Source organism: Argopecten irradians, chromosome 4 (assembly GCF_041381155.1).
Source record: "Argopecten irradians isolate NY chromosome 4, Ai_NY, whole genome shotgun sequence".
NCBI classification, from domain to species: Eukaryota; Metazoa; Mollusca; class Bivalvia; order Pectinida; family Pectinidae; genus Argopecten; species Argopecten irradians.
The window spans coordinates 26,665,378-26,737,466 of record NC_091137.1 but is presented as its reverse complement, the minus strand read 5'-3'; the positions used below and the strand labels follow the sequence as shown (position 1 = coordinate 26,737,466).

At 35.0% G+C, this 72,089-nt stretch overlaps 3 protein-coding genes across 3 annotated transcripts; 1 reads left to right on the top strand and 2 right to left on the bottom strand.

The window, feature by feature from the left end:
* Positions 1–36,027: 36,027 nt before the first annotated feature.
* Positions 36,028–47,467, bottom strand: LOC138321123 (parafibromin-like). The gene is made up of 14 exons (XM_069264567.1): positions 47,310–47,467; positions 45,940–46,045; positions 45,495–45,627; positions 45,253–45,308; positions 44,892–44,974; positions 44,370–44,592; positions 43,980–44,075; positions 43,764–43,833; positions 43,240–43,467; positions 42,310–42,397; positions 40,399–40,536; positions 38,273–38,364; positions 37,804–37,945; positions 36,028–37,430 (listed from the first exon to the last, which is right to left on the bottom strand). The coding sequence occupies exons 1-14, from the start codon at positions 47,438–47,440 to the stop codon at positions 37,394–37,396; spliced, it is 1,623 nt and encodes a 540-aa protein (XP_069120668.1). The 5' UTR covers positions 47,441–47,467; the 3' UTR covers positions 36,028–37,393.
* A 160-nt stretch (positions 47,468–47,627) lies between these two features.
* Positions 47,628–53,366, top strand: LOC138321125 (6-phosphogluconolactonase-like). Its single transcript, XM_069264569.1, has 5 exons — positions 47,628–47,784; positions 49,572–49,772; positions 50,176–50,318; positions 51,072–51,212; positions 51,746–53,366. The coding sequence occupies exons 1-5, from the start codon at positions 47,658–47,660 to the stop codon at positions 51,860–51,862; spliced, it is 729 nt and encodes a 242-aa protein (XP_069120670.1). The 5' UTR covers positions 47,628–47,657; the 3' UTR covers positions 51,863–53,366.
* A 788-nt stretch (positions 53,367–54,154) lies between these two features.
* Positions 54,155–67,961, bottom strand: LOC138321124 (delta-aminolevulinic acid dehydratase-like). Its single transcript, XM_069264568.1, has 8 exons — positions 67,804–67,961; positions 63,281–63,428; positions 62,866–63,001; positions 62,330–62,413; positions 61,647–61,791; positions 60,912–60,999; positions 60,343–60,429; positions 54,155–57,057 (listed from the first exon to the last, which is right to left on the bottom strand). The coding sequence occupies exons 1-8, from the start codon at positions 67,914–67,916 to the stop codon at positions 56,869–56,871; spliced, it is 990 nt and encodes a 329-aa protein (XP_069120669.1). The 5' UTR covers positions 67,917–67,961; the 3' UTR covers positions 54,155–56,868.
* Positions 67,962–72,089: the final 4,128 nt, after the last annotated feature.

Below are 72,089 nucleotides of genomic sequence, written 5' to 3'. Positions count from 1 at the left end.
CTGAAATGCTCTTTAACTTCCATGACTCTGGAAGTGGAAAGTTGATTGGCCAATTCGAAAAGGTCACCAGAACGGAATGTTTTCAGATCGTTGTAACTATGTAACTTTCGACAAGATTGTCTTTTGTTTGTTTGATTAATCAACGTCCTATTAAGGTGGTTCGATACAGGTAGGCCTAAAAATTTCCGCTCGTTTAATTTTCTTTAAAATTTGCTCACTGAAAGATTGGTTGATAAACTGTTTATTAAGGCTTTTATTTGAAATTTGACCGTGCGGTTTTGGAAATATTGTACTCTCAATAACCCTACTTTACCGTCTGTTTTTCTCAAAATACAATTTTACACACATATATTCAAAGCTTGATAATTGACTGAAATTTTACAAACAACAACATTTTTGATCTTTTATATGTAAGTTTATATGGCTATCAATGACCTCAATGTCGTTTCCACTCTTAAAAATATAATAAGTGTGAATTTTTCACGCGAATGCGTGTAAATTAGGCCAAAAAAGGGCCAATTTTTGCATTTGAATTTCAACTTTAATACCTAATTTCAAAAAATTGTGTCGTTTAATTTTCTTTAGTTTTTGTCCACATAATAAAACAGTTGTTTGGGTTATGATGAAAGAATATTAAAAAAAATTGACCGCAGAATTTTTGAGTAATTAGCCTTTCTATACCCCTACCCCCTAAAAAATGACTTTTTTCACAATTATATTATTAGACCGAAATCGAGCGGTAATATTTTTATAAAGAACATCTTATATATTGAATATCATAAAGTGTAATAGTCTGATAATATAAATTGTTATACCTGTTAATTTTATGTCACGATGTCACCGATTTGATGCTATACAAAGCTAAGAAATGGCACAAATAAGCCATTATTTTGCCTGGATATAATATCTGAAAAATGAATATGGAAAATTCCGTGCAAAGATTCTACTTCAATTACCCTTTAGACAATCCATGATTTTATATTGTTTAAGCTGAAAAATATTTTATCAAAATCTATCTTTCCATCGTCAAGATATCTTAGCTTCAATAGTCGTTTGAGGCACATATTCAAGCATAAATTTGAATTTGGCGCCAAAATTGTAACGATGAAAAGCGTGACAACGATCGAAGTTGATAACTTCAACTTAATCACAACAATGTCGATAAAATCGAAGTCATCATACACAACTGTATATCTTTGTATGTTTTTTGAGGAAATATCTGCATATCTAATACATGTATATATATATTTATTATCCGAAGTAAACTAAAACAGATTTTTGGATCCTCAATATAACCTATACGGCAAGTATACGCCTTAGAAAAAAATCTCTTATTCTGAATCCTCGATCTACGTTCAGCTCATTACTGTAGACAGGAAAATAATTAGTCTATGCCTACATGTACATGTTTAGTTTCTACATCACAGATATAATACTGATGTTGACACTAGCCTTCATGTGCTTTTTCGTAAGATATTATTTGATCAACTGAATGAGAGTACTACCATGCATTTTCTCAAAACGGGAAATACAGGCATCATCTAATTACAGTAGTTAGGCCTATGTCTTATCGTACATGTATACAGTAAATAAAATCTTGTTTTCCCGAACGTGTTAGTGCTTATTGAGGATCATATTAGCTAAACATGATACATGTAGACATCTGCATACGCAATATTCATGAAATATACTAGCTTGTACATGTACAAATTGAACGAAAAGTAGGGGTGGGGCGATGGAGAGATGAAAATATTTCTGTATCTGTAGTTTTATACTAGAGTATTCGGCAAAATTGGAATATCTTGATTTAATTATTGATTTAAGTGTCAAATATTCACAGTTTAACGGAGTTGAACTGAAAATATTTTTATCACTTGATTGTTATAAAATCTCATTTTATTCAGTACAAGATCAAGACCGTATCGGCATATATCAGTCCGTTTGTATGAGTTATGTAATTTGCATCTCAAAAGATACATGTAGCTTTATGTTATATTAGCCTTGCCAAATTAAAATATATGACAATATTATTTTTTCTAGTAGGCCTATGTCGAAACCAGGTCCTACACCTACCGTACAAACTTTGATTTTCACCCGGTATCAAGCTTTCGGCAAACCGAACTAAGTACAATATCGACAAATACTTCGTTCATCGACTATACTATCCTGATTTTAACGTTAAAAGGTAAGATATCGTTAGACGGATAATATATAGATTGCTATTCTTCATATTCTTAGTCACAAAAGAGTTTTCATGTGCAGTTCCGAATGCACGCATTGCCCTGAGGAGGTCCGAACGAATGGCGCATTCGATCACTGTTCAGAACGTCCTCAATAGACATTTCTAACGTCCATCAGACACGGACTCCGAGACCAACTTCGACTATTTTCAGTGATCATCTCAAAATGTTTAATCTAAAATGTTTGCTCGGACGTCGCCGAGGACATCCCAGCTCCGTAGAATTTGTTCTCGTTAGAACTAATTAAATGTTTATTGGGCAAACGGATACTGCATAAGGCAAAACATGTAATGGTCTTGGGTTCGATCCTCACTAATGCTATATTGTCTTTACTTTTCTTTCTTATTTTTATTTTTATTTCTTTTTATAATACGCATCAGCCACAGTCACCATACTGCTTTTATGGCAAATAAAATATGCATGGGGTGTATGAAGTGCGTGTTATGGGAGACTTGGGTATATTCGTTTTGAGTTTTCTTGTATAGTGGAACTCTTGCCCTTTTTATAGTGTAAAAATTCATAGTATATCATCGAAGCATGCTGCCAAAGACATTATACTGACAACGGGCGAACCAGTCGTCCCATTTCCGGTGAGCGCAAAGCAGGAGCAGAAACTACCACTTTTATAGACTATGGTGTGTTACGGCCAGAGGACAGAACCCAGAGCCTTTCTCACAGGGGCGAGCGCTCAATAAAGGCAAAAAGTGATGTGGTGTCAAGGAGACGTTAGGAAGTAAAAGGAAATGTAAGAAGAACAGATAAGATCCTAAATTTAGCCGCCTTTCACGATGCAATAGAGGTAGCAGGTACACATCTAATGCCTGTTGATTTCCTCTTGGGTCTCTTGTCACTATAGGTCTCCTTGTTGCTGCAATCCCTTACCTGCCTTATACGTTCTGCCTTACTATCGTATATTGCAACACCTTATCGGGTCGGGTGTGTTGCTTGTTGTCTTCGACGGCGCATGCTTCGGTGATATAGCACTTTAAAAAGGAAAACGGTTCCACTTCACAAGAAGACACAACACTAACATACCGGAGTCTTCCAAAACACGCACCTCGCACTTCACACACGCTACACAATGCATACATGGGAGGCCGTCCTTATATGACCCTGTCTATTAATAGGACGTTAAAATAATCAATCAAACAAACCTTATATTATATTTTGAACGATATTGAGTCTTACAAAATACATTACTGATAAGTGTAAACACAGTTCATACGATATTAATTTGACGGCCTCTTGCCATGCTCTGAATACAATGTAACAATGTTTATCTTGTCTGTAATTTGCTTATGTGTGATATGTTATGAATAAAGCATTGTTCTGAAGAGTTTCAACCGTACGTAAAATCAGGGGTTTAGTTACGTGAGGCGTGATACCTTTCGGAGGTAATCCCGTACATTGCGATGCATTTATTAAATCCATGAAAGTTTACGGTGCTAATTTCGTTCATGTTCCAGAGACACCAGCTATCACAGGATTCAAATTAAGCATTAAAGTGCCAGGTTGCTTTGTACCCTTGGTAATTGATTCAGTGGAAATGAAAAACGATCACGTTCATATAAGAATATAATTCCCTTTCTTTATTTTACGGCACCTTCGGGAAATTACCGTCCGGAATCCTGGACAAACGCATCCATGACCAGGACAATACCATCCGCCGATTCATCCGACCACTTAATTGGTGTCAATACTATCAAATGCATTCGCAGTCGCGTTACTTCTGGATATATAATGAAGGTCCCTCTGGGGTCTCTTCACACAACATTGCAGTATCGCTTGGTAAAGAGTCCTTGTCAGTATGTATTCCACAGAAAGAATCTATATCAAATAGATCATCATGCTTACTATAGATCATCTATTTTAAAGACAACAAGTAACATATCCCGCAGGCGGAAGTTATACACATATTGAACGGCAAAACAAAACCTCGTCGTAAAATTTCGTGCTAATTGCCGTAGTTTTGTTTATCTGTATACGGATCAGTATAGTGTATTAAATAGAGTAGAATTGTTTTTTTTTATCATGAGCTAGGATCATTCAAGGACGGCCTCTAAAGTAAAAATGTTTTTAATATTCTACACAGAATATTAAAGTATAGTTACCAGAAATTAAGTCTACAAATGTCTAAATGATTCTTGAACATCTCAAATTGACGATTAAATGAAACAAATATACAGACATGTTTTTTTTCAAATTAAAAGAAATTCTTAGTAAAGTAAAAACGAAGACTTTGTTAAAAAAGAAATAAGGATTTTTTGTTTATGATATAAGTACTTATATTGATAAAAATACAATACAAACATCAAAACAGAGCTGTATATTTTGCGTATTTTTAGTTTTTTATTTATAAATAGAACCTTAATAGTTTTCTTTGGGCAAATAGCGCCCGATGTTGTTTGTTATTAAAGACACTGAAACGTTCTGAACATCCGTCAATCTGGTGCTTCCCTTACGTTTGATGTTAAATTGATAAATGATATGTGCGTGAGGTATTTGCCTAAAGAAATCTAGGCATGTTATTGAAACAGAAATGTTATTGAGGTAGAGCATTCTTCAAAGAAAATGGTTAATATATATATATGTGTGTGTAATTTCTTTTACAAGCTAGAATGGATTGTACTGGATTGTTCAAATGGCAATCCCTAGGCCAAACTATATGTATACACATTTCTAAATTCCACCCAACGGCCATAAATCACCCGGCAGTTTAGTAGTTTCCTGGTTATTTTTATCTATTTTTACTGTTACGACGCACTTTTTGAATCTGATGAACTGAACATTAACTTTGTCTTTGGTTTATAAGATAAATTTCCTATTAAAAGCCAGGTTCACTTAAGGACGGCCTCCCATGTATGCGATGTGTTGTTTGACCATGGCTGCAATATGTTGCGGTGTGTGGATGTCTGCATATTTTGGGAGGCTGCAATGTCTTCGAAACACAAACATCGACAGTTTCTATCATGGAATTGTGTTTACATTAAGAAGATGGGTATCAACAACTGGCTAGCTACTTGATGAAACTTAAACAATTTGATTTTACTTTATAAACTGCATATACAGTTTCAACAACTGGCCAAGTCATATTCTGTGAAGTCTTGTCGTCAAGGTTTTTGCTCCTTTATAGAGAGCAACCAACTAAATAATTTTACATAGACCACAGTGTTAAACTTTGTTAAAGTTTTGTACTGTATTATTAAAACAAAGAAATATTAGTTAGGTATTGTGTTCTATAATTAAAGTCTAGGTTCTCATATAACACTAGATAGAAAAAAAAAGTTTGGGTCCTTCTGCTCAAACTCCAACCAGGGTAGCTTTATTGAAATCAGGCGCATTTTGCACTAAAAAATCCTGAAATTCTAATGTTTTTACCTATTCATTATCAAAAGTGATATTTTGAACCTAAATCTCAATATGAATTTCCAAATTGATATCATGGTTATCTAGGAATAATTACCTGTCAGAAAACATTTTTACTTTTGAAATTCATAATTAGCCAGCCAATCAGCGGCCGGGTTAAAATTCTATCCTGGGCTCAATCTTGTATACACAGGGGCCATTTCGAAGGTCTTTTTTATTTAGTTGGTTGATCCCTTATACATTCATTGCAGCGAGTACCTACGTTGGCAGTGGCGTAGAAGATGAAACGAACCGGGGGAGGGGGGCTAAGGTCCTCAATATTTTTGTAGAGATTTTGTTGTTTGGGGGTCCGCGGGTCGCTTCCGGGGAAAATATTACGATTTAGAATGGATGAGATGAGTTTAACAATGTATTTTGATGATTTTAAAGCGTTCTGAACACGGAAGTTTTAGATTTACGGTAGTTTTTCGATTTATTGCCTTACAGGTAGGGCGTTAGAATTGTACCTGCTGCCTCTATTGCATGATCGTAAAAGGCGACTAAATTTAGGATATTATCTTTTCTTTCCTTGACTTCACCTCACTTTTGGCCTTTGGTTGGGCGTTCGCCCCTGTGAGGAAAGCTCTGGGTTCTGTCCCCTGGCCGAGACACACCAAAGTCTTTAAAAGTGGTAGTTTTTGCTCCTGCTTAGCGCTTAGCATAACGGGAGTGGGACGACTAGTTCGCCCGTTGTCAGTATAATGTGACCGGGTGGGGTGTGATACTTGGTGTCTTCGGCGGCATGCTTCAGTGTTATAGCACTATAAAAAGGACAACAGTTCCACTATACAAGAGGACACAACATAAATATACCGCAGTCTCCCAAAACACGCACCTCCCACAACATACACGCTACACATCGCATACATGGGAGGCCGTCCTTACATGACCATAGCTGTTAATAGGACGTTAATAAATCAAACAAACAAACAAAATTTTCGATTGAAAGTTACCTGCATTTAGCAATGATTATTGTGAATGTCGTCATACCATTATGCGACCCTGTTTTATCTGAACATACCGGATTCACACCATCGGCACATTGTTATGTAACTCACAATAATAATGAACGTATTGTCTTGCTAAGACATATAAACAAATTAATCTTTCAAGAGACATTTTTGAAAGAGTCTAGGTCGTGAATTAAATTTTCATTATCAAAGAGAAAATTTTCTAAAATGAAGTACGAAAATGTGCAGGAGGACCATTTTTTTCTTTCAAATGTGCATTTTTAGAACATTTCACTCGGCGAAAAATGGGGAGGGGGGCAAAAAGACATGTTTGCCACACACACACACCCCTTTCTACGCCCCTGGTTGTTTGGGAGATTGGTAAGAATTATAACTGCCAATATTACATAACTAGTAATAGACATCTATACATGTATTTGGTGTGTTGTTTTTCCTCTTTGGTGTCTTACGTTTCTAACGTCTACAATGACCTCGCCTCCCTTTTGACTTTGCGTTGTTTATTGGCGTTCGTCCCTGTGAATATGGATCTGGGTTTTATTACCTAGCCACACAATATAAATCTTCTGCTTAACGTTCAGTATACAGGGAGCAAGACAGGTTGTACGTGGTTAGTTGGTTTGTTGATTAGGCTTAACAAACAGCTAGGGTCATATCATTATTTATGCATCCTCCATCTTGTCACATAAACAACAAAAAACAAGTTTTGTGTGAAATGGCCACCGGATGGTGACATTTTATATCACACAAAATATAGACAAACAAATAAAAAGTCATACTGACGAAGGCATAGCATTACACATATCAAACAAAGGAGACACTTTGTAAAATAAAGAAAAGCATGAGTGGGGTTTACCAAAACTCTGCCACAAAACCAAGATGTTGAAAACATCTAGGTTTCCCCACAAAGGTCATATCATTATATACTCTCAGCGCTAGGATTATATAATTTACACTCAGCGCTAGGGTAATATCATTTGTATAACCGGTACACCTTTGGTTACACGTGTTGTGTAAATGGTCTCTATATTTTGGGTTTCTATTTTTAGCTCACCTGGTCCGAAGGACCGAGGTGAGCTTATGGGATACCGCAGCGTCTGTCGTCCGGCGTCCGTCCGTATTTGACTGGTAGCATCCTTATGGGCTACTAACTGAAAATTGTACAAATGATGGGGCTGACCCCAAGGGGCCTGAGGGGCGGGGCCAATTTGGCTATTTCCATATAAACGACTTCTGTGAAACCAAGCATGGGATAACACCCATAATGCAATGGTAGCATCCTTATAGGGTGGAATTCAAAATTCTACAAATGATAGGGCTGCCCCCCTCCGGTCGGCCTGAAGGATGGGGTCAATTTGGCTATTTCCATATAAATGATTTCTTCTCTGCAACTAAGCATGGGTTAGCACCCATAATGTAATTGTAGCATCCTTATAGGGTGGGGATTCAAAATTGTACAAATGATGGGGCTGACCCCCCGGGGGCCTGAATGGTGGGGTCAAAAGGGGTCAATTTGGATATTTCCATATAAATGACTTCTTCTCTGCAACTAAGCATGGGATAGCACCCATAATGCAATGGTAGCATTCTTATAGGTTTAGGATTCCAAACTGTGCATATGATAGGGCTGACCCCCGGGGGCCTTAGGGGCGTGGTCAAAAGTGGTCAATTTCCATATAAATGACTTCTCTGCAACTTAACATGGGATTACGCTCATAATGCAATAGTTACATCCTTATAGGGTTTGGATTCAAAATTTTGTAAATGATGGTGCTGACCCCCCAGGAGCCTGAAGGGTGGGGTCAACAGGGGTCAATTAAGCTTTTTCCATACAAACGACTTCTTCTATGCAACCAAACATGGAAGAGCACTCATAATGCAATGGTAGCATCCTTATAGGGTCGGGATTTGAAATTGTACAAATGATAGAGCTGACCCCCGGGGCCTTAGACGACAATAGATGCGGGGTCAAAAAGGTCAATTAGGCTAGTATTTTCATATAAATAACTTTGTCTCTGAACCTATGTATTGGATAGCATATTTGTATGGTATCAATAGCATCATTGTATGGTTGTGATTCAAATTAAACCTTTTTTTTTTTTGCTAATTACTAATTTTTCTAATTGTCAGAGTCTTTGTGATAATTACTAAAAAAACAGGTGAGCGATACAGACCCTCTGGGCCTCTTGTTTACTAATTGACTTTCTTCTTAGTTAAGTAATATAATCTCACTTGACAAATCTCCTTTTGACCTCGTGTCAGCACCTTCGGTCTCGGGTAATATCATTTCCTCGAGTTGGTAAATCACCATAACCACCTGAAAATAGGTCGATATTTTTTATAATAGACAGAATAGACAGGTATAGTGAAATAGTAATATAACAGACTAGTATTACTGACATTTTTTAGGTACATAATCCGGTGATTCTGCTTGTGTCTCGGACTACAAAATAAAAAGCCAATTACTGGCAATAGCGTACCTAATAGACATTTCAAGTAGTAAGCGTGAACGTACTACGCGCGCGGACTCGGACGCGTACTAGGCGATTTCTGGGGGTCGTCTCAAAAGAAAATTTCCATTCAATCTGTATTTGCAATAAACGTAATTTTAAACAGGGCTCTGTATCCATTAATTATAATAGAATACATTTTCTGTCATTACGTTGTATTTTGTCAGTATAAAATTGAGACCGACTTACAATACATGAAATTCGTTATGCTTCATATACGATTGCAGATTACATACATCACAGTTATCACATGACAGGTAAAATATCGTATTTTCTCTAGGGCGCATGTTACCATGGTGACCGCCCATCTTTCACACGAGGTCATCCCCCCCCTTTCCGATTGTACAAAGATGGACGAAGCGTAAAACGTTAAAATATCATGTACACCGTAACTTTTGTCAGTACAGTTATGCCTACGTATACGTATACTTTACATACATGTATATACGATGTTTGTCTCCACTTCTAAATATTTATCATCGTACATGTATATATGTACAACAATTATATATGTATTAACAAGAATTAATAACCGGCAAGTTACTGGATTCTCTATTTACGTTAACTAAGACATTCCGCCAGCTAATTTCGACATCTTCTGTCTTAAAATGAAGCCAAAATTGTATTTGTTACATTTTGCCTACAAATTTGTGCTGTGGCTGGGAAATACGAAAGCCTTGGGCTTATTTTCGCTTAATTACGCGAAACTTTCGCGAAATTACATTATTTGAGCCCTCGGAGGCCACATTTTATAAGGACTTTGTCATCTATACACATGACGTTGTCCGGAATGGTAAGTTCACTCAAAAATATGTTGAAACACCTTCTAAATCTGAAAACTGTTTCCATCTTGTTAATTCCAATTGATTTAGATACCGCTTTACAGCTGATTTGCTTTTAATAACTTTGGGGTGTTAAGCTACAATATACTCACGTTTTAGAATAGGTTCTGATTATCATTTACACACAATTTATAAAAAGCAAATTTTCTCTTTGCTTGTATATATATATACTGTTGCTAAAATAACTCTCATGAGTACATGTATCTATACTTCCTAACAAATCCATTGATGTACAATGAATTTATCTAAACGTTCGCGTTACTGCTTATGACATTTTATTGGAAATCCAAATGTATATGAAAATAAAATCCACTAATCCCATGGTCACGCGTAGGTCGATGTATAGCATATGGACTCGGATCGTTTTGTGACGTCATAGTCGCATCGATATTTGACTTTAAAATTCCAGTGGACCACTATCCAAAACATTGAGTTCATCAGGGTAGTGTCTTATGACCATCCTTTTTCTTTCTACAAGCACCTCAAATAATCATATTCACTTTTTTTACAGTGAAAATTCTTATCTAATACAAATTAGAGGCCTTTGATTCGCTAAATGTGCATATAGATGTTATACTGCCCCGGAAAAAATGAAATAAAGACTTCCGATTATGTAAATTAGGGTGGTATAACATCTTATAACAAAATATTAATTGTTTAAAAGTTTCGCGTAATAACACCAAATATTTCGCGTAACAACGCCAAAAGTTTCGCGTAACGCGTAATAACGTAAAGTAAGTGATTTGCTTTCGTAGGGTAGGGAAAGGACACGAAAAATTAATGAAATATTGTTTTTTAGGATCAAGAAGGGAACTCAGTCATACACCTCTACTGGGCAACTTTAATTTGACAATAGCACAGACCCCGGGGACCTTTTGATTGTTTTAAAAACATTTCAAGGGTTTGCATCTGTGTTGCTACATATAACATTTAGTTTTAATAAAATTGGTTTGTATATAATGGACAGGAACTCAATATACATTTTCCTAATGTACATTTTTTTTACAGTTTTAATTTTGAGACGACCCCTCAGAAATCACCTAGTACGCGCCGAGTCCGCGCGCGTAGTACGTTCACGCTTACTATTGGAAATGTCTAATATCTTGAGAAGTGATTATTGATTAATTAGATCATGGTCATGATTTAATTTATAAGATACATATATCAATAGGATAAGCGTAGATAGTCTCGTGGAGCGTTGACGAGCCGTCAGAGCCGGGGAAACAGGTCCTCACGGTCCAACGATACCAAAACTACTCACTCCGCCGGCAGTCCCGTCGCACTAGGTAGTGAAGGAGCCGGTTTCGGTAAGCCGGATCCGGAATCCACAACACCACCACTAACAACATTCGCTATATAGCCAGGAAGTTTGTAAACGACAAAAAGAATATTAGGATATTTGGAAGACCCAAACAATATCAAAACACAGTGTACATGGGTGTACAAACACCTACACACATACACACACATGCATATATAAATATATTAGATAAATCGTTTGGTACTTATCACAATATTTTGAAACACATTTGAAAATATTTGCATTAATTCCTTCTGGGCAATGTATACAACCATTAAGTGCTATTGTGAGTAAATTGTGTAGGTGGTTATTTTCATATAGTTTCAAGATATCGGTTAATGTTTATCTTTCATTAATAAAACATGAACATTCGAATAAGTAATGGAAAACGGTTTCTTGTGAGCATCATTTTTCCCCGAAGAAAGATTTAATAGATTACATTTCTAACATTATCTTGTTGAAATATATCTTTCTTATAAAAAGAAAAATCGTGCTTTAGTGTAATGCGTTTTGGTAAATTCACCACGTATTCGTCATAATTTATACCAAATAATTGTGACATCATGACGACTGAAAATGATTGATGAACAGGAATTCAAATTTGCGATGTTCTCTTCCACGAAGGTTTCGCTGATTAAATCAAGGATTCGTCGGATAGTTGTAATTGACAGATCAGTAGATTTAGTTATTTTTTCTTTTGTTTTGGTAATGGTTATATTTACTTGTGCTGTATTTTTTGAAAATAGATTATGATGCTTACATATGAGATGATTGTATGTGTTAGGGATAAGTTCACGATCTACATAGATATGTTGTGTTTTTGTTTTAGTATTACAACATTGTTCGATACTTTATGGGAATTTTATACTTAAAACAATAAATAGTACACAATCGTTATATGGAATGTAGTATCTATATAGATTCCGTTAGTAATTCAAGAATTTGTTTTATTATATTTATTTACTTATTTTGTATCTGTATAATATGTTTAGGACGGGTATAGTTGACAATGTCAGATGTCAGACAAATATTTAAAGTTACCATAAGAAAGCATTAAGGAAGTCCAGGATTATTTCTCTATGTTTTCCCTTAATTGTAATGTACGGTACATATCCTCTTGTTATGCACATATATATTGTGATATCAATATTATAACAATCGAACATTTAACAACCGTAATTCAATTGTTTATAGTGCACAATGTTGTTATTATCAATTGTTAATTTTCCTCTAGATTGTATAAGACAACTTGTTCATCATGTTGGTGGTGGTGATGGTATACGATTTGACGGAGAGATCATCTCGCACATTCCAAAGACAATAAAAAAGACAACATTGCGACGTGAAGTGGATACATAAAAGCAGTAGTGTGTTGGTATTGTGACTGTTATGGGTATACTGAAATGAGCTAAAGTTACATTTAGGTCATGAAAACATCGTTCTTACCTAAATGTGGCAACTTAAGTGTCGTGATATACTGTCATTTTACTTATGTTTTATTTCACAGAGCATTGAGTGACATCTCTCTGGGCACATGTCACCGACATCAAATTACGACATTCATGTTTCCATTGAACACTGTGTTCAAAAGTTTAGAGTCAAATAGGCACCATCATGTAGATTTCATAGGTTTTATGTCAAGGCTTTCGAACCTTCTCTACGATAAAAGATAAAAATGGACATTTTAAGACCAAAGGTAAAGCGCATAAATTTCAGAAAGTATTCCCGACTATTGGTTATTGATACAGCACACCACATTGACCTGGTATTGTAGAATTTCTTTTGGATATCCGCGAAACATAGAGATTCTGTAGAGATAAATTCACTTTGTTTTTTAATTAATTAGTTTTCATGCTATTTCTTAAAATATCTGTCGTTTGACTTTAAGTATGTGTGGTACGACAAAGAAAATGGATTCAGTAATAGGGTCGAAACACAAAAGAGAATGATAAGTATGGTTGTTAGTAGTCCTGTTGGGTTCAAAGTACTATAGATAAGAACCATTGCTGATTGCTTTGACAACGAATCCCATGATTACTTATTACAGCAACGATTTGTAGGAAAATTATTTTTAGAAATATTAATATCCTGGCTACAATATTTCCTTTCGGCAAACACTGTGAGCCTAACAGTATAGTAGGTCTGGTACGTACAGTATAATCGTAATGTTATTCATCATACTAGTAACATGAAATATTCGTGGATATTGGTACCTATTTTCGATATCTTGAGTTTTGTATTCCATGTATGGGTATATAAGAAAGAAAGTTTTGCAAGTTTGAGGGGAAATTATAATAACTATATATGGAAAGGAGTATGAGAGTCTTCCTGTGATGGGAAAATGGATTGTTTATTACATGAAATATTGAAAAAAATGTTGTTGGTTTTTTTGGGTGTTTTATTTTAACCACCAGTATTTCATATTACATGTATACAGTATTGCGTAACATTTTTTGGCTATTTATAAAGATGTGAATATCAACAAAATAATGTATTGGAGATTCTAGTAATGTTACACGAAGATGTGGATCGAATACAGCCGCACCAATGATACCCTACAGGCAAATAAACTAATACTAATTAACTATATGGAACTGAGTGGTAGTAGGATTTTTGTCATCGGCGATATTGCTGGAATAGTAGTGAATCTGGACATATCCGTCGGTGGTCAAACACTTGTTGGTGAGACCTAATATAGGGAAAACACCTTACTTGTCTGTCTGAGTGTATTATACAAACCTCGCGAGTATCCAAACACATAGACAACATATGTGAAAGGATGCTGAATTTTACGATAGGGACCCGTAATGTTTTGTTGATTCCCATACTTTCCGTAAGCGCTCCCTTGCCAAATTTAGATAATATCACGTATACCCATTTATGTACACCTTACGTCCGTAAGTACCAATTTGTGGTGGCTGGACGGCATTCAGCACTCTTAGGATTACTGTATGGAAGCGAGGTGTGTCCGTCTAACCACAGTGATGTCACTTCATATGAATTACAATGGAAGACATGCGATGTATGTTGTGGAGTTTATATGAAATAAAACTATCATTTATTATCTACATTACATGTCTAAAGGGAATCATAAAGTCACGAAGAAAACGTAATAAGGTTTCATATATTCCCATTCCAAAATGCTTTTTTTTAAAGATTTTGATACAAATCTTAGGTCCATACGCATTTTCAGTAAAGATATTCAAGAAGAACCAAAAACTTCTATTCAATTAATCATAAACAATAAAGCTCAAAAAATGGAGACCAACCGAGTGCTAAGATAATAGAGATCGCTACAACACTTTCTCCTATCCATCCTTCGAACAATGGTATTTTTATTGGTCTGGTGGCGTAGTTTTAAATCACTTGTCTTTAGCTAAGATTCCCTATCCGATTGTAAATAGATATGGGGGCACCTGCTCGACCTGTATGGGTCTTTTACAAAATCAGCTAGACTGGTTTACGCCCCAGTTACCTCCCTTGTTGTAGCTACACAGTGAGAGGAGCGCACTCTGGAATAGGAAACTAAGGAGAGGGAACCAGTCTTCAAAGGCAGATGGAGATACACCGACCAATACAACTCGATATGGGGTCAACTGTCCGGCTACTGTGTTTTTCTGGAGTGCTCTGGATTCTCATCACATTAAGAACCCTTCAATGACACTATCCGGATAAACAATTATGATTTTATATAACATGTTTTGATATTGTGTGGGTTTTTTTTATTAAAATTTATATACTGCTACCACGTGGAAAAATTTTAAATAAAAAGTTTTTTGACAATCAAATTCTGGAAGAAAAAAACATGCCTCACGTTTTCGAAAATATGAACTTTTCGTCGACACAACGATAAAATACAAGATAATACCACTGCATTTTAATGTCTAGTTGCTGTCGTGTGGACGTATTATTTCCCGTTTTCTGATTTAAGTTGTAGACAATCGTGACACAGCTGGCCACTGTCAAAACGTAATGTGTCAAAACACGTATTGCTTTAGCAATAAAACGTTTACAACATCATATGTATGTGACCACTATGTCCATGTTTGGTAAGGTTGATACTGAATTGTGTTGTGCGAGAGGAAGCATATGTTGTTCAAAGAAATGGCATTTAATTATGAGTGATAATTTCCCGAGTTTGATTCATTTTCGTTCGTCACAGACAAAGGTCATATATTCAATAGGTGTAACTATTGTGAGGGCCTTTTGATATGATTCATCTGTGACAAAGAAAATAATGTCAGAATACCATTAGAAACACCACACTGTCTACCCAGTGACGTCAGAATATAGATGAAATTATTTTATTTCTCGGGAACAATCTGATAATACAGCGATGCATTTAGCTGGAAGCTGAAAATTATAATAAGATCAAAAAACTGCAAGCTTTGTTTTAGAACATTACCATCAATATCTTTAATTGTTTTAACACAAAAGGGTTAATCTCTTGAAAAGGTCTTCGTTATGATAAGTAAACGCCAATAACAGAAACAATGTATATGCCTGTCTCTTAATAAATATCGCATGACGTCTTTGATTTTTTTTCTTTATATCTATATCAGTTTTTTCTATATATGGCTGTCAAAGACGTTTTGGTTGTGATTACTATAAATTCTGGCATTTTACCCTAAATAATCTATTATTTACCGCATTAAAACGTATATCATTTTCTTTGGATCATATATTACAACCTATATACTTTAAAACAATAGAAAATTCCCGGAAAGAGCACAATATATTTTTAATGGTCTTTCATCAGCAAAAAGACGATAATGGAAAGAAATAAAACGTTCAGCGGGAGACCTATATATGTCTGTCGCTAAGTTTATGGTCTCGTGTCCAGTATAATTCACGTTGGTGTTTTACTGACAATTTTGCTTCGGTGACTCCCTTAAGGATATATTGGATGCCGATGATTTCTTGTAATGTGGAGGACAAATTTACTGATTGTATGAATAATGAGTATGCTATTGTGGCAAATAGTGCAGTGAGCTGCATTTATATAGGATCTCACATGAGTGATCATTTTATATGAGATTTTTTGAAACGAGTCCAAGAAGGTTTTTATTTTTCGAGCCTTGGCGAGCAAACATTAAAACTTCGAGACGAGTTTCATAAAATCTCCTATAAAATGAACACGAATTTAAGATACTTTTTATCACATAACTACAAATACAATGTACCTACAAAACAAATAGTTTACGTCAAAATGTAATCCGAAAATCCAGCAGAGGCCGCCTTTTTGTCCCGTCGTCCTCGTTATCTTGACGTAATGCCATTTTTCCTGACGTCATTTTATTGTTTCAATCTGACGTCAAAAAGAATTTCCAACCAATGAAAATCGCTCCATGTCATATTACACTAATGACATATTCAAATATATTATACGGACGAAATCACTGGATATCAGGCGGATTATGTGATAAACTCTTATACAAAATATTATAAACAGCACTTTACCGAGGTTACTGTTAGGTTTATATATTCTGATCACTGATAAAGTACTTAAGGTAAAAGTCGATGTCAGAACTACTTAACATTAATTTTCAGGTAATCGTAATTTTTAATATTATTTACTTGTCCTCGTAGATTAGTCTAATCCAATGTTGTTGACTTCAGGTTTATATAAATAAGTGTTCTGTTAAGATAGAGGCGTCCTCGGTTTAATACAGTCAGGAGTGTTGTCAATTTCAGAGTCGTATATAACCTCTGTCCTGAGAGTAGTTAAGCTGACAAGAGCAATGTAAACGCTAGACTAGTGTACATTCGGGATGGATTGTTCAGATGTATTAATGCAATGCTAGGGAATCGCAAATATTAAAGGGGGTCTAAGCAGAAAATAATCCATGTTGATCTACACAGTCTTTGAAGTGTAAAGTATTTCTTAATAATTTGTTAATTGAGATTTTATAGACACAAAAAAAAACATCCTCTATATAGCTTGTGTTGGATCTTTAATGGCGATTTTTGTTCCAATCACGCCATATATTTAAACATAAATGCTAAACGAAATGACTCAATAACGTCATTCAGTGGGTTACGTGAATTCTTCGGTAAATGCCATATCTATCTTGATACCAAAACAAAAGGAAACTAGAGAATTAGGTTCGTCAAATATCGAAAAAAATATTAATTGTTTTATCTAACCTACATGTTTACGTCGAAAGGTTGTAGGACGCTCGGCCAACAATTGTTATTATTATCAATTCCTTTAACACTTCCGTCATGGTATAACGTGACAGTTTCTTTTGTTAGTTTGATTATTTTAACGTTCTTTAACAGCCAGGGTCATGTAAGGACGGCCTCCCGTGTATGCAGTGTGTAGCGTGGATGAAGTACGAGGTGCGTGTTTGGGAGACTGCTGTATGTTAGTTTTGTGTCTTCTTGTATAGTGGAACTGGAGTAATCGCATGCATGTCCTTCAAATGTTTACCTTTTTGGACTTCTGCTTTATCAATACAAAACGATAACATACCTTTTCATGAATGGGGATAATATGAATTTAATTTCATAAAAAGGGTTTTGTCATCCATTCAAATTTATTGACTCGTACAGGGGATTATTATCCGAAGTATAATTGAATGCCATTCCTCTTTCAGTTCCCGTTGTTTGCTAATTTAACCATGAGGAAATCCCAAAATATTGTGTAAACACACGCTTGTGTATTTTATCTTTTCTGTTTCATATGTATGTAGCCAAATGTTACTTCTTGTTTTCGTAACATTAATTGCATTGATTGTCGTGAACATTGGGCTAGGACTTGAAATTAATATGATTCACATTGTGAAGAAAGAATACAGGATATTCGATTTGTTTATGTCTTGTTCACATTTTCATTTATTTACTCCTTTATTGAAGTAAACTATTCTTAAATACACACAATCTAGCAGGTCACATTATCCTAACGAGTGGCCAATCAGTCGTCTCACTCCCTGTTTGCCTTGTACCAAGCCAGAACAAAAGTTACCAATTTCATAGACTATGGTGTGTATCGGCCAGGGGACAAATCCCAGAGATTTCCTCATAGACTTTGGTGTGTATCGGCCAGGGGACAAATCCCAGAGATTTCCTCATAGACTTTGGTGTGTGTATCGGCCAGGGGACAAATCCCAGATTTCCTCATAGACTGTGGTGCGTATCGGCCAGGGGACAAATCCCATTGATTTCCTCATTGACTGTGGTGAGTCGGCCAGGGGACAAATCCCAGAGATATCCTCATAGACTATGGTGCGTAACGGCCAGGAGACAAATCCCAGAGATTTCCTCATAGACTTTGGTGTGTATCGGCCAGGGGACAAATCCCAGAGATTTCCTCATAGACTATGGTGCGTATCGGCCAGGGGACAAATCTCATTAATTTCCTCATAGACTGTGGTGAGTCGGCCAGGGGACAAATCCCAGAGATATCCTCATAGACTATGGTGCGTAACGGCCAGGAGACAAATCCCATTGATTTCCTCATAGACTTTGGTGAGTCGGCCAGGGGACAAATCCCAGAGATGTCCTCATAGACTATGGTGCGTAACGGCCAGGAGACAAATCCCATTGATTTCCTCATAGAGAAGAGCGCTTAACTTAATGTCTCAAGTTTAGTTGTGTTCTACAATCATAGAATGACAAGCTACCTGTAGAGCATTCTCGATCTGGGGAAAGATCAGAGCAAAAAGGGATATGGTGTTAAGGGTATTATCAGGAAAAAGAAAGTAATTTACAAATGATATTATTTCAAATTAAGCCATCTTTCTACATGTGAATTTTACATAAAAATCGCCTCGGTTAACACTTTGAATCATTTAAAAATATCAAGGTTTAAACGTGACAGAGTTGGAGGATTAAGCTTTACTCAAGGACAACATCTCTCTTATAAAACAATCGATAGAACGGAATCCCAGGTGAACCCTTTGGGTTCATTGACACTTGAATATCTTAATCTAGTAATCACACCTTGTTAGAACTAGCAGCCTGGCCTAGTTTTCTCCTGCTTGATAAGATTTTGTCGTTAACGATATTAACATAACTACAAGTCGAATGTGACCTAGAAACAATCCACTGTCTTCAGTTCTGAGGCCACTTCTTTATCTCTGTATCAAGATAAAGGCATAACATTTCATTAGTGTTGTTTTCCCTATGGTATTATAACGTATTTCATGTACGAATTCAAATGTATTGGATACTCAAATGAAAAAACCAACATAAGTGTATGAATGTAAATATTTTATTAAGTGGAAAGCATTTAACAAATTAGTACTATTAACATTCTTCAATGTGTATGAAAATTACTTTAGGCACAACAAGTTTGAGATAAAATAAGCCATATATATCGTTATATATACTTGCAGGGACATAACATGATGCTTTATGTTTTCTTTGTATTGTTTATACACTTTTCTACTCATTAACTTTTCTGCTGAGTAACTGACCATGCAACAGGGAATCGTATCTGCTGCCCATATGGCATGACAGGAAAAGGCGACTAAATGTATTTCTTTGATCTTTTCTCATCATTCTAACTTGTTTTAGCGCTCGGCAAAATTAGAATGAGACAACTGTTTAGTATATCGTGACTGTGTGTGAGATGTGTTGCTTGGTGTCTGTCTTCGGCGGCATGCATCAGTGAGAAAGCACTATCAAAAGGCAAAGATCGAGTTCTACTACTACGACAATTTGTTTGCTTGATTATATCAACGTTTATTATTATCAGCCAGAGTCATACGAGCCATCACCCCTTTCCATGTATGCGGTGTGAAGTGTGTGTGAATGCGAGGTTCTTGTTTTGGGATTTGTTTGATTGATTATCTTCCTATTAACAACTAGGGTCATGTGAGAATGGCCTCCCGTGTATGCGGTGCGCAGCGTGTATGTAGTAGGTGGTGTGTGTTATGGGAGACTTCGGTTTATTCGTGTTGTGTCTTCTCATAGTGTTTGATCACTGAAGTATGCCGTCGAAGACCCCAAACAGTCATATTATACTGACAACGGGCGATCCAGCTACCCTACTCCCTGCGTGCTGAGCGCTAAACAGGAGCAGAAACTACATTTTTCATTACTTTTATAGACTTTTGTATGTCTCGGCCAGGGTACAGAACTTAGAACCTACCTCACAGAGGCGAGCGCTTAACAGAAGGCCAAAATTGAGGCGGTGTCAAGGGAGACGTTAGGAAGAACAAAGTTAGTTAGGAAGAAGAGAAAAGATAAGATCCTACATTTAGTCACCTTTTATGATCATGCAATAGGGATAGCAGATACCATTCTAACGCCCTACCTGCTAACCGTGTTGTGTCTACTTGAATGGTGGAACTCTTTTTATAGTGCTTTATCACCGAGGCATGCTCCCGAAGACACCAAGCAACATACCCCACCCGGTCACATTAAGCTACCAGCGGGCGAACCATTTGTCCTACTCCATGTATGCTGAGCGCTAAAGGTGATGTGGTGTCAATGGAGATGTTAGGAAGAAGAAAATAAGTTAGAAAGACAGAAAAGATCATACCCTAGATTTAGTCGCCTTTTACGACCATGCAATAGGGGCAGCAGATACATTTCAAACACCTTACCTACAATAAGACACAAAACGAATATACCGTAGCCTCCAAAGATTACCACACACATTACCATGTTGCACACTAGGAAGGTCGTCTGTAAACTGTCCTGACTGTTAATAGAACATTATTCCTTCATACCTACGGGTGTAATACTGGCTGGTCTAGCGCAATACACTCATGTCGCCTGAGGCTGTATTGCATGGCTACTTATGCAATAAAGCCTCGTGACGTCACGGCGTCAACAAAAGTTCTATTTCCTCGGTAAGATTTTAACATTTTTTCACAAACTGGACTGGTTTTACCATAAGTGATGCAAGCAACGGAATTTTGGTTGAAAATATTACGTAATTTTTCATGTGTGGAAAATTGACTTTCAGTCGTGTATTTCTTCGAATTTATTTCAAATGGCGTGATATTATAGTTGTAAAATTGCAATAAAAGTTCTAGGTATGAAGAAAAATACTCTTTCATAAATGGATATAAAGGATAGGGATATTCTACCCTCGAGATCACAAAATGTTGCAAAACCCTCGGCAAGCCTCGGGTTTTACTTTATTTTGTGACCATCGGGTAGAATATCCCTATCCTTCATATCCACATATGAAAGAGTCTTATAATCTTAACGCCAAATTAAACTAAAAGTTTAAATTCTGCAAAAGTATGGAGATCCATGTGTTGATAACGGAACAGTCATATGTACACACAATTTAGATTCATTATGTAAACGCCAAAAGAGTATTCGCGAATAAACGGATGACATCGACCATAATCCTTTTGCATTATCTTCATTAAAATATATCTTATGCTGTAACTTGATGACTTATTCTGCACATTTTGCAATTATTTGTATAACGAAAACCCTGTTATTTAATCAAAAGCCTGATATCGTAATCATGGTACAGTATACATCAATTTTTTTATTTTGTCGACACTTGCTCCATTAGGACTATACGAATACGTAATGCAATTTGTTCAGACTGCGGATTCTATTTTAAATAAGGTTTAGTCAAGAGAATAGTGATTGATGAATTGAAAAGTACATTTTATGAATGTGTCGAAAAAGTTTAAACCGATATGAAACCCAATATGCATTGTAATGTACTTAAAGCCGTTAAGCGTCAATTTGCTCTTGAGATGCAATTATAACTTTCCTTCCTAATGACCATCACGAGAAGTGTAGTATTTCTTGTTTGATCGAACATGTGTCATTCTTTAAGGACAACACTCAGCAAACATTGATATCGTACAGTTAACTAGGTGACATTTAAGAACGATCAACGGTTATCAGAGCATTAGTATTTTGAATGTCGTGTTTGTTAAATAGGACAAAACTTTTGGAGGCAAAAATTGGTGTGCCACACCCCCTGGTTCTCCACAGGAAAATAACACCCAAGGGGCAAAAGTTGATATCGCAATGTCGTACTTTTTTGTTTAAAGAACTCGGTGCCCAACCATTTATATCATCTAATCATCGTCTTAAAGTACAACAATTGCTAGCCAAATGTTGCTTATATTGTATATGAATAAGTGTGTCAAAATAATCACAATCTGAAGGCACCGCAACCTTCCAAAAAACACAAGCGCACCTCAAACACACAACACGCCGTCCTTAAATCATCTTAAATGTTAATAGGACGTTGATGTAATCATCCAACTTGAAGGCAAGCAGCGATATCGTAAACGACGCTATGAAAAAACATTGATGTTTCATTGATTTCAGGGACACATTGCGAAAGATAAATGCTGGTAATACCACAACTTACGAATATCTTAATGATCAAAGTCAATGTTGATGAATATCATTTTAACGCAGAAAGTAATGAAATTACAATGCTTGTGCCTGTTTACAATATCAGTGTTTCATTTCGACAGGGAATTCTATGATTAAATATCTAATTAATAGATATTAAGCCTATAGATACAATACACAGTATTACGACACCAATCCTTGTCCGATGTGTAAAACAACAGATGACGTGGGAGGCCGTCCTTACATGACCATAGCTGTTAATAGGACGTTAATTAATCAAACAAACAAACAGATGACGAACACAACGCCTATTTAATAGATCTGGCGGATTGACAGATAATCAAATGATTTTCCTAAAATATCTGATATAATAACTTCCTGTAAATTTTCATTACTATATCATGTCTTTATTCTTTCTAACTCTATAACAATACGTCAAGGTTACACCGACAGTACGCCTCTCTCGAGAAAGCAATTTAAATCACCTATCCAGATTAAATACGTATAGATCTGTCTTGTTACTTCTGATATACGAAAGTGAAATGACTGTCTGATACACAAACAATACGCGTTCAAGTTTCACAGGAACATATTTTACGCAATACTATATTGCAAAACTGAAAAAAGATATGTGTAGCTGTTGTGTACATTTATTTTCAAAGTAAAACTGTTCAAAATCATCACCGTTTGTCCTTGGAAGTTTCACATTGCATTTAAAAGATATGTCAGCTTGTATATTAGCGTAAGTATAAATATATGCCGGGTTAAACTTAACGCGACAGACAAGTTGTGGAGGAGACACAAAAACTGCACATATACAAAAAAAAGTTATATGCACGTTCATTTATCATTAAAACTATGACATGTTTGTTTCTGACAACCCATATAGATATCTCAAGGCCGACATCCCATGATGGTTTTTAATCATTATTACTATAAAATTGACAAATGCATGGCAGTCGGGTTAACTGTAATGAAAATGATGTTTTGTCTGTTTGAGACATAAAACATAAAGTATTGTGTTAGAAGTCGTAAAATGCGTATTAATACGTTGAGATTGCACATCTGTCTTTAAGCGAGCAACATCAGCGAGAATTTAACTTTTATAATGAACAACATAGTAAGTGAGAATTGAACCCTATCTTGTACGAACATCAGCGAAATTAAAAACAAACCTATGAGAACAGCTTCAGCGAGGATTCATTACTTTCAGTATCAAGAAGAATTGGATTTTATAAATGGCATAAGCAAGAATTAAATTCTGAGAACAATACCAGGGAGAAATGAAACATACGAACAATATCAGATAAGATTGAATACTTTTAGGAACAATCTAAAAAAAATTAACCAAAATCATTGACATTTTTATACTCGCGTCAGTCTCACCAAACAGAACACTTAAGTTGGCTTTCATTGTTCCGTACTAACTGGAATAGCTTAAATGCAAACTATGGAATAAAACTAGCATTATATTTCGGCTTAAGCTCTTACAAAAATCTAGGAATATGGGTTTCTAATTAAGGCGTTGTGCAATACTGTTAGAGACGAGCATTTTATCAACATACAATTCCAATTTCCTTCTTTTCTTTGGCCACTAGATTTGTTGTTTTCATTTCATAGTTTTTTTATAATTTCAACAATATTTGTTCATGTATGTTTAAACTGACACATGCTATATGGTGTGCATGACAGGAGAAGGTTATCGTCACAATGGTTGACCGGTAATCGTAGAAGTCTTGACAGTAGGTTCAGCTTTGATTGATATTGAAGGGATAACGTGACAAACAATTGGATTAAGACCACCATTGTTTTCTGTAAACTGACATATTTGGAATTAAAGTTGACATAACAATTTCCAACCTCCGTACCAACAGCTTCATTCACTCTCTCACTCCCATTCAATTCTTCAGTCACGTTCGCTCCCTCAATGGCCCTGCAGGTTGGGCGTTAGAATTGTATCTGCTGCCCATATTGCATGATCGTAAAAGGCGACTGAATTTAGGATCTTATCTTTTCTCTTCTTCCTAACTGACTTTATGTTTCCTAATGTCTCCCTTGGCACCGCCTCAATTTTAGCCTTGAGTTGAGCGTTCGCTCCTGTGAGGAAGGCTCTGGGCTCTGTTCCCTGGCCGAGACACACCAAAGTCTATAAAAGTGATAGTTTCTGCTCCTGCTTAGCGCCCAGCAAACAGGGAGTGGGACGACTGCTTCGCCCATTGCCATTATAATGTGACCGGGTGGGGTGGGTTGATTGGTGTCTTCGGTGGTATGCTTCAGTGATATAGCACTATAAATAGGGCTACAGTTCCTCTATACAAGAAGACACAACACGAACATACCGCAGTCTCCCAAAACACGCACCTCGTACTTCACACACGCTTCACACTGCATACATGGGAAGCCGTCCTTACAAGACCCTGGCTGTTAATAGGACGTTAAAATTATCAAATTATCAAAAAAAAAATCACTCCCTCAGTATTCTCAATATTCAAAATATTCAATATTATAATTCAATATAACTAGCCTCAACTGCACTCCAGTTAGGTAAGGGTAACTTGACGGGCCATCGTAAATTCGTACTGGATCATCTTTACATAGCACGTGTTCAGATTGTCCATTTTAAAATACATTTCATAAGTTCGTAGTGATTTGTTTTGTTTAATATCAAATCGATATACTCAGTCCTATGATAACGGAGTACTGTGGATTACAGTACTCATTAACAAATTGGAGACCTATCACTCTTTTAAACGTAGTCTATAAAATAGCTTCAGAATGTATTGCAAATAGAATCAAAATCGTGTTAGATAAGTTAATTTGTGAGGATCAAACAGGATTTCTTTCGGGTCGTTACATCGGTGTAAATACAAAATTAGTGTATGATATAATGCAGTTTGCTGTGGAAAAATATATTCCAGGTATGTTACTTATGTTAGATTTTGAAAAAGCTTTTGATTTTGTGTCTTGGAAATTTATAGATGAAGTCCTTAGATATTTCAATTTTGGTCCGGATATTCAAAAGTGGGTTAAGTTGTTTAATACTAACATTACGGCAACTGTAACTCAGGGATAACCTGTCACTTTTTCTTCAAATGAAAAGGGGCTGCCGTCAAGGGGACCCAATCGCCCCATACATTTTCATCTGATGTGTTGAAGTACTAGGTATCAGATTAAGAAACAATAAGAATATTAAAGGAATTGAAGTAGGTAATTTGCCTATCCTAATTTCTCAGTATGCTGATATGATGTCACTACTCTTATACTAAATAGTTCAGAATTATCGCTTCAAGAATATATTAATGAATTAAAAACTTTTGCAAGAATCTCTGGTTTAAAGCTAAAATAAAGAGGGGTATCGTAACACAAGATTATAGCAAAGGCGGATTGAAAATGATGAATATAAAATTGTTGATTGTTTGGATAAGCCGCTTACTGAAAAAAACATGCAAGTGGCAAATTATTTTTAACTCGCACACAGATTTTAAAATGCTGTCAACATGTGGTAATGTTTATATTGAGAAATGTCAAAAGAAATGTAATAATAAATTCTGGAAAGATGTTTTCAAAGCATGGGGAAATTTTAATGATATAAATGGAAAATCATGTAGAATTTTATCCAATTATTGCTAATAACTTACTGTGTTTTATAAATAGCCTAAAAGGGACAACATATTTCTATAAGATTATGGCTATGAATGGTGATTTTATTTCACCTGGTAGAAGAAAATGGGAGTATCTATTTGATGAAATTGAATTAATCGTGGCAAAATATATAACAATCCTTCCAAGGTTACTAACGACACAAAGCTACAATGGTTTTAATACAGGGTAGTTCAAAATATTTTAACAACAAACTCATTTATATATAAAATAGGATTAGTTAATAATCCAATATGCAATCTCTGTAATCTTGAAAGTGAGAATATTGTTCATATTTAATGGGAATGCAGGGAGACTCAGAGATTTTTACAAACTATAGAGACACTTTTAGATGCTTTGTATATCCCATTTCAATATAATAAGCGAAGTTTTCCTTTTGGTATGTGTCTGAATGATAGACTTTCTCCAACAAATAGACTAGACAATGAAATTTTAATCATAATAAAAATTTACAAATATAAATCAAGATTTCTACATAAAGCTTTAAATCGACATGCACTTATTAATTGGATCTATGAGCATTATACTTCTCAAATGCATATTGCTTGCAGCAATGGTAAAACTGCACATCAGAAATGTAAAATTGAATGGAGGAAATGGGAAAAACTCATGAAATTATAAGCACATTAATTTCCTGTATATATTTTTTGTATGAATATATACTTATACCGGTACATATTATTGCATTATTGTAATATATAAGGACAGGCATATTCAGAAGCTTGATTATTATTGATCTTTTTATTCTATTTTATCTAAGTATTCTTAAAATTCTAACACATACATCTTATCAATTCCAAGCATAAATCATGTTCACCGAGCATTAAATGCCACATTAATGGAAAGAGTACCAAAGGTGTTATTTTCTATTTTATTTAATTTATTGTTGTTGTTTTCTTTTGTCTCTAGCCTAGTCTCCTTCTCTTTTATCTCTGTTCTCTTCCTTTCTTTCTCAATCTATTGTTTACTGCTTTATTTCTCTTTTCCTTTTCTTGTTTCTTCTAATGTGTATGTATGTGTGTAAAGATGAGTATGTAAGTGAGGACTTCTGACTATTCCTGCTTGTGAGAATACCAGAATACATGTATGTGAGTACATGAATGTGCGAGTAGGTGCGTGTATGTGGTGTAAGTGGTATGAATGCTGTGTGATACCTTTATTCATACCAACAGCTCAATTATGTTTAGTTAATTAATTATGATCATTAATATTAAGGAATATTTGAAAGTACCTATGATAATGATGAGTGATTATGAAAATGAGGATGAGTTATATATGATAATGGTGAATAATGATGATGATGATATTGATGATGAGATGATGAATGATAATGATGATGATATGATAATAAAGATGATGATGATGATGATGATGATGAACGATTACAGCATTGATAATGGGTGGTCATGATGATGAGGATGAGTGATGTAAATGATGAATTACGGTAAAAGATTTTAGTAAATGTAAATGATGAAAGGATTTGATTGGTGACAGTGAGGATGAATGGCTGACTCATGAGAATGATAATTTTGAGTGTGTTGATGAGGATCAATTATGACTGATGAGGATGAACTTTTAAATGTGAATGAAAATCTGGTGAGAATGATAATGATGATAAGAAATAATGTGCATGATTAGAAGGAATATGATCAGCTATGTAATTTGAAAATAATTAATTTAACTGTTTTTGTCTTTATACATTACTGCTGGAAAAATAAAACAATTACAAAAAAAAAAGAAAAAAACAGTACACATCAAGATAATTATGCTATCAGATAAAACATATTATACATTTGCGTCATAGTAATATCTAAATTTAGTGTTCAACGACCAGTCAAGAGGTTTGGCGAGTATAAAGGTCATCCATTGACCTCAAAACTAGACCCATAGGTACATGGTTGAGTTTTGGTTATATTGACCGCCACGCATCATTAGCCTCTTCCATCAACGACATACAATCCGAAGACTGATAAAGGATAAATTAGGTAAATATTATGTATACAAATAAATATAAGTACCCGGAAACAAGACTCTATGTTCATAATTGCTTTCTAATGAAGTAATTTAGTAAATTGCCAATATAATTACGTGTACCTAAAATTAAAAAAAAGTAAGTTCAACTAGGTCAAGTAACACGTTTCAGCTAATCTCTACATTTATCAATGAAAGTCTATCAATCTTCTTTTGGACGTAGAGTAGAATTGGTGTGAAACCTTCTCCCCACCAATTACGGACTGTGGCAGGTCAACGAGCGTCAGGTGTGGGCGAGGCATTTTATTTATAAGCTGCAGATGAGTCGCTTCAAATAAAACTGTTATTATAAGACCAATGTTGCAAAAACGTGTGTATTTGTTGAAGTGGTAAATTAAGAAGATACTGTTAAACAATATGTCCCCGTATTGTCAAATTGCGAAATTAAGATTCGCGAAAATTAAATTTTTTATCCGCCATATATAAAAATCGCATTTCCACGCAAAAAATAGTCAGATCTGCGATGTTTTCTAGAATGGGTTTCTTTTTGAACAGACTATCATGGACAGTTTTTGAAAAACAACAACAAAAGGTATCAAACTTCAAATATGACATTGAAATACAGAAACAACTCACGTTGATGATTTCCACCACAAACTGAGAAATGAGCATTGCACAGAAATTCTCAAGCACGTTTTTGTTACAAGGAGATTTACAGGGGAAGCCTAACAGACTTCTTTATTAGCAATGAGGTAAAAGGACAAGTTGATGAAGATTCTAGCTTCTACTATGCCCCATGGTTGTACATTTCACTGTATTTAAATATTTATAGACCGATACCGCCAACGGAGACCTTGTGAGTTGTAACAATTCTAATTACAGATAACGTCTCCCATTTGTTATCGGGGTTAACTGGGATGGTAAGCTGTTGAGAACAAGCCTTTTAGTACTGGAATGGAACTAATCAAGGTGTTGGAAATCGTATCTGATCCATCACCACTGTTTCTCGAATATCAGTTAACATACATGGTTATTTTCTCAAACGCGTGCTGTTTATTGTCTTTGACAGCATGCTTCAGTGAGATAGCCATGACTGTAAAAAGAAGTCCCACTTTAACAAGGCTACACAACAAAAATATACCGCAGTCTCCCAAACGCAGCTCATTGCACATAATGAAGACCGATCTAAAACTATCTTAATTTAACGTTAGACCCAACACACCAAACCAAATCTCTAAATGAAAGGTGACGTTTCCATGAATATATTTGTTTTAAAGAACTCAAGAAAATCATTTTGTCTGATATTTTATCAATCTAGTCTGTTTCCGCAGGCTTCCATGATTATACTCAAGACTACCATACTAAACACTCACGGAACTTTTCTTTGTTACATACCGGTACCGTATCCAATTTATATTGCATATAAAAAGGACGGTCTTTTAAATGGATTTGCGTTTTGGAAGACTGTGGTATATTTCAGTTAGGTTGGTGTTAGTACCACAATGTTGTCCATCGTCTGAAACCCACGAGTCTCCGCTCTGCCGTTTGTGACGCGAAAGAGCTGTGAATCCGGTGATCATTGAGCACTGTCCATTGCTGAAGCATTGCACCAAAATTGTATGTTCTGATATATATATATATATAACACATGTTTTTTATTAAAGAAAAAATTAAAACGTTATTTACTCCAATTTAATGTCATAAATTACTGTGGTTACATACAATTACAGCAACATTTAATGAAAATCGTATTGCAAATTAATGATCATCGTATTCAATAATCAGTGGTTGTCACTCAGAAGTGAGCATGACGTCACATATATCTTCCCCGTCGTGAGGGTCGCGAACCAACAAAGGTAGGGGCGGTGCCAGTTGTACAGTCTTACAGGTAGAGCGGCAACACATTATGTGTTGTTTGATATAGCTGTTTCGGGATACTAGAGAACCAATGAGGAACAGTGACTAACGTTATAACGCTTGATCTAACATAAGTGTGACCACGCTATCATGTATATCCTTACAGTAAATATATTCCTTTACCAAAAACGTACTTTTGAAGTAAAGGTGCCATGTACGAATTAACAAACCAGTCGATCGTCACGGGAGGTCGCGGAACTGAGCCAACTAGCAATAACGGACAAATGGTTAAATTGATGTATACAGCCAGACATGGCGATGAAGAGACCGTTATGGACCAGAACAATAAAATATAGATGTCTCATAGGCCACAAACGACTGCAATAATGTAGTACATTATAAATATTCAATGATTTATGAAATAGAAAGTATCGATTTCACAGCGTCCTGTCTGTATTACCTTCAATGGCATTAGTACGTGTTTCATTGCACTTTATGAACCTCTGTGACACTTTGTCGTACCGTCGGCTATATACCAATCTATATAATTCATACACTATACCCATATGGGTCGACGATCTGGAGTCACTGTGAAGCAAATAATTTGTTTAACTTCTACAAATAACATCAAACATGCATTCTGTTGACTCCAAAAGACACATTTAAATAAAATGAGAGAGACGATTTCCTGGAAATATCAAGGACTCCCAAGAGAACTGTCATCAATTCAGTTGTCTCCTATTAAAATCTCCTCCTTTTTCTCTATAATACGCTGTTGGTACGAAATCGATATAGAATTTAAACCGACGAATTTCGTCAAGTGGTACTTGTTTTTGCATTCAAGAAGTCATTTGCTTCCGTATCCGTAACATTAAAGTTGCAAATATTTCCAAAGATTTATAAACACGTCGTACATTATTGAATATTGAAAACTGTGGTTACAATCATTGTTTATAGAACGTTAAAGTTGCTCCACCGCCGACATAGCATAAACGATACTCATCATTTGAGTAACAACTGATTTTTAATCGTGTATAGGCCTATATGTCTAATTAACACAAAGTACATATAAGATAATTTGTTTTGCTCTTGGGGCATGCGCAATCAGTACGTCATTTCATAAAATACATGGTGCTATGGATATTTTTCGGGACGCAATTAATTATTTTTAACATTTTTATCTTAAAAGCAAAATAAGAAGCTCAAACTTTTCAATAGTGGTAATGTTGTAAAACAAGCAATTTATGTACTGATTCGTCTGCTTCTGTTATTGATCGCGAAAAGATACCATTCGTCAGCGATGGAGCATCTTTAATTAATTACTGGAGTAATCTAGCAAAAAAAAAGAAATTTGAAGAAGTTGGGCTTAAAGTTAACTTTGATTTAAGTACATGTACTAGCAATACATATCTAAGAGAATTAAGCCGGAATAGAGAACTGTGCGTGAAATAGGTGTGAGTGTTGGAGGCCGCTTCATATTGGTATTGTTCTTCGTGACTGCATTGGAACAGTCGCTCTCACCTGTCACAAGAAATCGAAACACGAACATCCCACAGTCTTCCAAACTCAACACGATCTTCGAACACACATCTGTCACACAAAATGGAGAACTGTCAATTAAAACTTCTCTTTGCTGCCGTGTAAGCAGAAATAGGACCTAACTTTGATGTAATTCTGTGATATGTCTCGACCAGGTGATATGAGTAAGTCTTTCCCTCCAATGAGCAGACGTTGAACAAATTAAATGGTCTAGCGAAAGAGTTTGGAGATATCAAAAAGGCATAGGGTATGACCATGATATGGGCAATGACCAATATCTTCATCTCACTGGGAGAGGGGGTATGCGCAACAGGTCAGAATACAACAGGAAGGCGCAAAATGTGGGTGGTATAAATAGACATTTGGAACCGCTATTAAAATAATGGTACGTGTTAGTTAGGGAGGGGCATTTCAAGTATTTATCTTTAAGATTTAAGATTGAGATAACAAAACATAAATAGAAAATCCGTCAAAACTATATGCTAGTGTTACAATTTGTATCAGACATTTTCGCAGCGTTCAATTTTTAATGTATTATAAAGTACGGAATTTAAATCGTTCAGCATTAAAGTGGAATCAGTGATGCAGCCATGAACATGCAACGTATGTCCATGGTCGGTAAGACAGGCTCAGAGTGGAACAAGTATGAATAGAACAAAAGCATATCAGAAGCAACCTGGATTACTAGCTGAAAGTGCTGGCTCTCTTAAGCGAATACGGTGTAAATCTAATAATTTTAGTTTAATTTATATAGGCGAGTAGATCAAGCAATGGATTTGGCAAGAAATTCTAGAAATCCTGTTTGATTTGATATAAGGTTATGTTGCTTACCGAACTATAAATAGCTAAGTATATAAGGGATAACAATGGACTCAATGTCACGTTTGAAGAAGTCATTCCTTTGACCTTTCGGAAATTGCAACATACCATGTATACAGAAGACACCATTATCTGAACGAAGTTTGGTACAAAATATGAAAGTCCGTAGGTGCGAGGTCGGTTAAACAAAGAGGCAGCTCAATCTATTACAAGAGATCCCAGAGCACCAAAGAATGATCTATATCTGACAAAGGAAAGATGGATCTTTTCTCTACTTTTTAAATTTTTTCAAACATACTACATATAAAATTTGAGACAGATCGCTTCAGTACCTTTTGAGAAATAGCGGTAACAAACTTCAACTATCAAAATCCAAGATGACTCCTTGGCGGCCATCTTGTTGATCAATCGGACCCAAATCACAATATGCACAACTAGGGCCCTAGGGGAACCTACATGTGAAATTTGAGAAAGATTCATCCAATACTTTCTGAGAAATAGCGATAACAAACTTTGAATATCAAAATCCAAGATGGCTGCCTGGCAGCAATCTTGTTGACCGATCGGTCACAAATCACAATATGCACAACTAGGGCTCTAGGGGAACCTACATATGAATTTTGAGACTGATCCCTTCAGCATTTTCTGAGAAATAGCGATAACAAACTTTAACTATAAAATCCAAGATGGCGGCCATCTTGTTCACCGATTGGTCCAAAAATGCAATATGCACAACTAGGGCGCTAGGGGAACCTACATATTAAATTTAGAGAAAGATCCCTTCAGCACTTTTTGAGAAATAGGGATAACAAACCTTAACTATCAAAATTCTGTTTTTTTTTTCTTGTTTTTCCTATCAGCCTCAAAATCTGTATCGCACATCTAGGGACCAAGGGTAACATCCATGTGAAGTTTGAACAAAATCCCTTCAGTAGTTCTCAAGAAATAATGATAACAAACTTCATCTGCCAAAATCAAAGATGGCTGTCTGGCGGCCATCTTGTTTTTCCGATCAGCCTCAAAATCTGTATGGCACAACTAGGGACCAAGGGTAACCTCCATGTGAAGTTTGAACAAAATCCCTTCAGTAGTTATCAAGAAATATCGATAACAAACTTCAACTGCCAAAATCAAAGATGGCTGCCTGGCGGCCATCTTGTTTTTCCGATTAGCCACAAAATCTGTATGGCACAAATATGGACCAAGGGGTCGACCCTTCATGTGAAAATTGAACAAAATTCCTGCAGTACTTTTTAAAAAATAGTGATAACAAGCATTGTTTACGGACGAACGACAGACCACGGACGCAGGGCGATTTGAATAGCCCACCATCTGATGATGGTGGGCTATTCAAATCGCCCTACAATCTGTTCGTCCGTAAACAATTAGCTTGTCAGAGACCAATGAACAGGGCACTTCCCTGGTAAACTTTCACACTTTCACACACTTACCCGCGAAACCCGAGTTCAATATCTCTCTTTATTGTAGAAAACATTATCCATAACATGTTCATATGTTAATTGTCGGTCATCTACCACCAAACCACCATTAGATCGTCTTAACAAGGTCAATAACCTCGTCATTCTATGAAACATTATTTGCCTGCTGTGGCTGCCTAAACAGGATCATGACGTCCATTATTTAGACTGTCGTTTGGCCATTTGAGTGGATTGATGGATTGGCCCTGCAGGTAGGGCGTAAGAATTGTACCTGCTGCCCCTATTGAATGATCGTAAAAGGCGACTAAATTTAGGATCTTATATTTTCTCTTCTTCCTAACTAACTTTATCCTTCCTAATGCCTCCCTTGGCACTGCCTCACTTTTGGCCTTGAATTGAGCGTTTGCCCCTGTGAGGAAGGCTCTGGGTTCTGTCCCCTGGCCGAGACACACCAAAGTCTATAAAATTGGTAGTTTCTTCTCCTGCTTAGCGCTCAGCATACAGGGAGTGGGACGACTGGTTCGCCCGTTGTCAGTATAATGTGACCGGGTGGGGTGTGTTGCTTGGTGTCTTCGGCGGCATGCTTCAGTGATATAGCACTATAAAAAGGGCACCAGTTCCACTATACAAGAAGACACAACATGAATATACCGCAGTCTCCCAAGGCACGCACCTCGCACAACATACACGCAGCACACCGCATGCATGGGAGGCCGTCCTTACATGACCATGGCTGTTAATGGGATGTTAATTAATCAAAATAGACTGTCGTTTGGCCATTTGAGTGGATTGATGGAAACAACCATGAGCAGGAGACAAAGTCTGTACTTCTGGTTGAGTGTACATGTTAAAGTATGCAAGTATTGGTAAATCAAGGAAACATTCATCCTCGATACTCCAGGGGTTACTATCACTGACGTTGTATCTACCCCACCCCTTGTAACAGGGGTGGATTATAACGAAAAAGATAGTAACCCCTGGAGTATCGAGGATGGGAAAGGTTGAGAGTTGGTAGATCATTCAATGGTCTTCCCTAAGAATGGGATAAACCCTTCAATATGGTATCCTAAACGGTACTCGTTTTATATTTCTATCAGCTCGAATAGTACCATGAAATTTATGAAAAATTTCTGGGATTCAATCAGCAACAGAGCTTAGAGGAGGGTCGTCATTACCAAGGTTCTGTTAGTAACACTTTAAATCCACTACCCTCTTTTCCAATGATGTACAAGATTGGCATCCATCAGTATGTTGCTACTTCACTATGTCAGTGTAAATATCCAAGAAATACTATGAATGTATTTTTAATTATTAGTATAATTGAATCATTTAAGATTACCAAGAACCAATGTGAGCTTGTGCCATATACAGTGGGGTTCGTCTGTCAAAAATTTTCAAAACTGATTTCTTCTTCACAACAGCCGGTTCAAATTTAATCATTTGACTGGAAGATTCAAAATTGTACAAACAGTTGGTCTGACCCCTTAGGGGCCCGAAGTGGTTAGTTTGGCTATATAGGAATATACAATTTTTCTCTGAATGATCGATAGTATTCATGTGGGAATAGGATGCAAATTCAAGATAATAACCATATAACAGGTGAGTGATAAGGCCTTATGGACCTCTTGTAGTTTCTGGTCTAGAAGAAGCATGCCTGGCAATATATTTGAACACTACCTCTTTGGAGCAATTTCATACCTTTAAATAAGTAGGATGAAGGGCTATAAAAGAATACCCGATTTCACTTCAATAATTAGAAACCCAACTTATCAATCCCCCTCCCAAACACTTATAAAAATATGACTTGAAACCATATTTTTATTATAGAAATTAATTGTTTCAGTCTTGTCAGGGAGACGTATTAGCACAAGTTTATATGTCATGACATTCTTGTGTTACAGTAGAAACCGTCTTCTTTTAATCTTTGATCAGTTTGATAAATGTCACAGGTGGAAATCAAATCAATCAGGTGAACCTCGTTAACTTATAAAGGTCAATGACCCTGTTTAAATAGAAGCAATTTGCTGATACCAACCAAACGTTTTAGTTTAAATTTAAGATCACTAATTCTTTAAATACTTACTGAATTTAAGCTGAATGTGTATACACCCACCATCTTATAAGTTAATGCGACTCTGAGATTGTATTGTATAAATGATTTCCAATGGAGAAAACAACTAAAATATTGTCAAAAAAGCACATTTTATTCTTTAAAACAGCTGTATATGTACAAGTAGATACACAACTGATAACCTTTTGACCTTTCTCACTTCATTATCACTCATTAGTAATTACACTCAAACGAACAGATCATACATTCCAGTGTATTCCAGCATTCACACACTCATATCACAAGTATAGCACATTCTACATATACATATCATGGTGTTCTGGACGAACACATATCATGACATTCGGTACAACAATACATTGTATTATGTACATTTGTACAAAAATCATATTAAACATTCCAAATGTTTCAAATATTATTTTGAAATCCTAATGCACCATTAACTCTTCAGGTGAATTATTCAATAAGTTTCAATTTGCATACATTTAGCCATTTATACCCAAATCAACAGTAAACTGTAGGACTTAGCACATTTAAAATTTGACTGAGGTTACAATACAAAAGGAGAAAATAGGTATCAAAAAGTTGTAAACAGTTAAAATCCATTAGTTTATCATTTAATAATTCCATTTCCCAAAGCAAAATGTGTGTCATAAAAAGGTTTAAGCACTTGTGTCTACTCTTTAGTCTTATTTTTTTTGAGTAAGAGTTTTTTTTCAATTTTTTCACGTGGCGAACTAAAACAGAGTGTGGTTATAAGAGGTCCAAGGGAAATAACTCTTACAACTTGTTAACCAAACATCAATTCCATTAAAGAATATCTCTCGTCTAGTCTATTAATATGATTAAAATGGCATCATGCTTTCGTAACAAGAACTTCCATGTACACCCTCTGTAAACGACCGAGCATACTCTCTGTAAACGACAGAGCTTGAAGTTTTGAAATTCGTATGGAATCCATATACCAGTACAATTTTCCCAAGCAAACTGTAACTGGTTTACATTGTTGGAACTAATTAGTAACCCCGTTAGGTATTATCGCTTCAAACCTGAGAAGTTGTCACTGGTACAGTATTGGTGGAGCCAACAAGAACTGTCAGATCATAGTTTGATAGATTACAACTGGCCTAGGGGTTGTTGACAAGGATGAACCCCAAAAATATTGATATCTACAAATCACCAAAATATTTCTTTGGGAAATTAGAGATTTTGAAGAAAGTATCAAATTACATTTAACTGTATGCCTCACTACAAGAACACTCGGTATTCAGTCTCTGAGGTACAACCAGTGTAAATATTTATGAAGCATCATTACACTTATCTTTGCACAATGATCGAGGTTCCCACATAACTATTAACTAGTAGGCTGGAAACACTGACCTAATGATAGCAGAACTTGACACCATGCTGCCACACAAAATCTATAATAGAAGTCCCAGAGTTGATCATCCTTTTGTATCTCCATGGCGACGCTGTTCTCTCAGTGTCTCAGGTGAGGTTTGTTCTTGGCCATGTACCTGAAGTAAAGCACATATTCATAGGTTTATATGGTGATACTAAAATAAAATACTTGGATGAAGCTTAATTTCCCAATGAAGTTCATTCACCTAGCATATGTTTATATATATATCATGTACATAGCTTAGGTTATTCATAGATTTATAAATGTAACATCTAATAAAATGTTTGGATGAAGCTTTTCAAAGCATATTCAGCTTGTATATAATTTATGTTAAGGTTTATGCTTGTGCGTTTGCTTTTAAGATAAATCATTGCTGAATAATACTGTTAAAAACATCTTTTGAAATACCAGTGACATTCAATATAGGCAGACCTATGATGATTGTCGAGGCATGTTATATTACAGGAGGTAACCATGAGAAAACCTACTTGTCAAGGATCTCCCAGACTTGCTGCAGATTGGCACGGTCAAGATGGCGTTTGTTTCTATCCAGAGAGACAACATACACATCCCACTTTTTTACATTGTTGTCAATTGGAAGTTCTGCCCACTTCAGATGGAAGGCTTTGACTGAAGAGCAACATTTGAAGTCTTACATTCAGGCAACACAACAAACATTTATCTTCAGAAAAAGATTCAGGAACATAATAAACCTATAATACTGAAGTTTATAGGATGAATATCTTAAACTTATATCAGTATTTTCAAGAGAAATGAAGCACAGTCTGTATGTCTATTAATGAAGACTAGCAGGATTGGAAGCAGATACTAAACTATGAACATGTAGTTAATTGTTTCAAGTTCGGGAGCCAGGTAATTTAAATTAGTAGAACCTCTGTCTAGAGTTCTGAGGGTCCTGGGTTCAAAACTTGTCTGTGAATAATGATTGATACTTACTCCTGGAGAAGATTTCTGTAGGAACGCCGTCCCATGGCCAGCCCTTAAACTGCCATGCTGGTCCTTGAACAAACACTGCTACCACTCTGTCCCTAGAGGTAACAAAATTAACAAATGTTGAATTAAGTGTCATGTCATTAAATCAGAAGTACCACATGATCTAAATATTAGTGTCTATAAGGTTTGGAGGTTGAATACTAGTTTGTGGTTATCCCATGCAACTGGCCCTGCAGGTAGGGCGTTAGAATTGTACCTGCTGCCCCTATTGCATGATCGTAAAAGGCGACTAAATTTAGGATCTTATCTTTTCTCTTCTTCCTAACGGACTTTATCTTTCCAAATGCCTCCCTTGGCACCGCCTCACTTTTGGCCTTGAGTTGAGCGTTCGCCCCTGTGAGGAAGGCACTGGGTTCTGTCCCCTGGCCGAGACACACCAAAGTCTATAAAAGTGGTAGTTTCTGCTCCTGCTTAGTGTTCAGCATACAGGGAGTGGGACGACTGGTTCGCCCGTTGTCAGTATAATGTGACCGGGTGGGGTGTGTTGCTTGGTGTCTTCGGCGGCATGCTTCAGTGATATAGCACTATAAAAAAGGGCAACAGTTCCACTATACAGGAAGACACAACACGAACATACCGCAGTCTCCCAGTACACTCATCTCGCACAACATACACGCAACACACCCGCATACATGGGAGGCCGTCCTTACATGACCTTAGCTGTTAATAGGACATTAATAAATCAAACTAAACAAACAAACCATGCAATTTCTTATTTCAATTAGAGTATTCCACAGTCTTTGTAGGAATTACATTTAATTGATACTTATAATTCAGAAAACCCAGGAAATCAACAAATCAAAGGTTAATGATACACATTCTCAACAGACAGGCAAACAGCAGCAACATTTAACAGTTAGATAGCTATATTCATAAATGAAACAAGCTGAATTTCAGGTATTTTATAAGGGCTGTTCCAGGAAAACATATATGGCACCCAGGGAAGGCACTTTAAAAAATAGTATGTGCCATGGTGGGTTCAAAATAAAATCACTTCTGTGCCAGAGTGGCGTTTCAATAAAATCCCTTCTGTGGGTGGGTCTATCTGAAGCATTTGTAACCTTTTGAAATAAAATGCAAATTTTATGTTTTATAATGCTGCTCAGTCATCCTGACTACAAAAATACAAAAATAAATATTGTAAAAAATGTTAATTTCTGACAATATTTAATTCATCTTCAATAAAAAACAATTATTTTATTTTCTGAGTGTTTTGATATAATAATGATAGTCTATTTATCTAAAACATATTATATTCATTCAAACTTGACAATGGTACAAAGAAACAATAGATTAGTTTTGGCAAAATAACAGATCTTTATTTAAATTCACTGGTATTAAGTTGAGGAAAAAGTTGCAGTTCACAAGCTTAAGTGTGAATGTTCAGATGTCTACTTTTGCATTATGCTTGTGAAACACTTCAATATGTTTAGTAGATTTTACCCTGGTTCTACGAGGATTGTACCCTTATACAACTTAGTAATAGATGCAGCATATCAAACAAAAGTTCACTGACACCATTTACAGTGCAATTTTGTCCTAGGACTCTTTGGTGATGCTAGAAATCAAAATGAGTAAATCCAAAAACAAATCGGAGTGAAATAAAAAATTAAATTGCTTCTATGCCATGGTCTCGTTTACAAAAAAATAGATATGTGTGTGGGTCAACAAAATTGAAAATCACTTCTATCGGTGGGTCTCCCAATTTCAAAGTGCCTTCCCCCCCTACCATATATGTTTTACTGGAACAGCCCTAACGTACAGTAACAATAGCTACATTTGTTTAGATTCACTCATACAACATCAATATGGGGATTTCGAGATCCTAAAATGATGTGGACAAAGTAAAATTTTCCATCAATTAGTCCCAAGTTCCGGTGATTGTGACCTCATCTTTTGACATGAATTTTGTAACATCATAATCACTGTATGGTGGGACAAACGACCGAAGTTTGTACTCTAGTCACATTCTTTTTGGATCTTGAAATACTCTATTAAAACTTAAAACTACATTAATATGATTTTGCAATCAATATGTTATAAGTAAATCAATATAAAGTGAGCCATACCAGTCATCAGGTGAGAGTTTGAGGGGGTTGTCTATGATTCTGTATGGCACTGTCAGGTTACCCGCCTTACGACGTTGAATCAGCACTTCATTGTCACGTTTTGTGCCTTGTGCTTTTTTTTCATCTGTGCTGACAAATCTGTTATGATGGATAGAACAACATTAATCTAATACATGAACTGAATACATAGGTGTATTATTTTTCTTATTTATCACATTTGAGATATTTTCAAGAATTACCTTATTCTAAATAAGTTGCTGTAACAATATACATTTACAGAAAATCCATTTAGCTAATTCACTTCTGACAATTCCTGTGAATTGTGTCGACCTTTTAATAAGAAAAATAGTTCAAATATGTCTATGGGTTAATGAGTCAAGATAATCACATTTCAGCACCAATAGAGAGGTGTAAGTGTGTTGAAATAAGATTAAGGTACTCGACCCAATAAGCGCCCCCATCCCTATAAATACCCCTCTCCATTTTTAGGCTTCCATTTCACTTACTTTGAAATAAATGAAGACTGAAAATATGAAAACTTTAGTCGGTTTTCTTACCGATTTATTTTGGAAATTGATTTATGGCTTACTTTGTAGAGTATTTTTATGATAGGCAAGTCCAAATTCATTTCTATTAAGCGCACCTGAGTTGCTTAATTTTTTTAGCACCCTGCGCACTTTTTGGTTGAATACGGTAATTTGTCAATAATATGTTGTGTTGAGAGTAGGCTATAACGCTTCTATCGTACTAGTTACTCTTAGTTGACATGCACATACTATTTCTATTATCATTATATTCTTCAATCAGATTTTACTCATTACAGTCAAACCTGTGTAATGAGACACCCCAAGGGACAGACAAAAAATGTGTCTTATTAGACAGGTGTCTTAATATACAGGTTACCGAAGGATTGCGACACCATATTATGTATAACATATACCATGAAATATTGGAAAAAATACTGCATTAATTAGGGCTTAATTAAATTAGTTTTTAATGTTTCACAATTATGAATGTACTTAATTTTCATCACAACAGAAACACTTACTAATTACTAAAATATTTTTGATCTGTTACAGTAGTAGTCAAAATGTATTTAAGAGAGAGCGAAAATAAAAGTAAATTTCTTTGAAATTTGATTTATTTAAATTTTGAATTAATTATAAATTACTGTAAAAAATATTAAAATTCAATTATTTATAACTAGTATTTTTTATTTAGATTTTTCAATTTACACCAAAATTTTGGAAAATTAATTCCCTTTCATTATTTCTAACATGATTATTAATGAGATCCGGAAATTCTAAACCATTCCGGATCAAGTATTACAATTACCCAAAATGGCAGTCATTACGATTGCAAAGCTTGTGACTTACACCTGAGTGTTAGGCCTATTAAACATTAAAAACGTGAGTAAATCATTTACAGTTAAAAGCAGAATTTGTCTTTGATGTAATGCTCACTAGCTGTTATCACAAAATTTATTAAAAGGTCAGAATATTGTTTCCTAATCGGCCATAATACACATAGGCCTACACACGTGAAATTGACACTGCCAAGTCAAATTAGAAAATAAAGTCCCGGGCTGCTAATTAATTAGGATCAGTAGGCAGACTAGAATCGGCCTTTATAATTAATGCAGTACGCCAGGTATGTAGGCAGGTCTTGTACGCGTTCGAATATGGGTGCAAAAAATGGGTGACGCAGATGCGTTAGACAGGTTGACGCATTAAAAAGGTGAAATATATAGGAAACCTCGGGGGAGGACTTTTGATGTGACGCATTAGACAGGGTGACTTAATATACAGGGTGACGTATAGGCAGGTTTGACTGTAATTTTCTTTATTTTGTAATACTTGTAGCCCATTCCTTCTTTATTAGACTATAATTGTTATCTCTTTAGGACTGTACCTGTGATCCTGGAGAATGTCTTTGGCGTTGAACATGGTGATGATAGATGTGGTGGCAGCAGGTATAATTATGATGGGTGTCCGAGATCCTACAAAGTACACATACAATCATACTACAAAACTTTAATCACATACTATCAATTAGACAAAGTACATAAAATGGCAGATAACCTATATATTTCAATATTTAGTTGATTCCCTCAAAATCTTAAAAAGATATATGATAATTAATGGCATATAAAGATGTCAAGTCAGTAATATGTTCAATAAATGATTGGACAACATCCCATTAGGGGTCACGGTCTAGTGACCTTTCAAATTTCAGGGGATGAAATAGTTTGAAAGAGCTGTGAAAACCTATTTCGGATACAAAGTTTTTGTCAAGTCATAAAATAAATAAAAATGAAATTCCTTGAAAGTAGACTTTCAGAAAGAAAATATACAGAAGACCAAGGTCATGAGTAGCAGAAAATTACACCATACAATGAAGCATCCATTTTTCAAATGCAAACCTACTGTTAGCCATTTAACTGTCTATAGTGACTACCTCTGTTAACTGTGTAAGTTAACTGTGTAACTGTATATAGTGATTGGCCCTAAATGACCTTAGTTGTCGATGGGCCTTAAAACTCAAAAAAAAAAAAGTATATAGTGACTAACTTTGTTCACTTAATAAATGTCTATAGTGACTACCTCTGTTAACTGTATTACTGTCTATAGTGACTACCTCTGTTAAATGTATAACTGTCTATAGTGATTACCTCTGTTAAAGTTATAACTGTCTATAGTGACTTGATCTGTTAACTGTATAACTGTCTATAGTGACTTGATATGTTAACTGTATAACAGTCTAAAGTGACTACCTCTGTTAACTGTATTACTGTCTATAGTGACTTCCTCTGTTAACTGTATTACTGTCTATAGTGACTACCTTTTTTCTGGTTTGGTGGAGGTCTGGCCTGGGATATTGGACGAGATCCTGGTGTGACGGGTGTGGAGGGTGGATGATGTGAGACATGGTTCTGTTGAGGAGGTGCGTGTCGGCGTGGCTCTCGCTCTTCCACTGGCTTCTTCTGAGTGGCTCCACCTCCTTCTGTTACAAACTTGAGTGTTTTTCCGTGGTAGGTTCCCATAGTATCAATCTTGAATCCCTCCGTTTCTGTTAAAAAATATATGGATATTCTAGATTTTTTGTTCTCTTTAGATTTTTTATTCTGTTTCTGTAAAGAAATATATGGGTATCAAAATTATTGAGGCATGGATACTTAAACTATTCATTTTCCATATTTGCATAAGAGTTTTACCACTATATACTCCAGTCTGTTGACACATATAATATGTAATGCATACATGACTAATGCTGAAGCATCCCAATGAGATTCCGGTTATCCTACCAGTATCTAGTTTCCAAGGAAGCTTGTGATTTACATGTATCCCTTATCAAATTACAAATACCTTCTTTTCCCTTAAACCTTTCCTGGTCGTATCTGCTGTAGGCTGCTACAGGTGGGACACGCTGTTGTGGCTACAAAAGAACAAAGACATATAGGTAGGCTCAATCCACTACTAATAGCACAGCACATAGGCTCAAAGCTGTGTACTGTTCAATGATAGTTATATCAATAAACCATAAGTCATTAAAGAAAATGTCTGATATCAGATGTAGCATACCACGGAGGGAGTGTGAGGTTCTGTGTGATGTTTCTCCTTCCCTTCCTCACGAGCCTTGATAGACTGTAGAATACCAAACACATTGGCTGCAAACGTCTGAAAAACACCAAGAAGAAATTTACAGTAAACGCAATTCATATTATAGCAATTTCTTTCTCAGTAATTATGTTTAGGTTATTTCAGCAAATTAATACTCTTTGCTTTTCAAAAATGTTCCATAATACAATATTAATACAAAACCAATATGCATAGGAGTGTGATTCCCAGCCAAACACCATCTACGAAAGTACCATTATTTAGTGTAAACTTCTCTCTCATATTATGAATGCATGCATCAACAGCAAGATTTTTTAAAGTTAGTCATCACTCCATCAATTTTAACATTTTTACCTTTCCATTACTTTGCAGGATACTGGTTCTGGTTCGCCAGAGCCGTTCTCTGCTGACAATGTCACGTGTCACGTCTACCTCAGCCTCTACAAAACTTCTCTGTTCCAGTGCACCTGGTGCCACCTCATCATCCACCTTGATCATAGTTCTCTTCTTAGCCAGACGCTTAGCTTTAATGGCTGCAATCTTCTCAAGGGGCATAGCCTCGGGTAGTGAGGAACGTCTGGGTAACAGATTCCATTATCTATATAGTTAAACTATTTACTGTATTTTTTTATTCTTTCAAACTGTTTGTTTCCCTAGACATATCCATTAAGTTGCATATCACTCCAGTAAAAAGTCTTCATTTTCCCTTGGATTCAGCAGGGGAAATCAGAGATTAAATGAATCTAAACATGTACGAATACTGCGAAAATGTTAAACATATTATGTAATTTTAAATTTATTGAATAAAATTGTGTTATATTTAAACTTATTGGTTGTGTCACATTTTATACATTATATTTGTAACATCTAACTTACGAGATTTGTTGTAAAACTGAAGTTTCCCTGGTTGCATCGATCTTGTGTATCCAGTTCAACTTGGCCTGTTGAACTACCTCTTCCTAAAATACAATTTGTTTATTTTGACATTTCAAAGAGTCCTTCAAAAGAAAACTTTAAAGCAAACAAAAATCATTCAAGGGTTTACAAAACTAAAACTGATTTCATAATTTTAAAAAATTTTCACAAAAACTTTTAAATATCCATATTCTCTCCAAGCCTTGAGAATCCATTTGAATTTTAAGAACAAAACATCAACCATGATCATAATTAATAATGATCATAGATTGATAATAAAGAATATATCATATACAGAAGAAATCTTTCAGAATTTACAAACCTCAAGACGGGGCTTTTTCTTGTCTGCTTCTCTGCTGTCTTCTGCTCCTCTCTTCACTGCAAAATTTTGATTCATTCAATTTAAAAGATTAGAAATCAGATATCAGTACAACTACAAGATTTTCTACTCTTTATGGAAGAATATTAAGTCACAAAATCTGGACTTTTGTCCATAGTTGATTGACAAATATAGGTGTTGAAAGGTTTTTTTTCAATTCTTTATATATTCTAATATGGACCTACCCTGTGGGGGCCTCTGGAGAGGAATTTCCAGAGGAGCACTTTTGTCAATGCTGGCAGAGGTTGAAGTTTCACCATTAAGGTAACTGAGCAAATCCTTTCTGTCAGGTCGGCGTACCACAGGCACCTCTGCAGCCTAAAATGAATTATCAAACCACCTTGAGATAATCAGTTGATAGACACAAATATAACCTATCTATCTTTTAAATTTAGTAAACTCCCTTGTATTCATACCATTAGCCATCAATTTTTGCAACAGTAAGTTCATTTCATGAAGTAGAAATAAAATCTTTACATGCAAGTTGCTTCTAAAATATCTTATTTTAACAGTTGACTGGTAACACCTCTTTTGTGCATGATGTTAAGTATTCCTACATTTAGTCTTACCTGGTAAATTAATATTTATCAGACAAGGACTTAAAGTAAAATAAAATATTAGAAAACTTACAGCAGCCTCTCTGACATACTGTGGATGCTGTAGGTGGACATTTCTCAATAGGAAAAGTATGCAGTGTAGTGTGTAGTATTCTTTGACGATTCCATCTTTGCCAGTACTAAATAAAATTAATAAATAGTTATCACTAGCATTTGCCACACAGCACTTTTTTAAAACAAAATATTGTTTATCCATATTGCATAGATCTACTCTTATTACACCAGATTCAAATGGAAAATTTGACAACTTAAACCACAATTGTTAGAAAATGTCAGCTTTCTTCCTTCAGAACAAGCTGCCATCTTTGATGATATAAAATGATATATAGTTGAGAACGACCCTTTTAATACAGTAAGCTCTTCTTCGTGACTGTGAATTAAAAATTACACGTGATGCTACTCCAACAAAGTAAGACAGACATCGTGAAAGTCGAAAAAAATGGCCGGACATTCAGACCGACAAGGACTGCGACTAAGCCGGACCGAACAAGATTTTGCCGCACCAAACATTAATGTGAATTTTTGAAGTAAACATAACTTCCTGCTATTAATGTGAATTTTTGAAGTAAACATAACTTCCTGCTATTAGTATCCAGGTATGCGCAGCTGTTTTCATGGTTATCTCATGCAATTGACGTTTTTGCTAGGCCCAGTACTTCATAGACGCCATTTTTACAAACTTTCTGTACTCAATAATTGCCGGACTGTCGGTCCGGACCAGATTTTAAAATAAGCAGTCCGAGTCAAAGTCATGTCTGTCGGACCAGCAAATTTCGCAATGTCTGGTAAGAGGTATAGCACATAGAGATACTTTTGGAACATTACGCCGCATCGACAGTCAGCAAAATAACGTCCGATAAAAAAGGGCTGACCGGTCCACTCTCATGTTATAGGAGTAATGTGATGCATAATGTACTATGAATATTATTAGCTAACATAACGTTTCAAGATGGCAATTCTCTATCATTCACTGTTAACTATATACCATATGCATTGTTTATAGCTATCCGATATGGTCTTTGTCCCCCACCCCCACCCCTACATTTCCATTGATTAGCAAACGCGTTAAAAGTATGCATAACTAGCAGTTGCTGCAGTGTTAGTTTTGTATCGTGAAAATCGCTTAGGCCTTTGCCGTTTTCGATTATGCGGTTTGACTGGTTAGACCTAGTTGTTCGTTTATTATAAGACGGACCTGGTGATTTTATATTGTTTTAGACGAGCCTTGGCAAAGCCATCACAGGCCTGTATAAAAAAACCGTAAGTCCGTCAAGATTTATACTTAAAATAATGACTTTAACCATCGAAAACGGACCTGCTAACCAGTGCATTACGGCGCATTTACAGATGGATCAATCGAGTCAGAAATATACATATACTCACCCCCACACTACATAGTTAGTCTTAACGTTACTTGGCCATGCTAGTTCACCAAATATAACTTGATCGTCCTTCTCTATGATCTCCTTCTTGTTGGTATTGTATTGCCGAACTAAGCTCAGCACATCCGCCATGGTGGACTAAGCGGAAATGGCGTGCAAGCCTGTAAACAGAAGTAAAAGAAAACATCAAAAATATTCACTGTTTCTCGTTACTGAGTATCATTTTATTGATTTGATCACCAAAAATGATTATAATTAAACGTGATTCAGGAAATAGCATAAATATCGATAATTATCAATTAAAAAATTCAAAGTGTTTTTTCCTATACAGTAGCTTTACAAAGTCAAAATGGCTGCGCCCATGACGGTAGTGGAAGCGTCAGACACGGAAGTTGCAGCAAAACTGTGCGAGTTTGTTGTACAAACAGCTAACAAAGCAATCGAGGAACGTGGACAATTTACTGTAGGATTTTCTGGTACGTTAAATTTAACAGGGCGATAAAGGAATTTATCTCTGGTCCAAATACAGTGAAATGTTTTCTAAGAATAGAAGAGTTACTTCCCTTCGCGTATCTAAAGAAGGAGTTATTTCCCTTGTACTACAAAAATTAGAATTTATATATTTCCCGATTAGATGATTTTTTTAAGTTGTAATATTTCAATGCATTAGTTGCCTGACATGATATATAGTACTTAAATGATTTGATTTCCTTTGTATATGTGACATAAAATCATCAGTAAACTGCATGCTCTTAATTTTGCATGTACAATGTATAAAACATTAAGGTAAAGTCTACCACCAAAAATGTAAATAAAAAAATAAATGTTATAGACAAAAGATAATGTTTATTAAACCAATCAAGGTTCCGCACGGGGCATTTGCATACAAGACATTTATGATTACATAAAGTAGACATCATACAGGACAACTTTTAAAGTGAAAACGCACTTATGATATTTAAGGTATAAATATTTGCCTAAGGGTACCCTCAGAACAAACAGGCAATCAAAACAAACTTCATCATGCTATTTTGAAAGTTAGTTGTTTTTTTAAAATTCATTAGAAAACTGAAATTTGAAAAAAAATCTGTAGAAAATAGTAGGATTTCTGAAATATCTATGCAAGTAAATAATTGTAGTTGTTACCTGACTCTATGTAAATAAAGTAATTTTGACTATTTTCATGTCAAATTGCCTGAAAACCATTGTAAACATACAAATCCAAAGAAATAGTTCGACTGTTTAAACTTTTGTGGGCGCTTAATTGTTGACGTCATAATTAATTGTTGATGGCATAATATAAAGACAGATGCGTCTGACCCAAATATCCTTTTGACAAAGGTCTTCTCACTAGAAACTTTAATTTTAAGTTTAAGAATGCGTTTCAGGTATCAAAACTGTTGTTTCATGCCTTTAAGTTATCAGTCATTAGTCAAAACTCTTTTCCCGAGGTGTTGGGACCAACCAGATGATCTGTTTCCTCAGGCCATTAGCAAACAGTTTTGTGCAATAAACAACCATTTTGTCTAATACAAATGGCCATTTCAAAACAAAAAAGGGGGATAACTCAAAAATATTGTAATAGGGCAAGATTAGTATGCCCCCAGCCGGATTTGAACCAGTGACCCCGGACTTACTGACCTGCCTCTCTACTGACTTAGCTAGAGGGAAATTCCTCTAGCACCAAGCTATTTCTATCACTATTTACATTATTTACAATTAAAACTTGATACATTATAAATTGATTTCAAGTGAGGTCACTCAAAACATTAAAAGTAACCATGAAATTGAAACTCTGTTGGCCTGAAGTGTAACTGCATAACTAGGGCATAAAAGTACTGGTATTGTAATATTTTAATTAATTCTTAACATGGTAATTGGTAACTTTTGGTGTTAAATAACATAATTAAGCTCTAATATGTCATTTTTGAGGAACAATACCATTTGTGCATGGCTTTTTTGTTACTCAGTAATGACATATATATTGAACAGCAGTATATAAATGGAACCAACTTAATTTGAAATTGGTTATATTGAACTATTGGTTGATTGGAAATTTATTATTATTCCTGTTCACACATATCAATTGTTTTTCTTCTTGGTTATATGTTGTAATCTGGATAATTTTCCATTCCCTGAGGACTTCAATGTACCTGAGTTCCACTGTATTTCTGCATTGTAATAGATCAAAATATCCTATTAATGTAAAGGATCAAAGACGTTTACTGTTGAAATGAATAAATTCCTTATTTTTTTTTAACAGGTGGGAGTTTGGCCAAGTTTTTATGTAATGGGTTGCCAGGAAAAGAAACTGATTGGTCTAAATGGAGGATATTTTTCTGTGATGAGCGACATGTACCATTTACTGACCCAGAATGTACCTATCAGATCTACCTGACTGGCCTGGTCAAGAAAGTTGGCATGGACGAAAATAACATATTTCCCATCAATCCAGATATCACTGGTAAATATCAATATTTACTTACATGAAACAAAAATGTTTACTTACATGAAACAAAAATGTTTATTGTCGTTGTACATGTATGCAACTAATCCTCCAACTTGTTTGAGACCATCTATTATTTTTAATAACATTTTTCAACAAGATGGTTAATCAGAAAACTTGTAAACTAAAACATTTTTCCTGTTATTTTAAATGATATTATAGGACATCAAAATTTGCAATAATGCAGGCTTCATTAAATGACAGGGGACATAACTCAGTGACATTTTCTTATTCACATGCTTAAACAACATTTTCCTTATTTTATTCAGGGCTACTGTGACAGGACAATAACAAAGTTCTGTAAACAATGTGTTTCTATGTAAGACCTGTGATTTTGATGTAATACTTCTGTACATTGTAGTTGAGGATGCAGCAGAGGACTATCTGAGGAAGATCCGAACGGTGTTTCCAGGTGATGGAATTCCAAGGTTTGACATGCTGTTATTAGGGATGGGACCTGATGGTCACACGTGTTCCCTGTTCCCTGGACACGCCTTACTTCAGGTATGTGAATGTTGAAGATGAAGTATAATAATAATTTCTTTCTGCAGATTTTTTTTTTTAATGTAATGACAATTTAAAGGGACAATTCAGTCTAAGAGAACATTAAAATATCGGAAAACCCCTGTTCTAATGGAAATTAGATGAGTCGGTTTTACTGTGATATGCCAGAAAAGCCCATGGTGGTGAAATGTTCAAACTCGCTCGCTATCCGCCATTACACATTGTGGTCGAACATCTTATATGCCGAACCCTTTCCCTTGCTCGTAGAGTAATGCAACTTTTGTCTAGAACTGCTCAAATCGCTCTGACAGTAGTGTGTTTACCTTATTAGGTGAATTATCTTGCCTCAAAATTATTTCATCACCTCCTTAGTGGTTATGTAGTTCATTTGTTTAACGTTCGTGACTTTGGCTCGGGTATGAGTATGAGTACATATTGTACCTGCTTAATCGTATTGATCAATGATTTGTAATTACAACGGTATCAATTAAAATACTAAACATTGATGTGGAATTTGTCAATATTTTGTGTTATATATTTCATAAGAAATGTAGAACAATACATTGATGCCATAGTTTGCTTCTTGGTTATGAAAAAGAATTAACCTGAGTGAATTGACAATTTAACAAGGAACACATTTTATATATTAGTAATGAGTATTGAAATGAATTTTTCACTTGGTATTTTGAACATTCATAATTTGATCTAGTATAAAAAAAACCGATGATGATGTCTTGTTTAATTGCTTTCCAGGAAACTTCTAAGATAATAGCTGCTATAAAGGATTCCCCTAAACCACCCCCCTGTCGTGTCACCATGACCTACCCTATCATCAATAACTGTGCCTGTGCTGTGTTCGCCTCCTGTGGAGGGGGAAAGGCTGAAATGGTTCAGGTTTGTTCTCTGGAATATTCACATTTTCTGTTCCGCCCTTACTTGTTGTGGAAATATCATGAACGCTGGAATTGTAAAATGAGGTGTTATCTCCAATCTGACGAAGTCAGTTATGTCTCTCAAGCTTAATTGTCTCCTAGAGGTGAAACTACAAGAGGTTGATTTAATTAAACAGTAATACCATAACTGTATTCTGGTTTGTTTCAGAATTTTTTCACTTGGTAAATCCATGCATGCAGTGAACAATAAGTTTCACAGTTGTCCTCTTGTTGTATACGATATCATAATTATTTCTGTTATTTGCACAAAATAGAAACTAACTGCTTTACATAATACAGTCTTGAGTATGAATAGCAGATATTTCATATCATCTAAGTTCACAGTCTTGAGTATGAATAGCAGATATTTCATATCATCTAAGTTCACAGTCTTGAGTATGAATAGCAGATATTTCATATTATCTAAGTTCAACAGAACATTGGAATATGTTGTATTGATTCATTATAATTATCAATTTAATTTCTGTTTAACAGAAAGTGTTGGAGGGAGACCAACAGGATCCCCTCCCTGCAGCCCGTGTACGACCGACTGATGGTAAGGTGATCTGGTACTTAGATCAGGCAGCAGCAGCCAATCTCAAGGCACCATGACTACAGGGCCATCTACAAAGTTCCACAACTCTGTGTAACAAGCTCTGATTATAGCGAACTGATATGCATGTAGACATTCTAACAAACTCTGACTACTGTTATAATCCCATCATAGACTAACAAACAGCAAAGTGTGACTACTCGGTCAAGGCGAATAGGACAACAAAGTCCTACAACTTTGTCAGCCCGGTAGGTTCAAGTTTATATGTATTCAAACATGTTAGGATTGCTCATGATTATTATACAAATTGTACCTTGAATTGTGAAGGATACATGTATTTGTCTCTATGACATATAAAAATGTTAAATGTGTAAAATTGTCTCTTATTTATCCAACACCTTAGTTACAAACTAAGTAAAAATCAGAAATTGGGCTACAGTTTTGGTTATTCTGCCATCAGCATGATTCAACTGATCAAATATAGTCTACATAACTCTTTTATTCAGTCCATTCAATCTCCTGTTATGTTTTGATTTTAAAAAGGCATTTCAATTTGGTTTGGTGTAAGGTGGTTGTATGATGCTTTCTTTTAAATATTTGTATCATTTGATACTAAATCGCACATTAAATTTGTATGAATCGGAATGATATTAAGGTATCGCTAACATAATTCATTTGGAGATGGTTGAAAATAATATTAGGTTGATATTTCTAGAAATCATTTATAAACAGAGGAGTATTATTTATTGAAGTATAAGATTTTATATATATATATAGGTACCGGGGTATGTGTTTAACCAGGAGTAGAAATAGTGAAAAATTAGGTGTACCACTTATTTCTGTGTAAACATGGACAAAAGAGAGGTTCTGAACATAGTAAACTTTGTATATCTGAGTAGTTACTGTATTTTTTTCGTTTATCCCATCAGAAGGTTTCATTGGTAGCTTTCAAAATAAGAATGGATTTGAGGTGTGTAGGTACTTTGTATATTATATGTCATCAATTGCTAAATCAATATTTTCTTTATAATTGTTATTGAACTTATTGCATTTGCTGAAGTTGATGAATTAAGTGAAGTGAATTTGAGTGTGTGAGCCTTTATCATCATTGATGTGTATAATTTATTCCAGGTAATTATAAGGCTATACATCAAGAACGTCGGATTATTTATACTATGCCATTCCGAATATTAAATATGTTTTGACTTACTTGTGAGAGTCAAATTTTTTTTATTGTTAATGATATCGATCAATATTGCTATAAACCAATTTTATTCAATAAAACAAGTATTATAAGTGATACATTGTTTAACAATTATGAAACTTGTACATTTTTTTGTAAACTTAATGTACAATGATCAACACATTATTGGCTGTATCAAGGCTATCTTGCATGGTTTTATTAAGCACATTTTATACAGCACTAAAACATAGTATGATTATATAGATGTAATCAACTGTCACATCTGTTAATGTTTCTTTTAAAACAAGTGCTAAAATGTTTTAAACGTTTTGATGCTATTTATTTTATGTTTATAATAAAAGTCTGGCCTAAATGACAATGTCTTAATTATTTTTTTTCCTTTTGAGAGACACGTCTATTCTGTATTTGCATACCACAGTGTTGTTTACCCTACATATGTAGGTATTGATTATGACATCATGTTTTTGTAATGCCATAATTTTCAGAGAAAACAACATGAATTTCAGGTACATGTAATGATAATTACTAAGTCACCAGGAAAATAAGTTAGTCTACAGTAACTGGTAGGTATAAATACTCGAATGAATGATCAAGTTCCTGCTTGCTTTGGGTAAACGAGGTTTGAAAGTATTTCAATTAAAGTTAATGCAGCTGTATTTTTATGTCTAAATGAATAACAAAATGCATCATATTTTTACAAATCAACAAATTTTATTTACTCCTGGAATTAAATATTCCATAAAGATCAACTCTACATAAACAATTGATTTACAACTTAAATAATTACAGATTGTGTGTTCATTTAATAATTACACATTTTCACATTACAATGATACCATTAATGAAGTTATAGATCGGTTTTGTGAATTCATGTCTTGGCATATTCGTACATAAATCAATTAAAACAGCACGAGTTTCAATGCATGGTCCCAAGACCAGACACCAGTCTATGAATGTTGATTTTGTCATCAGATATTGATGAGTCATATAAATCGTGTATGCCTGTATAGTCTTGAGAGTAGACTGCATGGCCACCAGACCCTACATTGAAGTTTTTGTCTAAGACTTACTCGCTAACTTCTTCACTAGATTATCTCCCTCTAGTTTCAAATTAGTCATGTAGTAAAGACAAAAATAATTAAACAAATTTTTAAAGATTTTCTTTTTTAATATTCTATAGACCAGAGGTCTTGAGGACCATAACTCCAGTCACATTTCAACATGACATGAAACTTCTGAAAAATATTGTCTAACCTACCAGTACAACAGCATAATAACTTGGCCGATTTAATAATATACTCTCATGTTATGATAGTAACACAGGGACTTGGTATGTCCCTTTATGACCCAGAATAATGTACATGTGTACACACTTCAACCAAGCACTATTAGCACATTTAACATACACTTACATATATCACTCATTAGTAGTTATCTTTCTATATCAGTATTAGAGATATCTATAAATATTTCAATCAATTAATTATCTCTGAACATCAACATTCGATCACTGAACAATAACACTTCATTGATGAACTTTTATACTCAATCACTAATAAACTTAACACTTGATCACTGAACACTAAATGCTCAACCACTGAACATACCTATGGATCACTTGTTATAATGAACAAAATAACACTTATTCACTGAACACTACAAATACCGAGTATATATAAATGTTCAATCTTTTAACATAACAACACTCAATCACTGAAAATACAACTTGATCACTGAACATTAAAACTCTCTGAACAAGTTATCAATTTATACTATTAAATAAATATGATTAGTAAGATTTTTACAAAACAATAGTTTTCTCTTCGCAAAATTAAGTAGAGAAAGACAAGAAAAAGAGTAAAGGATTAATAGAAAAGTACTTTTAAATGAACCATTTGAAGCCAAAAATACCAACAATGTACTACACATTTATGCCTTAAGCATGTATATAGCTAGTGCAAAAGGCAGTTAACTTAAGCTTAAGCTACACATGATATACACACTGTAATATGATTCTTCAACTAAAAGCATTTATTGCATTGTTACAGTATAATATACCCTATTTCACAAATTGTACCTGATATTACTATCTTTCTAAGCTAAATACCTGGATTAACATTGATTACATTTTGTTTATTATTGCTACATGTAACATTACTTGATGCAAATTAAATATATGTAATGCTCTCAACTCAATAAAATACATACATGTATATTAAAATGTAAAAGTAAATCAAATAGATGAAATTAAATATCGATTTAGGCACATTTCTAGGACTTTCTGCTTAATGGATACTCTTATGTAGTCTTTAAGGCACTACAGTGACCCAACCTTTTACGTTAAACACACACACACATTTTGAACTTATTAAATAACTTTATTATTAAAGCAAGTTTCACATCTTAATGAAAACAGGAACATCCATTCTTCTAAATAAGTTCAAATGTGTTTGTCATGGATGGAAGTCTGAAGATGCCACAGCTTGACTCTCCTTGACTGTCAACATTATATACATGTATTGTTAAAAATTACTAACCATTTTTGAGGAATGGAACACAATAAATTCATTTTGATACTGACTGTAGCCAACGTCCGCCAGCTTGTCCCCTTATTGAAGCTCTAACAAATACTTTATGAGTGGAAACCTTTTGGTGCACTGGTAATAATAGAAATCAAATGAAAAATAGGAATAACAAGTACAACTTTTAACTGCTGGTAAACACAAGAAATAAAATAAATGATGAATAAGTGAAAAATCAATTACTCTTATTACTGACAGCAAACTACCAGGGTATACTGATTGCATTGCTAAAATATATGGATTAAAAGCACATGTATGTCTAAAACACGTCATGGGCTGAATGATGGGAGCAATGATCAATGTCCCTTCTACGCCGACACCATTCTAGCACTTCAAAGTTTAAAGGATAATTTAACACTTTATTCCTTATAATTATGACTAAAAGATATATTCAATTAATCAAAACATGAAGAAAATGATACTGATTCAAAATAATACACAATTCAACAACATGCATTTTCAGATTCCCATCAAACCCATGTTTTTCATGAAGCAGATAATGTATTAACATGTATATATGCTATCATTGTTATAATATGGTGCATGCACATGTACATGAACTGGTATTACTATGAATGATTATATTTGGTCTCTTTTTGATATTTCTTGAATCTTCTTGCATGTATGGCACATCCTATTTATTATTGTACATATTTGGAAGTCAAGTCATTTAATGTCTGGACAAAATGGTAAATTAAACAGCAATTTCAAATTCATCTAAAAAATCTTAACAGGAGTAACAAACTTAGTAAAACAATGATAATCATAATTAAATACCAAAGTAAAAATTTGAGGTATTAACTTTGAAAGAGGCAGTTTATTAAATGTAATATCTATATATGTACATTTAATAGTTAAAGGACCTTAAAACAGAACATCACAACAATCAGCTGCACAGTGCCCAGATTCCTGAAATAATCCACTTTCCTAAAGAATTGGGTAGTAATATTACGGATAAAAATCTTACAAATTCCACCAGTAAAACAACTATGTAATACATTTACATTTTCTTTTTATTTTAAATATATTAAAGGGACTTTCTTTCAATACAGTCAATCGATATGAAAAATTCATTTGTAATTTGTACAAGTAGAGGGTATAAATACTTGTACATTTTATACATAATATATGTATACTTTAAATGTATTCATTGGTCAAGTAAATAAATAAGTATCAACTCTTTTAACAAAAAAATCATGTGCATGGAAAATGCAAAAATAATCACAATATTTTGATAAGAATAAACAATTTTAAACTCTGTTCATCCATACATATCACACTAATTGCTGATCCACTCGAGCACCTGAGGAGTATAGTAAGAGATGAGAATATCTGCCCCGGCTCGCCTCATACTGGTCAGTACTTCCATCAATGTTGTCTTCAGGTCGAAGGCTCCAGCTTTAGCTCCGTGATACAGCATGGCATACTCCCCAGACACTTGGTATATAGCCAGAGGATGGGTGGGGTACTGAAACAGGGGAATTACCATGGTCTTATTATACTGAACATAGTGTATAAATGGGTATTTCAATACAGATGTTTCAGAATACCAAAATAATGTAGGAAAATGTGGTTTATAATACATGATTGTGACATCCCTAAAATCAGATCAGATATGGCTTCACAATTACCAGAAACTGGGACTAATCAATGCTAAAATGAACTTCATCAACATATTTTTAGTACCTCAATATCGACATACAGCTGTATTTCACAACTGCATGAATATTTCAATCCCTTGATCACTCCAACAGAAAGTTCAACATTAATCACCCAGTAAGTATAGGAGAAACACGGAAAACTGTCAAGATAACGGACAATGCGAGGCCCAAAGGGCCAAGCATTGTTCATTATCTTGACTAATCTACAGTTTGAGGTGTTTCTCCGACTTAAAACATGGTATACTCTGATGTACAGGGCTAACTATGGCTTATGTGTAACTAATCTACAGCTACAGGTTAGGCATTCAACCACCTTTGACACTTAACATTTCAAAAAAATTGTGTAATGTCTACTCTGGTCATGCATGAAATTTTCATGAAATTCCATACCATTGTTATTACCAGAGAAGTTTTTGTGAGTTTGAATTCCTTTACTTCTTCGTGGAGCAGCACAAGAGGCAAAATGACAGACAGTGCAGATCAGATCTTTATGAAGTCAAACTATCTAAAATGATTATCAAATTTCCATAAAGGAAGTATATCTTTGTGATTTGTTAATTTAACTGCTGTTTATGTCAGAAGTAGACAATTCACTTGGATATAACTTGTCGGAAGGTATGAAGGATTACCATGGAAACGTATTAATTTTGAATATACCCCTCTATGTTATGAAATTAAGTGAAAACTGCAAAGTGATAAAAAGAAACCAAAGATTAATTTTTCAAATTTGTTCATTAGGCTTTGTGTGATTCTTGGATAAGGAATCACACAATCAATCGCCGAAAGTATTCAATTCGGGAAACGTGGATTTATGTGTTGTGTATGTATTCAAGAAATGAAGTAATTCAAAAACAGTGAAATTTTTGGGACAAGAAAATTAATGAAAGCATTCAATTTTCAAAGAAAGAAAGTGCATGTTTCTACTAAAAATCAAAACATTATTTTAGGAATGTCTGTGCTGTCAAAATACATGTAGTAAAAAGTTTGGATTTTCAACACAAGGAGTATTTTAGGTAGTGGTTCACTTGATATGATTTAATTTAACATGTTTTAATTTAACATAAATTGTCTCAATAAAACCTAATTGAAGTTATACTACCATTACTTTTATGCCATAATACATATCCAAGCCTATGTTACCATTACCTTGACCCTTTGCATGTATTAAACCAGGTAAATGTTACAAATCTATGTGACAATTACCTCGACGTATTTACAGGTAACTAGGTCAATGCAACATGTCTGTGTTAAGACTACCTTGACCTATTTTCATGTAACCAGGTCACTGTTACAAGTCTGTGATACCATTACCTTCATCTATTTACATGTAACCAGGTCACTGTTTCAAGTCTGTGATACCATTACCTTGACCCATTTACATGTAACAAGGTCACTGTTACAAGTTTGTGATAACATTACCTTGACCTATTTACATGTAACCAGGTCAATGTTATAAGTCTGTGATAACAATACCTTGACCTATTTACATGTAACCAGGTCAATGTTATAAGTCTGTGATAACAATACCTTGACCTATTTACATGTAATCAGGTCAATGATACAAGTCTTTTTATCATTACCTTGAGCTATTTACATGTAACCAGGTCAATGTTACAAGTCTGTGTTACCATTACCTTGACCTATTTACATGTAACCAGGTAATGTTACAAGTCTGTGATACCATTACCTTGACCCATTTGCATGTAACCAGGTCACTGTTACAGGCTTGTGTTACGATTACCTTGACCTATTCACAGTTAACCAGGTCAATGTTACAAGTCTATGTTGCCATTTCATTGTTCTATTTACATGTAACCAGGTCAATGTTTCATGTCTGTGATATCATTGCCTTGACCTATTTACATGTAACCAGGTCAATGTTACAAGTCTGTGATACAAATACCTTGACCTATTTACATGTAACCAGGTCAATGTTACAAGTCTGTGTTACCATCACCTTGACCGGCGGGTATTAACATGTAACCAGGTCACTGTTACATGTTCAAGTCTGTGATATCATTACCTTGACCTATTTATATGTAACCAGGTCAAAGTTACTTGTCTGTGTTACCATTACCTTGACCTATATGCATGTAACCAGGTCACTGTTTCAAGTCTGTGATACCATTACCTTGACCCATTTACATGTAACAAGGTCACTGTTACAAGTTTGTGATAACATTACCTTGACCTATTTACATGTAACCAGGTCAATGTTATAAGTCTGTGATAACAATACCTTGACCTATTTACATGTAACCAGGTCAATGTTACAAGTCTGTGATAACATTACCTTGACCCATTTACATGTAACCAGTTAACTGTTACAAGTCAGTGTTATTATTACCTTGACTTATTTACATGTAACCAGGTCACTGTTACAAGTCTGTGTTACGATAACATTGACCTATTTATATGTACCTGGTAACCAGGTCACTGTTACAGGGTTGTGTTACGATTACCTTGACCTATTTACATGTAACCAGGTCAATGTTACAGGTCTGTGTTACCATTACATTGACCTATTTACATGTAACTGAGTTAATGTTACAAGTCTGTGCTATCATTACCTTGACCTATTTACATTGCGTGTAACTAGGTCAATGTCACAAGTCTGTGTTAATATTTGACTATTTTACATGCAATCGATTAATGTTACAAGTATGTGATACCATTACCTTGACCTATTTACATTGCATGTAACCAGGTCAATGTCATGAGTCTATGTTAATATTTGACCATTTTTTAAGTAACCAGGTTAATGTTACAAGTCTGTGATACCATTACCTTGACGTAATTACATTATGTGTATCCTTAACAATGTCACGAGTCTTTGTTAATATTTGACCATTTTACATGTAACCAGGTCAATGATACAAGTCTTTTTTATCATTACCTTAAGCTATTTACATTGCATGTAACCAGCTTATGTAAATGTCAATGTCATGAGTCTGTGTTAATATTTGACCATTTTACATGTAACCAGGTTAATGGTACAAGTCTGTGTTACCTTTATCCTGACCTAACATGTTACCATTCCAATTCAGCATTACCTCCCTCTGACAAATGTATATACATATATAGGTGATTACCTTTGCCTTGACCATCCTGACCACATCTAAGTAGGCTAAACCAGGTTTGACCATCAACATGTCAGCACCTTCAGCAACATCACGATCCTAATGTATACAGAAATATCAATATTCATGCATTATATTGATAATAATAGCCATTTAAAAGAAATGTGGTGTACAGGAACCTAGACCTACATTATCTATATATCTATAGCTAGTTGTTTTAAATACTAACACAATCTATATCTCGCAAAAGAGATCCCACTTACAGTTAATGTAGACCAGTAGATATTAGCTTTACCAGGTAATTTGTATTCATTATTTATCAGGGTCAAAAAATATCAAAATTTCGATTTTACATTCAGTACTTAGAAAATTTGATTTTTATATAAATCCAATTCTTTTTTAATAGTAACTGCATGTAGTACAGTATTTAAACAGTCATCTTTATCAAATAAATGATCCTAAATTAAAATTTGTGATCAAATAAATAGTAGAGATCAAATTGAAGGGGACAATTTCAACATTTAGATTTCAGTTGTCTTTTTTGATACATGTATTACAGTCATTTTAAACATGTTCCTTACCACAGCTCGTTCAGCTAGTCCCACAGATCCTGGAGGCAGTTGATAACATTTCCTGTCTCCAAATGATGGAGCAGACTTTGCAGCGTCTCTATAATATAATCAATTATATATATATTTAACACTGATATTAATGCTGAACGAAACGTAAAAAAAAAATAAAAACCACAATCACATTAAATTACTGTAAATCCACATTCTTTCTTGGCTATTAAATTTCCTAATATCCTTGTATAAACAAATTTGCGAAGATAATTATTTGTGGATTTAACAATTGAATGAATGATTTCTAACTATGTAGATGTTGTAGATACATAAACTAATTCGCAAAAATAAACTTTTGTGAATTTACTTGGATCAGGAATTTGCAAAAGTAAATTAGACGTAAAAGAAAGTTGGTTTACAGTAAACTTTTTTAGTTAAACAAAATAGAGTTCCAGCACTGTTGTGTATAAAACCATGTTGTCTACTGATTGTTCAATTTTCAAAGTCAAAATACAGTGTCGGTATATAATGTAATTGAATAAACTTTCAGTGCACACACATACATTCTGGTTTGCTCAATGAACTTTTAAAAAAATACAATTATATTAGTTTTAACTCATAGTGTATGTGAGACATAAATTAATGCCCAATCCAATACACATGTATACTACATATAAACACTGGACGGCATGACACCCCCCCCCCTCCTCCACCTCGATTAAATTTTGCAATTTTACAATAAACAAGGATTACCTGAAAGGTCCATAGAAAGAGGAGGCAAACTTGGCACTGTAACTGAGGACGGACACTCTGTTACCCAAGCCTTCCTTGTGAAGGAGCTCCTTTATGGCTCCAACTCTGCCGTCCATCATATCTGATGGGGCAATGATTTGGCATCCTGTGAAACAACAATTGATTGCATATCAATACATGGATTAATTGTTTTACAATAAGATATGTTGAAATTTTATCAACATCTTCTACAATATCTTGATACACTATCAAAGATGAATGAAGTCCTATCATCTAAGTTTTCCTAACATTAAATTCATGAAGGCAGTTGTCATTTAACTTCAACAAATTTTATCACACAGAACAACATATTTATAACAAACTTCTTGGGACCAACAAAATTGCTTCGCTATAAGCACAGTTTTTTATACACAAATTAAAAAAATCATATAGGAACCTTAATGGAGAATGAAAAGTTCTGCGTCATGAAATTGTTGAAAGCGTGTTTGTTATATATGTGTTTTACTGTATACAGTGAATTTTAAGTCAAGCAGTCTTTTACTGATCAACAACAAATATATGTGATAATTATTATTTCCTTCATAAAAGATATAATGTTAGTACACCCTTTTATAGGGTATGTTTTAACAGTGACCAGCAAAAGATTTATCAGATGAAATAGTCTAAACTCTGTCCGTACACACCTGCTTTAGCGTAGGCTAGTGATATCTCAGCTAGTCTCTTGATGCTAGCATCGTTATCCAGACTTCCATCCTCCCTCATCACACCTGTAACCGGAACAATTTTATAATTTGATAAGTAACACTGTACAACTTTGTTTACAGCTTTACTCATTTCCTATTATAGCAAAGTGATTAACGTCAAATAATTTGGAACTTTTCTTCCATATATGTTTGAATGTAAGACAATTAATTAAATCTTTATCTATAAGAATCCCCTCAACAGAAAAGGAAATAATAGTATTTATACACAGATCAAACTGTGCTAAAATTAGCCATTTTGGACCCTTGGAAAGTGATCTTATTGAGAAGGTGGTCTTTATACAAAGGTGATTGGCAACTGTACACGTTGCAAAAACAACTTACAAGTTTTATCAATAATATGTTGCCACAAATTCATAAACTAGTTTGACTTCACAGAATGAGTATAATTTGACTTCCAGACCTCTTTCGTTAATAATCATGATACAATAGATACCATGTGCATGCTTTATACCTACCACAATGGCCATGACATGTGTATGGACACAGACACACATCACAAGCTATGAGAAGTTCAGGGAAAGCCTTCCTCAGCATACGAGTGGCCACGATAGCGGGTGTACTCTGGGAATCAGCAGCTGTACCAACATTGTCCTGTAATGTTACCAAACATAGTATAGATTATAATATAATACATGTATCAATCAATAATCAACCTCAACTTACGATTCCAATTATGCAATCCTAGCAGTCATTGCATATAATTATAAAGTGAAAAATATGTATATCAAATTAATTTACAGATATTTTTAAACAGTCAAAATGCAATATACTAACAAAAAAATTCTCAATTGTATTCTATATTCCTCTTTATCTAATGATTCAAAGTTCATCATTACCAAAGAATTCGCTGCAAATGATATTTTTACATGCCTTTTTGATTTTGCCTGGTACACCAAATATCAAGACAGTTTTCAATCCATTTTTGACCATGGGTTCCAATGCCTCCTGAAGACGGTTGACTCCATACCGCGCCTGGCCTGGCATACTGGTGATCTCCTGAACATCGTCATCTTCATCTCTACAACCACAAATAATAAATATATTAAAGATGCTCCACCGCTGACGAATGCTATTTTTTCACTATCAAAAACAGGAGGAGACGATCAAGTATTTTTCTTAAGTTACAAAAAGTTCCTTACTTTACACCATTACCACCAACAAAAAAGTTTGAGCTTCTAATTTTACATAAAGTTAAAAATATGAAAAAGAATTAAATGCATCCCGAAAAAAATCTGTGGCACTATATCCTATATGAAATGAAGTACTGATTGCACATGCACCAATGGGAAAATAAATTATTTTATGTCATTTTTTCTGTTAATTAGACATATATATATACATGATTAAACACCAATTATTGTTCAAATGATGTATATCATTTATGCTCTGTCGGCGGTGGAGCATCTTTAACCCTACCTCAATCTCTTCTATTATAAATATGAGTTCACATATTGATCAAGATATCAAATACAAAATCATGAAAACTGTTGCATAAAAATATTCTTGTTGATGCCATACCAGCATGATACTTTACTCATTGACTGTGTACGTGTGTTGTGCCAGTATCAATTAATTAAAAACTAAAAGATCTAAATGTTTTAGATCCACTTAACCACAAGAAGTCCTCTTAGTCTTTAGGGGTCATAACCATGGGCTTATTGACAGTATTGAATATTCATTTGATAGGCCTTTCTGATCACTGGTTCACAACTGTCGGAGGCTGTTCTACTTTAAGCATTACAGGTTTTTTTTTACCAATCTCGCATTTAGATTTAGGAAACATTTGATCAGTGTGTATATAAAAAATTGCACATGACTATTGTATAACTGTACATGTATTGATTTTTCTTTCTTCATTACATGTACAGTATACGAGAAATCAATGAACATTTTATCAAGCCAGAAGCAAAGATTATTGTTATTATTTACTATTTGCAAAAGCTTCCGCAAATTTTGTATTATTTGATGATCAAAATACCTGCTAGGTATATACTTAACATTACCGTATTATTGACTTTACTTGTGAGATAATGATCGACTGCCACTATAAAGTAATATATATCTTCCAGCAATGATTTAATTCTGACAACCCTGCAGGCTATACAAATAAACTGCTGGCATACAATATAAAATGTTGAAGCAAAAACATCACTAGGTATACTAACACAAGTACCTGTTCACCGGTATAAAACTCATTTCCCAAATCTATTTTTAGTTCAGTATTAAAATGAATCATGACAAAGCAGAGCTCAAAGCTGCTACAACCAGTTTAATATCAGATTCCATGTACATTAAGTTATGTACATGCTCCAATACATTTTAGAATCTTTATTGGAAAAGTCATTAAAGCATGTAACATGACAGTGATACATCAGACAAGTCTAAATTGGGATCATGGATAGGTGTAATACTGTAATACGTGGGTCTAATTCATTGGTTGTTTGCAGGATATCCGGGCAAGAAAAAATTCATGTTATTATAAATAACATCTGAAGCGTGGTATTAATGAAACTTGTACTTCCCATGAAATATCATCCTTCTGAAAAATGAAATAGCACAGGTAGCTAGATAATCGTGATCATTCCTACTACCTGTGTACGTACGTGACTTATAATCTTGAGATCTAGAGCATACATGCCATAATTAAGCTGATATAATATTGCCTAAGGATACACAACTATGAAAAATATTATGACATCATTATCAAAATCTCCTATCACTATGAGAGTCTCTCGAGACTTTCACTTTGAATTCATACTTATAAATCGATGTATCTTTATTATGCTATAATATGTTTTGGAAAAAAACAGAAGATCAAATACAGTTGAATCAGAGTACCAGGTAAATTTGACAAGAGTTAAAATACTATGAAAATAGCTCTGGTATGTCATAAGTGTACGCGTCTGTAGTGTATGCGTCCATATTTTTCATGATAATTCATTGTGAGAAAATTCTAGGACCTTGAAAATGAAACATTTACATTGAGATAATTTAACAAAAACTTTGAAACAAAGTCGTGTCAACTATATCATGCATATTGATCGATATACAAAACGATGATAGAATATCCCAAATATATTTAATGTAGAGAGTATGTGTACAGTTAAATGTAAGTGACGATGATGTATACGACTCATTTCGATAGACATACTGACAGGTTAATGTGCCGTTTATCACTTATATATTTACTATACCTACATTAAATGATCCGGAATGTAAGATTACTGGTTAATATGATAATTTAATGACAAATCATTTGCGTCTGGTTCTGTGGTATTTTACCTGGGGGCAGACCGACACTCAAATCAAATTAGACGACGTCATCAGTGCTTCTCACAGCCATAGACGCACATAAAGAAATACGTGAATATTAATTTTTCACCTGTAAACTATTACACTAATGGACAACAAGTGTCAACAACTCAGTAATGATACAAAAAACATTTACGTTTTACGTAGTGATATATCTAGAAAATAACAATTTTCAAATGACAAAACAGGATGCATACAATACTTAATTAAGCTGTAATTTAAGACTAAACTGGTTGTCTTATAACACTGAAATTTGTATAATAACATTGTATATATATATCTATGGAACATCCAGTGGTCTTCTCCAATAAGAAATTTAGTTATATTTATTGTACTTTTGTCTGGACTATACTGTACCAATATCATCTTAACATATACTGAAAGAAGTATCATAAATTAAATAGTCTAGCTACCTGACAGACTCAGAAAGCTGAACATAACCCTCCTGTGACCCTCCTGTGATCTTACTAAATTGTTCTTATCAGAACAACACTACACATTGTCAAAAGAATAATATTTATGCCTGATTTTTCATTTCTAGGCATCTTCATATATACATATCTGACAAATAGACATTATATGTATAGTACTCCAGCTGTATTTAAATAGTTTATAATCCTCCAATATCTTTTATGACTACTTATCGTCAGTACTAGTTGGACACCCCAGTGTATCTCTCTTGTATGGACACCCCAATATATCTCTCTTGTATGGACACCCCAGTATATCTCTCTTGTATGGACACCCCAGTATATCTCTCTTGTATGGACACCCCAGTGTATCTCTCTCCTGTATGGACACCCCAGTGTATCTCTCTTGTATGGACACCCCAGTATATATCTCTTGTATCGACACCCCAGTATATCTCTCTTATATGGACACCCCGGTATATCTCTCTTGTATATACACCCCAATGTATCTCTCTCCTGTATGGACACCCCAGTGTATCTCTCTCCTGTATGGACACCCCAGTGTATCTCTCTCTGTATGGACACCCCAGTGTATCTCTCTCCTGTATGGACACCCCAGTGTATCTCTCTTGTATGGACACCCCAGTGTATCTCTCTCCTAGTGTATGGACACCCCAGTGTATCTCTCTTGTATGGACACCCCAGTGTATCTCTCTCCTAGTGTTTATATGGACACTCCGGTGTATCTCTCTCCTTGTGTATATATGGACACTCCAGTGTATCTCTCGCCTGTATAGACACCCCAGTGTATCTCTCTAGTATGAACACCCCAGTACATATCTCTCTCTGTATAGACACCCCAGTGTATCTCTCTTGTATGGACACCCCAGTATATCTCTCTCCTGTATGGACACCCCAGTATGGACACCCCAGTATATCTCTCTCCTGTATGGACACCCCAGTGTATCTCTCTTGTATGGACATACCAGTATATATCACTCCTGTATGGACACCCCAGTATATCCCTCCTGTATGGACACCCCAGTGTATCCCTCCTGTATGGACAACCCATGGCCAGTATATATATATATATATACCCCTCCTGTATAGACACCCGTCACCCCATGGCATGTATCTCTCCTGTATGGCTACCACAGTAGTATACCTATCCTGTATATATTCCTATCTGATATATGTTGAATATAATTTATTAGGCCAACTCCTCCTTAGCAAAGCACATGTTCCGGTACATGTTGATAAAGATGTACATGTATATAAATTTCATAATACTTCACATGGTGTATTTCAAATTATCATTGAGTCTAGCTCTTTCAGAGAACTCGGAAATCTTCTGAAATCGAGCCTTACATAATTTTCAACTGACAAGTGACATAAACTTGTAAACACAATTTATAAAAAAGTTAGGTTCATTTATTCTCTAAAAAAACAGACCTTAAGGTTGGGTACACATCTTCTTAATACTTTAGACTACTCACTTGCTACAGTATATTACATTAAGAAGTACGACACTGGCAAACAGAAGTTGTCAACAGACTCATATCACTTGACTTAGGCATACGCAGAAGCTGGCCGGACACGATTTGACCTACAAAATGTTTCGTGTGTTTCTCTTGTTATTGTAGTAATACAATTAAAATAAAGTCAACTTACGTAACAAAGATAGGGTAGATAAGATTTTCCGCACTAATGCTTGTATTAGCTGTCTGCCATGACCGTAAAACCGGGTGATGATATCCGCTGTGGAGAACCGTGTGGTTAGCCATGTTTCCTCAACAAGCTTATAACCTTTCAGTTTGAACTTTGCACCATGACCTTGTGTGTTGACGGGACACGTGGTTCCGGTAACGGAAAGAGCCGGAGATGTGCGATCGCCATATATGCCATATAAGGCAAATCCGCCGTATAGTAAATATTTTCAGATATTTAGTAATCTATATCTCTGATATTTTTTTCAAAATTCCACAACGAGGATTAGGCACAAGTTTTCACAACTTTTAAAGCCTTTTCCTCACAAATAATTATTTGCAGATACATGCATGGATGGAGAACCAAGGATTTATAAGTGTAAATACCAATATTAAATATAATTTAATGTAATTCATAATCATAGAGAGAGGGGCAAACATGTTTTCTAAAACGTTCAAGCACGTAATGTTCAAGCCTTTGACTTTAAAGCAAGTTTATAAACGTTGTGTAATTTCATTTACTTTACATTGGTGTTTTCGTTTGACTCGATAAGACAAGTAATTTGTTGAGAAAAACGGTTTTTATTTTCCCGGTTCATAAGCGTCCTCGCGTGGTGTTTAGTAGTGTATAAAAGAGACAGACACGAATCCTTCTCACTTATAAATCCTTGAGTAAATATTTTCAGATATTTATAGTAATCTATATCTCTGATATTTTTTTTTCAAAATTCCACAACGAGGATTAGGCACAAGTTTTTCACAACTTTTAAAGCCTTTTCCTCACAAATAATTATTTGCAGAATACATGCATGGATGGAGAACCAAGGATTTATAAGTGAGAAGGATTCGTGACTGTTTCTTTACATTACTAAACACCACGCGAGACGCCTATTGAACCGGGAATAAAAACCGTTTTTTCTTAACAAATACTTGTCTTATCGAGTCAAACGAAACACCATTGTAAAGTTTATTAAATTTCACGACGTATATTACTTGCTTTAAAGACGGAATATTTAGAGGAAATGTCATTCAAATTTTCGTTAAAAATAATCGACAGCTCATGAAATGACGGCCCCCGCATCAGAAAGTAAGACGGAAACCCTCGCACCCGCAAGCTACATCAAAGGCTGCGCCGGCGGATATCAACCGAAAATCAGTCGTCGCCCCAACGTCACGGTCAGTGCACAAACACAAAAGCGCCAGCCTTGGACTTCCCCAAAAACCAGTGTGACTTATCCTTCTCATAACGTCCTTGGAGAACCGAGAAGTGGAAAATGTAAATACCAATATTAAATATAATTTAATGTAATTCATAATCATAGAGAGAGGGGCAAACATGTTTTCTAAAACGTTCAAGCACGTAATGTTCAAGCCTTTGATAATGGAAATTCAATACACACGAACTGCAAAATGTAGACTAAAAATGTCCATCAAGGGATTATACTATTTCAAAAAATGCTTCTTAAAAGATTAATTTATTTATATGTCTTTGTAAGACAATCAATTCATTATCATGTTGAGTTACACAACAATGTGCCGATGGTGTGAAGCCGGTATGTTCAGATCGCGCTGGGTTGTATAATGGTAAGACGACACTCACTCACAATTATCATTTCTAAATGCAGGTAACATTACCGTGTTAAGAACACTTAAAAATCATCAAGATACCAAATCGTAATATTTATTCTCGGGGGGGGGGGGGGGGGGGGGGGGGGACCCCCGGACTCCACAAAAACCAAATTCTAGCGCCTACGGCGCTCGCAAATTCAACAAAATGCATCGTAAAACTCATCTCCGTCATTCTAAATCGTAATATTTTTCCAGGGGATACCCAGGAGCCCCAAAACTCGCACGCTAATTTGCGTATTCATTAATATCCTGTTAGCGACGCCACTGTCTATAGATGTTTACAAGGATTATATGTAATGGTATATGAAAAAAAGTATACCGGGTATTTCCTGTGCATGCGGGGCGCGCGAGGGGGGACGGTGTTATGAAATATTGAGGACCTTTGCCCCCCCCCCCCCCCCCTTATTTTACTTTCATCTTCCTACGCCACTGACAGGTAACAAAGTGTCAACGTCGTTTTGTCTCATTTTTGTATGAATTGAAGAGTTATACGTGCCGTCACGTTATCGCACGCGTAACAGTGTATACATGTACTTCTTGTAGAACTTTATAGGCACGAAAAATCCAGCACTACAATCTGCTGGTCACGGAACAGTGAATTACAATTACCAATATACATTTAATGCTGCAACATGTATCGTGTACTGTGAGTAATGATCTACATACATATGGATTTTCATCAGTCATAAGATGAAAGTGTTTGAAATATAATTTTAAGGTGTTAAAATATTGTATGATCTACAAGTCAGCCCATGCCAGTCACAGCTCACCATAGACCAGTAGTACGATCAGAGAAAATAGCTTCACTCTCTCAAATATCTCAGGGCTGTTGGAGTTGTTTCCCTGCTATTATAAAACTGACAAAAAAGGTTATTACTCCCCTTTTAATATGAATATACATACAGTGTATATATATATATATATATTTGTAAAATACCTACATCTATACTTAAAATTAAAGAATCTAATTAGTCGTAATTTTCTTCTTTTGTCGACGTTTGACATTATGAGTTTCTGAAGAAGTTATATATTTCGTCAACGTATCGGATACACCAGAACAAAGTTATATAATTATACACCAAGATAAGAAATATTTCACTACCAGGAAATGAATGTGTTACACCCATAATTCATTATGTACATGTATAATCTATATGAAATATACGGTAGTGAAGATTTTTTTTTAAAATACAGTTATAGTTTAACGATGGAATTAGATGTAATTAGGCGATAAGGCGATATTTAAAACAAAAGGTATGTGTGCCTGCAGGGCGATGTCACTGTTCCCTGGTCTTTAAATCCTTACATTTGGGAATTGGAAATGAATCGTTTTCCTTCCTTCTTTCCTTCCTTCCGTTCTTCCTTCATTCCTTCATTCATTCATTCCGAAGAATTACATGAACAGATTAGAATACAAAAAATAACAGGTGCGATGTACATGTATATACTAACAAAACAATAATAGGTACAAGGTACTAGTAAAATAACATATTTTTAAGGAAAGGGAGAACACTAGATAAAAATTTTTTTGTTTGATTAATTAACGTCCTATTAGCCGTCAGTGTACGTCGTATAAGTAATGCACACGCACTGTTTTGGGAGACTGCGTTATATTCGTGCCTGTGTCTTCTTGTTTAGTGGAACTCTTGCCCTTTTTCTCACTGAAGCATGCTGCCAAAGCCACCAAAATGCAAGCAACACACTTTTTAAAAGAGATATTAAAGGCCCACTACCTTTCCGGAGAAAAATTTAAAGGTTTCTTAAAAACATCAATAACAAAGTAAAATATATGTCGATGGCTTACGATGAGGTTACAACACCAAAAATATGCAAGATTTCCTGTCTAATGTACGATAACAGTGGAGATTCATTTCGCTGTTTTATCGTCTGGCGCAGTGATAGTCAACTACCGCGCGGCATTTAGGACGACGGCGGGAAACATAAAACGACCCGCGTTATGAAAATTAACATTTTATTTATTCTAATTAAATAGTTCTGAAGGCGATGATAAGTTTGCTAGTAAACGTATAGTTAATAACTTCTGCGACTCTACAAAATTATTGATCTCGTTTTACATTCCTATTTCAAAAATTAAAAGCCGTTTCGGAAAGGTAGTGGCCCTTTAATACATGATACATGATATAGATATGTTTCATTATCTACTGTATAAGCACTAATTAAGTGTAAAGTTCCAAATTTATGTACACATGTAAATACAGACATCCAATTAATGAATGAATGTTCTTTATCAAAATAATAATAAAAAAAACATGTTTAGACTTATGGAACCTTGCAGACTGCACAGGTCCGCGATTCGGTATTCTAAAGCCTGAGTGGTATATAGTGGGAGATATCTTACGGTTTCGTAGAAAAAATACAATGTCTATTATGGTCTTGTAAAAATACTTATTTGCTCCAAAATGAATTTTGAATGGTGTCAAGTCCAGTTCTACATTATTATTTACGCCACGCCCCTTCGATTGGACGTGTGTCCCTTTGCCCTATATTAGCCTGCATATAACTGTACATGTGGTTAGTCTACATGTAGGTATGTGTATTCCCAAGTCTGGGGAGGAGAATAACAAATATATGTAGATAGAAATTATATTTCAACTTGTACTA

What these genes read in the sequence shown, in the direction of transcription:
- LOC138321123 (XM_069264567.1), bottom strand. Translation starts at nt 47,440, where the DNA reads ATGGCGGATGTGCTGAGCTTAGTTCGGCAATACAATACCAACAAGAAG. An exon ending in AGTATGTCAGAGAGGCTGCT is followed by an intron (nt 45,628 to 45,939) that starts GTAAGTTTTCTA and finishes AATTCATTTTAG; the next exon opens with GCTGCAGAGGTGCCTGTGGT. An exon ending in TCTCCAGAGGCCCCCACAGG is followed by an intron (nt 45,309 to 45,494) that starts GTAGGTCCATAT and finishes AAAATTTTGCAG; the next exon opens with TGAAGAGAGGAGCAGAAGAC.
- LOC138321125 (XM_069264569.1), top strand. Translation starts at nt 47,658, where the DNA reads ATGGCTGCGCCCATGACGGTAGTGGAAGCGTCAGACACGGAAGTTGCA. An exon ending in CATCAATCCAGATATCACTG is followed by an intron (nt 49,773 to 50,175) that starts GTAAATATCAAT and finishes TGTACATTGTAG; the next exon opens with TTGAGGATGCAGCAGAGGAC. An exon ending in CTGGACACGCCTTACTTCAG is followed by an intron (nt 50,319 to 51,071) that starts GTATGTGAATGT and finishes ATTGCTTTCCAG; the next exon opens with GAAACTTCTAAGATAATAGC.
- LOC138321124 (XM_069264568.1), bottom strand. Translation starts at nt 67,916, where the DNA reads ATGGCTAACCACACGGTTCTCCACAGCGGATATCATCACCCGGTTTTA. An exon ending in ATCTACCCTATCTTTGTTAC is followed by an intron (nt 63,429 to 67,803) that starts GTAAGTTGACTT and finishes TTGTGGTTGTAG; the next exon opens with AGATGAAGATGACGATGTTC. An exon ending in TCAGGATGGTCAAGGCAAAG is followed by an intron (nt 57,058 to 60,342) that starts GTAATCACCTAT and finishes CCCCTGTTTCAG; the next exon opens with TACCCCACCCATCCTCTGGC.